The sequence below is a fragment of the Numenius arquata genome, chromosome 2, assembly GCF_964106895.1.
Source record: "Numenius arquata chromosome 2, bNumArq3.hap1.1, whole genome shotgun sequence".
In the NCBI taxonomy this organism is placed as follows: Eukaryota; Metazoa; Chordata; class Aves; order Charadriiformes; family Scolopacidae; genus Numenius; species Numenius arquata.
The window spans coordinates 131,969,466-132,036,830 of NC_133577.1; the positions used below are offsets into that span (position 1 = coordinate 131,969,466).

The window sequence follows — 67,365 nt, forward strand, 5'->3', positions numbered from 1 at the left end:
CGGGAAGGAACGGTTACAGCGGGATGGAGAGCACCCTCAGCGAGTGTGCGGGTGACCCCAAGCTGAGCGGCGGGGTGACACGCCAGGGGGGATGGGATGGCATCCAGAGGGACAGGCTGGAGAAGGGGGTCCCTGTGACCCTCACGGGGTTCAACAAGGCCAAGGGCAGGGTCCTGCCCCTGGGTGGGGGCAGCCCCCGGTCCCAGCCCAGGCTGGGGATGGAGGGATGGGGAGCAGCCCTGCCCAGAAGGGCTTGGGGGGGCTGGGGAGGGGGGGAAAAACTGGCCATGGGCCGGCAACGTGCGCTGGCAGCCCAGAAAGCCCCCCACATCCTGGGCTGCATCCCCAGCAGCGTGGCCAGCAGGGAGAGGGGGGGGATTCTGCCCCTCTGCTCCACTCTGGGGAGACCCCCCCCAGTGCTGCCTCCAGCTCTGGGGCCACCAACAGCAGAAGGACATGGAGCTGTTGGAGCGGGGCCAGAGGAGGCCAAGCAGATGCTGGGAGGGCTGGAGCCCCTCTGCTGTGGGGACAGGCTGAGAGAGTTGGGGGGGTTCAGCCTGGAGAAGAGAAGGCTCCGGGGAGACCTTGGAGCCCCTTCCAGTCCCTAAAGGGGGGGGCTCCAGGAAAGCTGGGGAGGGACTCTGGATGAGGGAGGGGAGCCCTAGGAGGAGGGGGAAGGGTTTGACACTGAAAGAGGGGAGATGGAGCTGAGATGTGGGGAAGAACTTCTTTGGTGTGAGGGTGGTGAGAGCCTGGCCCAGGTTGCCCAGAGAAGCTGTGGCTGCCCCATCCCTGGAGGGGTTCAAGGCCAGGTTGGAGGGGGCTTGGAGCAACCTGCTCTGGTGGGAGGTGTCCCTGCCCAGGGCAGGGGGTGGCACTGGGGGGGCTTTAAGGTCCTTTCAACCCAAACCATTCTGTGATTCTATGAATATCCTCATCAACGACATGGAGAGTGGGGCTGAGGGAAAGGGAAGGCAGAACAGTCAGTGAGTCTGCAGATGACACCAGGTTGAGTGGTGGGGTGACGCCCCGGAGGGACAAGATGCCCTCCAGGATGCACAAGGGATAAGGATGTGAATTCAAGAGGGAACTCGCTGCGAAGAGGAGCGCTGAGCGTGCCGGCTGGGTCTCACCTTGATGCCCGAGAGCATGACGGTGACCAGGTAGTAATCGGGGAGGAGGAGGGCTCTCACCACGCTGCCGTCCCGGACGTGCTCTATGATGGCTGCGGAGCAGAAGCACAGAGGTTGGTCCTGCTGTGGGGAACAGCACCCCAGCAGCGTGGCCATCCCCCGAGGCCACAGGGCAGGTGACAGAGGACGGGGTGACCCCAGGACCAGAGATGGAACCAGCTTACCGTTGACGGGCTTCTGGTGCATGGAGTCCACGAAGTGGCGGGGGTTCTCGATGGTGTACTTGAGGTCCCGGATGGTGTGGGAGCCCGTCCCCTCGCTCCACATCCCCTTCTTGGCGCTCTTGGCTTGTTCCTCCAGCTCGGCCAGCCTGCTCTGCTCGGGGCTGCAAGGACAGGAGGGGACGTGGTGAGGCCAGGCCCCGGGGCAGGCAGGGTGCCGCCGCTCCCTGCAATGTTTTATTACCGGGAACATCCATCTTCCGGGCACTTTTCTGGATGCTTTAACGATTTGAGCGCTCCTGTCTAGAAAAGGCAGAGCCTGGGTGAGCCGGTGAGCGATGCTTCGTGCCGCCGAGGGCAGCGCACCATAAATCACACTGAGTTTCTCCAGCACAAAGGCAGCACCATCAATGTCTGGATACACCCGCCTAAAATTGAGGAGGATAACCCATTTCCTCCAATTGAGGAGAAGAGAAGGCTCCAGGGAAACCTTAGAGCCCCTTCCAGTCCCTAAAGGGGCTCCAGGAAAGCTGGGGAGGGACTCTGGATGAGGGAGGGGAGCCATAGGAGGAGGGGGAAGGGTTTGACACTGAAAGAGGGAAGATTGAGCTGAGATGTGGGGAAGAACTTCTTTGCTGTGAGGGTGGTGAGAGCCTGGCCCAGGTTGGCCAGAGAAGCTGTGGCTGCCCCATCCCTGGAGGGGTTCAAGGCCAGGTTGGAGGGAGCTTGGAGCAACCTGCTCTGGTGGGAGGTGTCCCTGCCCAGGGCAGGGGGTGGCACTGGGGGGGCTTTAAAAGACCCTTCCAACCCAAACCCTTCTGTGATTCCATGATTCTGTGATTCCATGATTCTTCAGGTCAGGGAAAAGCTGTGACCCGATGAATCCTGAATTTACGCAGAAGCACCCAGCTCAAGCAGCTGACAAGTGAGTGGCTGAGAGTTGCCTCACACACCCGTTAATTAAGGCACCCTTTGAATTAAGAGAGCAACCGCGGACCAGCGTGGCGCTCCCGGTGATATTTAATTGCAGGAAGCTCAGTCCTGTGCTCACCACGCTGCTCCAGCCCCGTCACAACGGTGATGGAGCTCGTGGCAGCGGCATCGCCCAGCCCTGGGGGCTGCATCCTACACCGTCATCCCGGGGGGATCGGGGTGACAGGCTCCACTGGGGATGCGACCTGCTGGGTGCTCTTGCAGAAGGAGGTTGAAGGATTGGAGCTACTAGAAGGTCCCCATGAGGTTGCCCAGGTCCCCCCAGCATGATAATCCCCCCTGGACTGGTCACTGGTGAGGCCCCACCTCGAGGGCTGGGTCCAGTTTTGGGACCCTCACGACAGGAAAGACCTCGAGGGACTGGAGCGTGTCCAGAGAAGGGCAACGGAGCTGGGGAGGGGGCTGGAGACCAAGTCTTGTGAGGAGCGGCTGAGGGAGCTGGGGGTGTTCAGCCTGGAGAAAAGGAGGCTGAGGGGAGACCTTCTCGCTCTCTACAACTCCCTGAAAGGAGGGGGTAGCCGGGGGGGGGGGGGGTCGGTCTCTTCTCCCAAGGAACAGGCCATGGGACAAGAGGAAACGGCCTCAAGTTGCCCCAGGGGAGGTTTAGGATGGAGATTGGGAACAATTTCTTCCTGGAAAGGGTTGTGAAGCCTTGGCAGAGGCTGCCCAGGGCAGTGGTGGAATCGCCATCCCTGGGGGGATTCCAAAGCCGGGCAGACGTGGTGCTGAGGGACATGGGTCAGTGGTGGGTTTGGCAGTGCTGGGTTGATGGTTGCACTCCATGGTCTGAAAGGTCCCTTCCAAGCCAGACAATTCCATGACTCTATGATTCTAGGCAGTGGACCCGGCCCCCCCCATCTCCCTCCCTCCAGCACAACAGGTCAGGCCAGAAGCACCTGAGAAATCCCAGGCAGCAAATGCCCAGGGAGAGACTGTGGTCACCAACTTGGCTGGAGCAAGGGGCTGCTCTGCTCTCCTTACCTACAGTAAGGTCCCCATGGGACCGGTGGCACGGCCACAGCTGGCATGCTCCTGTGTTGGAGCCAGGAGAGGGGACTACAGAGCCAGGGGAGGGGGCTTGTGATGGTGTGCTCCCCCCAGTCTGACCTTTCCCAGTACCCCCAGCTCAAGCCATACCCACCCCTGGCCACCGTGATGGATGTCCTTGGTCAAAGTGGATCGGGGGGAGACAGATAACGACCCAATAGCCAAGGGCTAATTCACGGCCACGTGCCCACCCAACCACAGTGCTGGTCAATGTCCGGCTCAGGCCAAATTAGGAAGGAATTAACACCCGCAGTCGGCATGCAAATATGACTATGAGTCAATCATCTGGATCAATCATCTTGGAACAGGCTGCCCAGAGAAGCTGTGGCTGCCCCATCCCTGGAAGTGTTTAAGGCCAGGCTGGATGGGGCTTGGAGCAACCTGCTCTAGTGGAGGTGTCCCTGCCCAGGGCAGGGGGGTTGGAACTTGATGATCTTTAAGGTCCCTTCCAACTCTAACCATTCTGTGATTCTATCTCACCCCCATAATTAGTGAAGAGCCCGAGAGCCCTTTGAGGTCTCCTGCACAGCCGCAGGCTGCTCGCCAGGATCTCCCCTTGGGCAGGGACATCTCCCAACATCAATGCTCGAGGCTGAGAGAGTCCTGGCCACAACTGATCCTTGGTAAGCCATTAATAGCTTGATGAACTTTGAAATCTCCTATCAAGGATTGATTGCGCGTATAGAATCCTTTAGCCATAAACCACTGACCAAGCCTGGGACCAGGATTGGATCCAGCCGCACTCAGACTCCTAGAGAAATTTCTTCATGGAAAGGGTCGTGAAGCCTTGGCAGAGGCTGCCCAGGGCAGTGGTGGAGTCACCATCCCTGGACGGATTTAAAAGCCGGGCAGATGTGGTGCTGAGGGACATGGGTCAGTGGTAGACTTCATAAAATCAGAAAGGTCTGGGTGGGAAGGGACCTTAAAGCCCCCCCAGTGCCACCCCCTGCCCCGGGCAGGGACACCTCCCACCAGAGCAGGTTGCTCCAAGCCCCCTCCAACCTGGCCTTGAACCCCTCCAGGGATGGGGCAGCCACAGCTTCTCTGGCCAACCTGGGCCAGGTTCTCACCACCTTCAGAGCGAAAAACTTGGCAGTGTCAGATTAACTTGGTTGGACTCAACAATCTTAGAGGTCTCTTCCAACCTAAAGAATTCCACGACTCTGTGATTCTGAAGTTGGTACAAGCACATTCCCAAAGGGCTTGGGGACAGGGACTGTCAGAAGTGTCCCCGGGCAGGTAGCAAGCAGGACCTGCCACTAGAAGTTCCAGCACAGACACGTCTGGGCATAAAATAACCCATCCGCGCCCTTGGCAGTGCCCGCTCTGTTTACTCAACCTACCTGTTTACGGGCTGCACCACCCAAAACACCGGGTGGAAAGCGTCCCAGTGTGCCAGGGACGGTTTTAGGAAGCCACACGGGCGCGTTTCCAGCCCAACAGGCGCTGGGATGGAAATAGCGCCCGACCGGTATTTACAGCCGCGCCACAGAAACCACTCGCAACCCCTGGAAGAGGATTGCTGGGGCCCGGGGCTGTGCCACGGGGATGTGGGCACACCATGGCCGAGGCCAGGCTTCTCCCTCGCTCCAGGATGGGGGAAACGTTCCCAGGATGATTCTAGCATCTGCTCCAACAGCATCGCACCGCCCGGACGAGGGGCAGGAGCGTCACAACGTCACCTCCCTAGCACGAATTAAAGCCCCTCGGCTCCACACCAGGCGTTATTTGCCAGCGACCGAGAGCTTCAGAAGACCTTCTGCTCCGGTCCTTCAGCATCCAAGGCAAGGAGATGCCCGGCTCCCCCTCCCCAGCCCCTGGAGGGGGTCATCGTGCTGGGACACCGACGCCTGTGAAACCCGGGCACCGCAGAGAGCCCCGGAGCAGGGGAAGGTGCCCGGCCAAAGCCCAGGAGCCCAACCTTCTCTGTGCCCGGGTCAACACCCGCAGAGCATCAGCGGGGGCTCAGCGGGGCAGCGCAGGAACGCAGCCGCGTACGTACTTGTTGGCTCGGATCCCTTCCCGGCGGGAGGCCAGCCCTTCGGCCACCAGGGACTCGGCGATGTTCTCACCGCTGGTGTCTGCGGAGAGAGGAGGAGAGGAGTCAGCGAGACGAGCCATTATCACACTTGAACAGCCCAGACGAAAGCTCCCAAGTGCCGGAGCAATCCGGGAGCCAAAGCCTCCCCTCATCAGCCCGGTGTCCCGGCAGCACGTGGCATCCACGGTCCGTCGAGCAGAACAGCCCAGGGCTCTCCCGGGGACACCGTTTCCCCCAGACCAGGGCTAAGGAAGTGGGAAGGTGGCAGGTCGCTCCGATGCACTAGGGGACAGCAAGGCGTGCTGTCACCCAGGACCATCTCCGCGGGAAGGGGACACCCTCAGCGCCCGGGGGAGGCGGGCAAAGCCCTCCCAGCACCAAAGGGAGGGATTTGGGGATTTCCAATGAAGGCTGCGCTGCCAGCACGACCTGCAACGGGCACCGCCGCACAAGGCATTCTTCCTGGGCTGCATCCCCAGCAGCGTGGCCAGCAGGGAGAGGGGGGGATCTGCCCCTCTGCTCTGCTCTGGGGAGACACCCCCCCCAGTGCTGCCTCCAGCTCTGGAGTCCTCAGCACAGGAAGGACATGGAGCTGTTGGAGCGGGGCCAGAGGAGGCCACGGAGATGCTGGGAGGGCTGGAGCCCCTCTGCTGTGGGGACAGGCTGAGAGAGTTGGGGGGTTCAGCCTGGAGAAGAGAAGGCTCCGGGGAGACCTTGGAGCCCCTTCCAGTCCCTAAAGCGGGGGGCTCCAGGAAAGCTGGGGAGGGACTCTTGATGAGGGAGGGGAGCCCTAGGAGGAGGGGGAAGGGTTTGACACTGAAAGAGGGGAGATGGAGCTGAGATGTGGGGAAGAACTTCTTTGCTGTGAGGGTGGTGAGAACCTGGCCCAGGTTGCCCAGAGAAGCTGTGGCTGCCCCATCCCTGGAGGGGTTCAAGGCCAGGTTGGAGGGGGCTTGGAGCAACCTGCTCTGGTGGGAGGTGTCCCTGCCCAGGGCAGGGGGTGGCACTGGGGGGGCTTTAAGCTCCCTTCCCACCCAAACCATTCTATGATTCCTCTGCAGAAACACATGGGGTTCAAGGCTACCGGGAGCCAGAACCCTTGGGGAGGTGGGGGACAAACACCACAGTCTGAGGGGGGGGGTCCTGAGACAGAGACAGTGGATAAACAAGAGGATTCGGGCAGAAACCCCCCACTGGAGGGAAGGCACAGGATTACACGGTCCCAAGCAGCTGGGGAGGGGGTGTAGGGCACTGCCCAGACCCCCACCATTCCCCAGCACCTCCACTCCGGCTCGGCCACCACCAGCGAGTGACAACAAGCCCACAAGCCTCCAGTCCCAAAAAGCCCGGAGCCGCAGACAACCTGCCGCATCCCTGCCAGGGAAGCTGTCGCAGCATTTCCATATTAATAGCATTTAAACCTTGACAAACTTCCCCAGGAAACATTTTAATGCTTCATTTCTCACCTCCGCGGTGTGACGGGCTGGGATTTGTGACAATAAGGACGACACCTATGCGGGAGGCAGGGCATAAGAGCCCTTGCCGTGGCAGAGGACAAGGCTGCAGGTGACCGAAAGGGAGCACCTCGCCGATGGGGGTGTCACCGAACAACAAAACCTCTTTCAAGGTTTATTTGTCGCAGGCTGCGCCCTGGGGACCTGCCACGGCTCCTGCTGAAGGATGAAGGATGGCCCGCGTGGTGGGAATGCCCAGAGCAGCGGTTTTCCAAAACCACGATCCCTGCAGGAGGGGATCCCCGTCCCAAAGGGCTTCCCGGTCCCCCAGCCCACGAGCGAACTGGGAGCTCAGGAACGAGCCTGGAGGTAATGCTGACACCCAGTTATTTGTGGTCTCAGGGGGGAAAGGCTCATCCTGGCAGCTTGTGGGGCTCTGCTCCCCATTCTATGGACCACGGGGGTCTCACGTTCCCACGCTGGATGAGGGCAGGGAAGATGCCGGCTGGAGCGTACTGGGATGCAGTGGCCATGAGAAGCCAGCCCTGGGTCACCCTCGCGGCAGCAACGAGGTGCCAGTGGAAAGGGGGTCCAAGCAGGGCTGTTGCCCACCCTGAGCCACACCGGCCACGTCCAGCAAAGCCCAAAAACCTCCGAGGAGAGAGCTCCAGCCTCCCCGGGGAGCTGCATGGCCACAAATGCCCCTGCTGATGCTCTGCGGTGGGGAACTGGGAGCCAGCAGCAATGCCGGGCTTTGTGGCCGTGCAGCAGAGCTGGTGGCCAGCGATCCCCATCCTGGCCAGCCAGAGGCACCAGCAACTCCTGGGGACGCACAACCAAAACTCAGCAGCCCCTGAGCTCCACTTGGTCCTTCCCTCCTTCCCCCAGCCACAAGGAGTTACCCCCACTCAGCTTCCCACCGGAGAGGGGGCTGCCAGGGAGCTCCGGCCGAGCCTGACCCAGACCCCAGTCGTACCCCAAATACTGCAGGTCTGAGGAGAAAGACCTGGGAGTCCTGGGGGACAACAGGGTGACCAGGGACCAGCAATGTGCCCTGGTGGCCAAGAAGGCCAATGGCATCAAGAAGATGGGGGGGCATCAGGAAGAGCGTGGCCAGCAGGTGGAGGGAGGTCATCCTCCCCCTCTGCTCTGCCCTGCCCTGGGGAGGCCCCAGCTGGAGCACTGGGACCAGTTCTGGGCTCCCCAGTTCCAGAAGGAGAGGGAACTGCTGGAGAGGGCAGAGCAAAGGGCTACCAAGATGCTGAGGGGACTAGAACATCTCTCTGCTGAGGAAAGGCTGAGGGACTTGGGTCTGTTGAGTCTGGAGAAGAGCAGAGTGAGGGGGGATCTGATCAACGCCTACAAATACTTCAAGGGTGGGTGTCAGGAGGATGGGGCCAGTCTTTTTCCAGTGGTGCCCAGGGACAGGACAAGAGGGAACGGGCACAAACTGGGACATGGGAAGTTCCATCTCACCATGAGGAAGACCTTGTTTGCTGTGAGGGTGTCAGAGCCCTGGCAGAGGCTGCCCAGAGAGGTGGTGGAGTCTCCTTCTGTGGAGACATTCCAACCCCCCTGGAGCCGTTCCTGTGGGACGTGCTCTGGGTGACCCTGCTCTGGCAGGGGGTTGGACTGGGTGCTCTCCAGAGGTCCCTGCCAACCCCACAGCATTCCGGGATTCTGTGATCCCAGTGGTGGGGCTGTCCCAGCTCCGCACCGACCCTCCGGTGAGCGCAGAGGAGCACTGTTCGCTCGGTGCATCTCCTGCCCCGTGCCAAGCCGGTGCATCCATATGCCCCAGTGACCCTGCACCAGGCAGCACCCAGGGACAAGCTGGGTCCTGGTGAGTACCCACCTCCCAGGAGCCCACCCACATCCAGCAGATCTTGAAACCCCCAGGAAGTCCAACCAGGAGCTAAACTCAGCCCAGCAGAGCTGTGGCAACGGGATGTGGTCACCTCTAGGCCACTTTCTCTCACCATTACTCTCACCAGACCGGGTGGCTGAGGACAACCACGAGGAGCAAGAGCCCAAAAACCTCCTCCACCCGCCTGGATGGAACCAAAATCAGCCAGGGCTGTTGGTGGGGTGGACGCAGCACCCGGCGTCGTGAGAGGGGACCTAACCAGAGCCAAAGGCCACCCACACCAGCACCGAGAAGGCCACCGTGCCCCAGGCTACTCTAAGCCAGGGACTGCGAGTCCTGCAGGCACCGCACAGCCCTTGGGCTGAGCGGCTTCGCTCCCGGCGCTCCGCTGCATCCTCAGGGAAGCCTTTTGGGTGATCTCCATCAGCCAGAGAGGAGCACAAGTTCGTATCAACAAAAAGGATGGCAAGGGAAAAGCTGTGGGACTTCTCCTAGTGCCATGGCTCGCGTCCACCAGCGGCTGCAGCTCCAGAGAGCGCGGACGGGCTCCGACCGGGAATCGCTCCCCTTCAAAAGCTGGAGCTCCACCAAAAACCAGGCATGCACCCTTCTGCCACCCACCACGTCCCAACCCGACCTATGGGAGAGTAGTTCTGGCTGCGAGCACCTCGCGCTCCCACCACACCACACGCTCCCCACCAGCCCTTCAGGTGCCCGACGGACCCCCCCATCCCCGCACTCACCTTTCCCCAGATACACCATCCCGTACTCCCGGCCCTGCGGGGTCTTGTACTCCACGGTAAAGCAGACCTCCTTCCCGATCAGCTTCTTCCGCAGGAACTCGCGAGCCGGGAAGCCCCAGGGCTGGAGGGAAAGAAGAGCCGATGGGTGACAGGCAGCCGGGGGAGCCCAGAGCCTCCCCATCCCGGGGGAAATGGCGTTCTCCTCCAGATGTGCCGCATTAGCCCAGGACCGTGCCGGAGGCTGTTTGCAGCCCACGGAGCTTGCAGAGGAAGCGACCCTGTTACTCTGCAGGAGGAACACCCCCTTCTCTCCCCCTCCAGCCCCAGGAAAGGGGTCACGGGTGGTTTTCCAGCCAGCATCGTGCTCCCAGAGCACAGACGGACCCGGCCGGCCGAGCCCGGAAAGGCTCCCGGGACAGAGGGAGCAGGGATGGAGCTGCGGCGATGCCAGGGGCTGGACCACCCCCAGCTCCCAGGGATGTAGTGGGGGCTCCTCCGGCTCCCCGTGATGAAGGAACAGAGCGGGACCGGCCACGGTGGCCGTGCCCGGGAGGGAGAAGCGGGTCCTGGCATCCCCTGGCACCTCCTTGCACCGCGGCAGGGAGACACCGGAGCCCCGGCGAGCTCAGCCCCACTCCAGCGCAGCGGGTGGGTGGGGAACGCGGTCCGGAGGAGAGAACATGACGTGCTCACAAACAATTAGCAAACCTGACAGGCGTAATTTTTTTTTTTTTTTTTAAAAAAGAGTGACATTTAAAAGCTGAAGCAGCGTTTAGAAGACAAACTCCCCAGGGAGAGCAATTAGCTGCCAGCGCTCCGCGCCACCCCCGGGGCTGGGAGGATGGGTGGCCGGGGCTGGGCTCCCTCCGACACAAACCCCACCGCTCCCAACCTCTGCCGGCGCAGGCAGCCCTGCCTGCACCCAATCTGCCAAAAAACACCCCCGTTCCTTCCTGTGCCCCCAGCCCCGGGGCAGGCAAAGCCCTGCAAAGGTGCGCTGGCAGCCCAGAAAGCCCCCCACATCCTGGGCTGCATCCCCAGCAGCGTGGCCAGCAGGGAGAGGGGGGGGATTCTGCCCCTCTGCTCCACTCTGGGGAGACACCCCCCAGTGCTGCCTCCAGCTCCGGGGCCACCAACAGCAGAAGGACATGGAGCTGTTGGAGCGGGGCCAGAGGAGGCCACGGAGATGCTGGGAGGGCTGGAGCCCCTCTGCTGGGAGGACAGGCTGAGAGAGTTGGGGGGGTTCAGCCTGGAGAAGAGAAGGCTCCGGGGAGACCTTGGAGCCCCTTCCAGTCCCTAAAGGGGGGGGCTCCAGGAAAGCTGGGGAGGGACTCTGGATGAGGGAGGGGAGCCATAGGAGGAGGGGGAAGGGTTTGACACTGAAAGAGGGAGATTGAGCTGAGATGTGGGGAAGAAGTTCTTTGGTGTGAGGGTGGTGAGAGCCTGGCCCAGGTTGCCCAGAGAAGCTGTGGCTGCCCCATCCCTGGAGGGGTTCAAGGCCAGGTTGGAGGGGGCTTGGAGCAACCTGCTCTGGTGGGAGGTGTCCCTGCCCAGGGCAGGGGGTGGCACTGGGGGGGCTTTAAGCCCCTTCCCACTCAAACTATTCTATGATAAGCCTGGAGGCACCACCAGCTTCCCCTGGTCCTGCAGACCTTGCCCAGCCAGGTCCTCACTAGCAGACGATGCCTGCCCCGTCCCAGCCACGTGTGTGACCACAGCGGGGTGACCACAGCAGGAGAATTCCACCCCAAAATCCACACTGGAGGGATGGAGCAGGGAAAGGATCTCTTAAAGGATGACCGAAGGAACTGTTTCATCCTGTGTCCTTCAGCCACGGCACCCCACGTGTCCCCGAGCCGGGCGGCGGGTAGCACTGGCCAGGAGGGAGCTGCCTGTGCCCCACGGGATGGCAGGGGAACGGATGACACCTCTTGCAATGGCTGAGCAGTGGGGCTGGAGGTGGGGAGGTGGGGGGAGCAGCCTGGGGACCCACCCTGGGGGCACCCACCTCATCCGGGGTGTCCTTGGCGTCCGGCTGGCCGGCGGCGGCGCGGCGGGCGAGGTTGCCGGCGCGGATGTTGCTGAGGTTGATCTGGCGTTCGGGGGGCGGCCCCCCTCGGGGCTGTCCTCGGACGATGATGGCACAGCCCGACAGCACCTGCGGGGGAGGCAGAGGGGTTACAGGGGGTCCCCCCCGCAACCCCAGCAGAGGGGAGCAGCCGGGAGGGCGGGGAGGAAGAGGTGACGGAGCTGAGCTCACGTGCAGGTGATGCCGCACGGACAGACAAGACTTCCAGGGATGGATCCTGCATGGATCCGGGCACGGGAAACTCAGCACCACAGGATGTAATTTCTCGTGGCAGAATCAGGAGTTGCCCCAGCTTTCCTGCCCGGAGCTGCAGGAGTGCCCCCAGCCAGGAGCACGGCTACGCTGGGCACCCCCATCCCATCCCATCCCATCCCATCCCATCCCATCCCATCCCATCCCATCCCATCCCATCCCAGGGCTCCAGCAGGTTCCCGGTGCCGCAGATGGATCCCTGTGTTCGGGAGGGCACCGTGCCCACCGGCACGGCACGGGAGGACGCAGGCAGGGAAAAACTGGCACCGGCGCTGCCCCGGAGCATCCTCCCAGGACAGGGGACACCGGGGGGGGACCGTGCCCACAGCCCAGAGGGACACTGCTCTTGGCACGAGGGATTTTATCCCCCGGGCTGCTCGGCACGGCCTCGGCGAGGCTTGCAAGAGCTGAGCAAGGACCACGCTGTGATCACCAACCGTGATGCCGAGACCTTTCCCGGGGGATCCGACCCGCTGGCAGCGCAGGGCCCGCAGGCACCGGTGACGGGCTGGCCCTACCCTGCGCCCGTGGCCGGTAACTTCAGCCAAGCGACTGCGTCGAGGGCAGACAAACAAACCCACGTGGGGAAAACTGCTGGGAGAAGCCCCCAAAAACCGCAGAGTCCCATCCTGCACCTCTCCTCCTCGCGCCCGACGCCATCACAGTCGCCGGCATCATCCCACCCTCCAAAAACCATGGGATTTCTCTACGGCTCCGTCCCCTCCCCGCCCCATAGGAGACCCCCGAGCCACCCACGGGGCTACCCCCGGCGTGGGCAGGGCCAGCTCCAGCCGCCGAGCCGGGCTGGGGGCCAGGCAGAGCCAGCGTGCCGGGGATCGCCCTCTCCTCCCGACCGAAGCGGCGCTGGGCTCCCTCCGCACACGGGATCGATGCTGCCGGCTTGGATTTCAGCACGTGCCCTGGCTTCCTTCCCCCCCCACACCCCGAAATCCCCACAGAGGCTCAGGGCGCATCCCGAAGCCAGAGGGACTCCCACCCTGGCACAGGAGCCAGCCCGGCCCGGCGCCGGTGCCAGGGCCACCGGCTCGCACCGAAAGGAGCCCCAAGGGTCTGGTGGCCCCAGGGCATCGCGCCCGCTGCTCCCATCGCCTCCTGTACGGAGCTACTGGGAATCCAGCTTCAAAATTAAGCCTGAGCCGTGCACGGAGCCATCCCCCGGCAAGGGCTCAGCGCTCGATACTTAAGGACTTAGAGGTTTCATCGCTGTAATTAACCTTAATCTTTAATTTATAGGGCAAGTCAGATGCTGTAACTGTTTTATCCAATTACCAGTACAAACCCTGGATCCCGGGAAGGGGGATGCGTTCGTTAGGGGAGCCGCTCTGCGGGTGGGCACACAGCCAGCACCACCCCCCCCCCCGCCTGGTGGCCCTCGTCCCTGCCCGTGGAGTGGCCGCGCCGCTTGCCCACCGCTCCCCAGCCAAGGAGCCACACGGACCTTCACGGGCAGCAGCTTCTGGCCAGGCTCGGGCAGCGACGGGACGGGGAGATGGTCCCTGCAGCCGGGCTTCACCCTCCCCAAAGCAGCCCCAGCTCCTGCCCTGCTAGCCCTTGCTGGCAAACATTAGCCCAGGTGCTCTGATAGCCCTGCCCCTGAGCTCTGGCCAGGGGAAGCCGGGCTTAAACCGGGCTGGAAAAGTGATATTTAAGTGCAGGCTGAGCCAAGAGCACGATGGAGGTGCCAAGGCCAGGACATGGCACAGGGACACGGGGCGGATAGACCCGGCTCCTACGGCAGAGGTGTCCCCTGAGCACGGGAGGGGACGGCACCAGGGTCCCGCAGGCACAGCCAGTGTCCAGGGGGGACACTGCGGGGCACGAAGGTTTAAAAACCGCCGCTGGAATGGGACCCTGCACCGGAGACTCAGCCAGGGCCGTGCCACGCTGTGCAGCCACACACACCCCAGAGCAGACCCGCACCCCGACATGCCCGGCTGCCCCGTGCCCAGCCATCCCTCTCCGGGGCGAGATCCCCCGGCTGCCCCCCCCCCAAAAGGAAGGAGCCCGTTGCCACCCCATCCCACCCCCCACGGGGTCCCGGGTGCCTCTTCCAGCTGGGGGGCAGCCAACGGTTCCACGGCCCCGACCCGCATCGCCTCCGGGCTCCCGCTCTTCATCCCCGTCCTGCTCCGCTGCACCGGGACGAGCACACACACCCACCCCCCCTGCGATTCCAGGGGAAATTGTGCAAAAAAAGGCGCAAAAAAAAAAATTCCCCAAAACCTTCCAGTTTGAAAAGCTGTGCTGGGAACGGCAGCGGAGCACGTGGCTGGCACCACTCGGGCTGGCCCCGGTAGCCACTGGCTCCGTGGCATCACCACGAAGCAGAGCAGGGACCCCGGAGAGCCAGGGGATCCCCCCCCACATTTCTCTGGGGTGCCCCCCCCAGGCAGGGATTTGGGACAGCAGCTGGTGTCCCCAGGTATGGGGCAGCGTGGGGTCCCCAGGATCTCAGGCACGGCCACCCCCTCAGCCACCCACCATCCTGCCCAAAAATCACGCTGGGGGGGGGAGGGGGGGGAGGGACACACATCCCCTCGGACGGAATTTCTCCTGAGCGTCCCAAAATCCAATTGTTGGGCACGAGGCGGCGGGAAGGGGGTCCCCAAACCTCCAGTGTCCCCAGCCCTGTCCCCACCGGGGTGACGTGACGCCCCCAGGGAATGTCTTATCCCGAAGGCAGGGGGGGGGCAGCTGTAACCTCGAGAAAAAACACCTGTATTTGGGCACAAGAAAAAAAACCTCGTGTTTGGGGAAGGGGGTGACAACACGGCACCTTTAGTGGCCGACGGGCTGGAAGAGGGGCGCTGGGCCACGTGGGGAGCGGGGTGCCACCGTGGGGGGGGACACGGCCGGTAACGGGGAGGGACAGCCAAGGCACCGGGGTGGGGGGGAAGGCAGGGACCAGGACACGGTGCCAGGCGCCGACCCCAGCGGCGGCTGCCGGCCCCCCGACCTTCGCTCTCCCGGTCCCCGGCACCGGCAGAGGCGGGGACACCGGAGGGAGGGGTTGGGGGACCCCATCCCACGGGGACACCGCTGGGACGGGAGGAAGAGGAGGGAGAGGAGCGGCATCCCGAGGGATGTCCCGTCCCAAGGTGTCCCCCGCGGGATGCCCCTGGCTCACGGGGAATCCTGAGCTCCCCTCGGGGGCTGCGGGGCCGGCAGCAGAGCGGGACCACCAGCCCCCCCGGGGACACCCCGCCACTCGGGGGGGGGACATGGGGGACCCCCAAAGCTCTTCCTGCCCCTTCCCAGCAGCCGGGGTGCTGGGGCCGGGCCGGCTGGGTCCCCACCCCCAGGACGGGGTGGGGGGGCTCGGGGTGCAGCCCCCTCCAGCACACCCTTCCTGGGGGTGGGGTGGGATTCCCGGGGTGCAGGGAGGGGAGAACGGCACCGGGGGTGCGGGGTCCGGGAGCACCGGGAGGCAGAGTGTGAGGGTCCGGGAGGGGAGGGGGGCACTGGGGAGGGCTACATTGAGGGCGGGGGGAAGTCCCGGTTACCGGGACGGGAGGAATAGGCGGGGGTCCCGGACACCGGGACGGGAGACAGAGCAAAGAGGGGCTCCGGGTACCGGCGGAGGCTGCGGGATGTGGGGGGATCCCGGTTACCGGGACGGGAGACGGGGAGGGGAGTCCCGGACGGGTCTATGGGAAGTGGGGGTCCCGGTTACCGGGATAGGAGGTGGATACCGGCGGAGACTGTAGGAGCTGAGGGTCCCGGTTACCGGGACGGGAGGGGGGTACCGGAAGGGGGTGGCGGAAGGCAGGGGTCCCGGTTGCCGGGACGGGAGGCGGGTACCGGAAGGGGGTCCCGGGTACCTCTACCGGCTGCGGAAGGTAGGGGCCCTGGGAACGGGGGGAGCGGTGCTGCGGCCCGGGGCAGGGCCGGCGGGCGCACGAGGCGGCGGTCGGGGCGGAGCGGAGGGAGGCCCCGCGGGGAGCCCTTACCATCTTGACGATGCCGCGCTGGACGGCGAGGGGCTGCGCGGAGCCGCCCTGCCCGGGGGCGGCCGCGGAGGCCATGGCGGGGCGGGGGCGACGGACGGGGCGAGCGCGGACGGAGCGGACGGGGCCCGGCGGGAGCGCGGAAGGGAGCCTCGGGGCGGGGCGAGGGGGCGGGGCGAAAGGGAGGCCCCGCCCCGCCGCCCGGCCAACGGCCAACGGGAGGCCGGCCCCGCCGCCGGCTCCGCCCCGTCCCCGCCGCGCCTCGGCCAATGGAGACGCGCGGCGCCGCCGCTCCGGCCGGAGAGGCCGCCGGCCGCCGTGACGTCACGGTCGGGCCCCGCCCCGCGGGGAGAGGGGGGCGGGACTTCCGGGGCACGCGGCGCCAGGGACACGTCGGCAAAGGGCCGCCCGGGCTTCCCACGTGGCCTCCCGCCGCGCCGGGGGCGGAGCCTCACGGGGACACGCCCCTTTCTTTACGTCACCACCCACCCCCCCGCGGGCGGGCAGCGCCCAGCAGCGGCGGCAGCGCGGGGGGGCGGGGGAGCGAACCCGGGGGGGGTCAGGGGTCCCCCCGCATAGCCCGACGGGGGGGTCAGGAGAGGGGGCTCCCCCCGCGCAGCCCCACGGGGGGGTCAGGGGTCCCCCAGCACGGCCCCACGGGGGGGTCAAGGGAAGGGGACTTCCCAGCACAGTCCCACGGGGGGGGTTCAGGGGTCCCCCAGCACAGTCCCACGGGGGGATCAGGGGTCCTCCAGCATGGCCCCACACAGGGGGGGTCAGGGGAAGGGGATCCCCCAGCACAGCCTCACGGGGGGGTCAGGGGACCCCCAGCATGGCCCCACGGGGGGGGGGTCAGGGGAAGGGGATCCCCCAGCACAGCCTCACGGGGGGGTCAGGGGACCCCCAGCACAGCCCCATGGTGGGGTTCAGGGGAGAGGATCCACCAGCACACGGTGGGTTGTGGTGGGGTGTACCCCCAGGGCACAGTTTTGGGATAAAAAGGGAGGAGATTGGGGTACCCCCCCGCGCCCCTGCTCAGCTGCTGCTGCAGGGGAGCTTTTGGCCTGTTTTGGGGGGGCGGTGGCACGGTGGGACCCTGCTGGCCCATGGGCCGGCTGTGAGCACGGGCCACCCAGCAGCACCCATCCTGTGCCCCCTCCCCAAGGCCACCCTCTCCCCAAGGCCACCCCCTGCCCAAGGCGACCCCCCATGGTCACCATGCCCCGTCATGAGGCTGCAGTGCCTGGGGCATCCATGTCTTGCAAAGGGACCAGGGACATCGGCACCACAAGGTGAGGTCCATCATCCCCGTGGCCTCCACCCACCGAGGTCACCCATGGTCATCGCGTCCTGGCAGTGGTGTCATGCCCAGAGTCAGGAGAGGGATCCGGGATGTCCCCCCCCCTGGGGACACGAGCACCGCCAGGTGAGGTCCATCATCCCCATGTCCTCCACCACCTGAGGTCACCCATGGCATCGCATCCTGGCCAGCGGTGACATGTCCAGAGCTGATATGTCCTCCCCCTGGGGACACCGGCACTGCAAGGTGAGGTCCATCATCCCCGTGTCCTCCACCACCTGAGGTCACCCATGGCATCACATCCCGGCAGCGGTGACATGCCCAGAGTCAGGAGAGGGATCTGGAATGTCCTCCCCATGGGGACACCAGCACGGCATGGCCACCCTTCTCACTGTGGGTACAGACCCCCCCATCCTCGGGTGACCCCAAAACCCCCCCATCCGAGCACAGGGCTGGGATCTGGGGTGGCCCCCGCTCTGCCCCGGCGTGCCACGCTGCTGCGGGCACGGCACCCAAGCCGGTGACCGTCCTGCCGCTGATCCATGCGGGGACAATCGCTCTGCCCCATTTGGGACGCGGTTCGGAGACGCCCCCGGTGCTCACCCGGCCGGTGCCGCCCTCCGCGGCCGTTCCCCAGCTCTCCGGTGACAGCGTCAGGGGGCAGCACTGCAGCGTGCCCCTCACCGTGGTGCCAGGGCACGGTGCCGCAGCCGCCGCTCGGTGCTGAGCTCGCCTCTGCCGGCTCGGGGGCTGCCAGCCTGGCACTGAGTCGTGTCGTTGGTGCGTGGGAGAAAACGATTCTCCTCCAAAACGGTTCTCCTCCAAAACTATTCTCCTCTGCCCGGGGAGGAATTCTTCCTCACCTGGGGAGGAACAGCCCCCCCCACCAGGACAGGTTGGGGATGACCTGCTGGAGAGCAGCTCTGGGGAAAAAGACCTGGGAGTCCTGGGGGACAACAGGGTGCCCAGGAGCCAGCAATGTGCCCTGGTGGCCAAGAAGGCCAATGGCATCAAGAAGATGGAGGAGCATCAAGAAGAGCGTGGCCAGCAGGTGGAGGGAGGTCATCCTCCCCCTCTGCTCTGCCCTGCCCTGGGGAGGCCCCAGCTGGAGCACTGGGACCAGTTCTGGGCTCCCCAGTTCCAGAAGGAGAGGGAACTGCTGGAGAGGGCACAGCAAAGGGCTACCAAGATGCTGAGGGGACTAGAACATCTCTCTGCTGAGGAAAGGCTGAGGGACTTGGGTCTGTTGAGTCTGGAGAAGAGCAGAGTGAGGGGGGATCTGATCAACGCCTCTAAATACTTCAAGGGTGGGTGTCAGGAGGATGGGGCCAGTCTTTTTCCAGTGGTGCCCAGTGACAGGACAAGAGGGAACGGGCACAAACTGGAAGAGGGGAAGCTCCATCTGACCATGAGGAGGACCTTGTTTGCTGTGAGGGTGTCAGAGCCCTGGCAGAGGCTGCCCAGAGAGGTGGTGGAGTCTCCTTCTCTGGAGACATTCCAACCCCCCTGGAGCCGTTCCTGTGGGACGTGCTCTGGGTGACCCTTCTCTGGCAGGGGGTTGGACTGGGTGCTCTCCAGAGGTCCCTGCCAACCCCACAGCATTCTGGGGTTCCGGAGTGGTCACGTAGGGAATCCAGGCGATTGCAGCTCTCTGCATTCCCTGCTCTGGGAAACAGGCTAGTGGCTGCCATGACGGTGGCCCCGTGGCCCACGGGGCAGCTGGACCCCATTGTGCCAGGTGCCAAAGCCCCCCCGAGCGTGGGAGGGAGCCCACCCAGAGGGAGCCCACCCATACTCCCCGGCCACTGCTCCCTTGGGAGCAGGGATGCACCGGCACACGATGCCGGATGGCAGGGACACCGCTGCCGGGGTCCCCCATCCAGGCACAGCCACCTGTGGGGCTGGCAGGGGGACAGGCAGCAGGGTCTGCCGGTCCCGCTGTCCCTCCCCCCCGTGCAGCCTGCTCACCCTGGGAAGCGGGTGCGCCGAATGCATCGGGGCTCTGCGGGGGATGCTGGCTGCTGCCTGCCTGTCGGGGATCGGGGCTGTGCCCCCCTCCCGGTGTCTTCTACCCACCCAGGGCACCTTTTGTGACCCTAATGATGTCCCTTTAACACCGGGTTTGGTCCCTACACACGAACCCGGTGGCCGTGCAGTCTTCGGACCCTCTGCCGTGGCACCCCCCGGGGTTTCGTCCCGACACCGCATTGTCCTTCCGAAATCACCCACCCCGGCTCGGGCTGGACCAGGAGGGTCTTCCTCCCGGCTCGCTCCCCACCCTCCGCCCCTTCTCATTATCTTCCTCCAGGTTGTTTTACGATTATTTATTTATTTATTTGTTTTCTCCCCCATTTCGATGTTTTGCACCACGGTTCACAAGCACCAGGGCAAGAGCTCGTGGGCCAAGGGCAGGAAATCCCTTCCTCTGCCCAAAATCTGGCAAAACTGCTGCATTTCCCTCATTTTTGGTGTTTCTGGTCCCGCTCCTCAGCCGTGCCACTGTCCCGGCTTGTGGCTGTGTCCCACCGGGCTCTGCCCCGGGAAGCCAAGGAAGGGGCACGGCGTGTGCTCCCCCTCCGGAGAGAGCATCTTCGAGCCCCGAGATCGCCTCTTTTAGCCAGAATATTTTCATAATCATCCTTTTAATCGAAAAGAAAGTTAAACCGTAGGTGGAAACGCTTAGAATAAGTGGGTTTTCTTGGTTGGCTGACTCATCTGGGCTTTTAACTTCCATGTGTGCTCTCTGGAGGAGAAAAGAAAGGGCTTTTTTTTTTTTTTTCCATCTATCCCCAGCGCTCGGTGGGGAACAGGGTCACCTGCTGCGGAGAGAGAGCCCAGAAAGACGTGGAACAGCCTCGGAAAGGAGCTATGGAGAGGAGGGGAAAGCTCCTCTCCGTGCCGGGGGGGATTGCTATGGGGTAACCGAACCGACCCCCAGCCTGCGGCAGCGCCCAGCTTCGGTGCCACGGGTCATACTGGGTCTCCCATTATCACCCGAACTCAGCCTGGGTGCAAACTGGGGTCCCCCAGGGAGGGACCTGCCCTTGTCACTCCCGCTCGGCCACCCGTGAGACCCCCCGCACCGCACCGATGCCCGGCCACGGTGCTGTCACCGTGTCCCTCCCGTGGCGGGGGGAGCGCCCGGGGCTGCGTTTCAGCGCAGAGCCCATAAATACCCCGTGTCGAGCGCTGACGCTTTGATACAACACGGAATGATGCGTTTGGCAGGTAATTGGGGTGGAGGCGGCGGGAGGCACCGAGCCCCCGGGGTGGTGATGCCGGCCGGTGCCGGGGCACGATGCTGCGGGAAGGGGCCGGTCGCTGCCCCCCAGCTCCTCCGTGTGAAGCCCGGCTGAGCCTCCCGGGACCCCCAGGGTGGGATCATCGCTGCCACACCGAGTGCCAGAAGGGACCTGGCTGGGGACCGTGTGGCCACACAGGGGTGGGCACCCTAAGGAGCCCCAGGGGTTGCCAGCCGGAGGGCAAGCACCTTGGTGGGCTGAAATGCATCCCCTGAGATGCAGGGTGAGGCTTGTGGGCACGTCCCTGGCTCCTGGAGGAGCCGTGCAGGCAAAGGCTGCTCTGCTGCTGGTTAAAGGGGGTCTCTCCCTGCCCCCAGCAGCGCCAGGGACCCCCGGGACAACCCTGGGGTGCACCAATTCCCTGGCCAACCCCTCCGTGCAGCTAGCCATCGGCAGGGCTGGATGTGAGGCTTGTCCTCTGCTCCCTCCTCTCCCAGGACCACTTCTCCCATTAGAGCTTTCCAGTGTGTTGTGTCCCCCCCCCCATCTCCTCCTGGAAATGCCCAGTGGTTTGAGGTCCCCCCCGGTTCGTTCCCGTTTCCTTCCCACCAGCCCAGGGACCTGAAGCCAGAATGGACCTCCCAGTGCGGGGGGCCCAAGGGCCACTGCTCCCCAGTCTGGCTCGTTAGCGCTGATGAGCATCACTGTGCTCCCAGGCAGGGAAGCTGCTCATCACCCCCTCCCCGGACCAAGGCTGCCTCCAGCTGCCAAAGGAGGAAAAAGCTTCTGGACCTCTCCAGTGGGATCAAGGGTGGGACTCTGGGAGGGGAACTGGTCCCTGAGCCTCTGTTCAGCCCCCAGACCCAGTGACAGGGGCTCAGACCCCTGAGCAGAGCTCCTCTGCCCCGAGCCGCAGCCGTGCTGGGCAGGGATGTCTGTCCCCATTCCTCCTACCAGCACAGCACGGGAGACAGTGGGGACCCCAAAAGCATGTCCTCGAGGTCCCACTGTCACCCGCTTTGCTCTCGGGCTGCATCTCCCCAGGGACCCCCCCAAGCCCTAGGCAGGTCCCAGGACAGGGCAGGACCCAAGCCCCAGGCTCCAGCGCATCCTCCAGTTAAAGCCCCCAAATCCTGCTGGCAGGGGCACAGAGGGACCCCTTTCCCTGGGGAGGGAGAGCTCAGCAGCACCCAGCCACCTGCAATTATGCTTGATTGCAATTACGGGTTAATGAAGGCTTGTCAGAGCTCACATCTGCCCAGAGAGCTCAGGGTTTGGGGTGACCCTCAGGGGCTCTGCTTTCCCGGCCATCCCCTAGCCCACGGTGGTCACCGACAGCCCCGGTCTCAGGTGCACCCCTACGTCCTCCTCCTCCTCCTCCTCCTTTGCTGCACGGGCCACCGGTGTCACCGGGAAATGCCACCACTCAGAAAATACAATAGCAGTGGCTGCAGCTGGTCCCTGCTCTGCCACTCGGCTGCAGGCTGGCTCCCCACCAACAGCCTCTCCCGTTAGTCAGGAGCCAGCTTCTCATCTGCGCTCGCTTAATTTCACGTAACGAGAGGCTTTAATCAAACCATCGTGCCATACCAAGTCAAATGTCTTGCAGAAATCCAATTACCCCATATCACCGGGTGTCTTTATCAGCCAGACCTGAAATCTACTTTAGAAAGGAGATGGAGATAGAGACGATGAAGAAGATGATGATGGATTCAGTTGGCTAGACCTCCATCCCAGTAACGTGCGCTGGCAGCCCAGAAAGCCCCCCACATCCTGGGCTGCATCCCCAGCAGCGTGGCCAGCAGGGAGAGGGGGGGGATTCTGCCCCTCTGCTCCGCTCTGGGGAGACACCCCCCAGTGCTGCCTCCAGCTCTGGGGCCACCAACAGCAGAAGGACATGGAGCTGTTGGAGCGGGGCCAGAGGAGGCCACGGAGATGCTGGGAGGGCTGGAGCCCCTCTGCTGTGAGGACAGGCTGAGAGAGTTGGAGGGGTTCAGCCTGGAGAAGAGAAGGCTCCGGGGAGACCTTGGAGCCCCTTCCAGTCCCTCAAGGGAGGGGCTCCAGGAAAGCTGGGGAGGGACTCTGGATGAGGGAGGGGAGCCCTAGGAGGAGGGGGAAGGGTTTGACCCTGAAAGAGGGGAGATGGAGCTGAGATGTGGGGAAGAAGTTCTTTGGTGTGAGGGTGGTGAGAGCCTGGCCCAGGTTGCCCAGAGAAGCTGTGGCTGCCCCATCCCTGGAGGGGTTCAAGGCCAGGTTGGAGGGGGCTTGGAGCAACCTGGTGTGGTGGGAGGTGTCCCTGCCCAGGGCAGGGGGTGGCACTGGGGGGGCTTTAAGGTCCTTTCAACCCAAACCACTCCGTGATTCTATGTTCCCTTGGGACATGACAGCCCCAAGGCTCTGACAGAGTGGAAAATTGTCCATTATTAGGGAGGTGGGGAAAAATCTATCCCTGGCAAAGGAATGCCTTTCCTGGGGCCAGGAGCTTAATTTTCTAATTTTTCAGACATTTTGATTTATTCCTCCACTGCAGAGCAGGGACCATCCTCATCCCTCGGCTGCCCTACCACGTGGCAGGAGGGTGGGGAGGGCATCCCCAGGGCCCGCTGCAGGGAAGGACAGAAGTTCCAGGGGCTCCACGGGGGATTTTGGAGACCTGAGCGGCTGCTGCTCTTCCAGACGCCCTTACCCAGGTGTCTGAGCCCGGACTGAGACAGAGCCTGCAGCAGAGAAAAGCCCAGAAGAATATTGTGCCACTGGTTATACAGGGTGAAAGTACCCAACAGTGTCCTCTCTCCCAGGTTTCCTACATCTGCCAGCCTTCCTGCCTTCCCGCCTTCTCACCTTATGCCTTGCCTTGCCTTCCCTTCCCTGGCAAGCACAGCATCCCCATCCTGCCCCTGGGATGCTCAGCATCCTTGTTCTTCCCCTGGGAAGCTCAGCATCCCCATCCTGTCCCGGGAAGCACAGCATCCCCATCCTGTCCCAGGAAGCACAGCATCCCCATCCTGCCCCTGGGATGCTCAGCATCCCCATCCTGCCCCTGGGAAGCACAGCATCCCCATCCTTCCCCTGGGATGCTCAGCATCTCCATCCTGCCCCTGGGAAGCACAGCATCTCCATCCTACCCCTGGAAAGCACAGCATCCCCATCCTGCCCCTGGGATGCTCAGCATCCTTGTTCTTCCCCTGGGAAGCTCAGCATCCCCATCCTGTCCCGGGAAGCACAGCATCTCCATCCTGCCCCTGGGATGCTCAGCATCCTTGTTCTTCCCCTGGGATGCTCAGCATCCCCATCCTACCCCTGGGAAGCACAGCATCCCCATCCTGCCCCTGGGATGCTCAGCATCTCCATCCTGCCCCTGGGAAGCACAGCATCCCCATCCTGTCCCGGGAAGCACAGCATCCCCATCTCCACCTCTCCCTGGGATGCTCAGCATCTCCATCTTTCCCCTGGGATGCTCAGCATCTCCATCCTGCCCCTGGGAAGCACAGCATCCCCATCCTGTCCCGGGAAGCACAGCATCCCCATCTCCACCTCTCCCTGGGATGCTCAGCATCTCCATCTTTCCCCTGGGATGCTCAGCATCCCCATCCTGTCCCGGGAAGCACAGCATCCCCATCTCCACCTCTCCCTGGGATGCTCAGCATCCCTCTCCTGTCCCCAGCACTGAATCTCTCTCCCACCTGAGGGCAGCACAACATCCCGCCCCTTCCCCAGGACACCCCAGCATCCCCCCCATTCCCCAGGGAGCACTCCCTCCCCTCCCCATGCTCCCCGTGGGGTGAAGGTGCTGCCCAAAGGCTGCTGGCACTGACTGCAGGGAGGGCACTGGCCAAGTCCCGGCTGGCAGCAGCAGAGCCCCGGCTGGAGGCACGATCACTCCCTGGGCAAGCAGGAGCCTGGCCCAGTGGCCACAGCACCTGCCACCGGTGTGGCTACCAGGGCATCTTCCACTTGCTCTTCACCAGGGAGGCGTCGCCTGGTCCTGTGGGCAGGAGAGGGTGGGCAGGGAGGGAGCTGCCCTCCGTGCTGCCATAGCTCCCTCACCCACGCCAGCAGAGCAGCCACCGGCAGCACCCCTAAACCCACTCCCTCCCCAGGTGCCCCCTGCCCATCACCAAGGGGCAAATCCATGAAGTTGGATCCAAACCAAAGCCGAGGTCCTGGGATCAGCGTTGGGGTCCCGGAGCAGGGGATGTGGAGAACCTGACCCAGGGCCCCTGAGCAGCGGCAGGTCCCAGCACAGGAGGTGCCTGCCCAGGCCCAGGGGGAGGCGGGAGAAGGGGGTTGGCAACCCCCCCAGCTCCTGCCTGGTCCCCTCCCACCGCACCCATCCCTGTCCCCAGACTGCCCCGTTGCGCTGCACACCAGCACCGGCTGCACTTCCCACCGCAAAAGAAATGACTGCAAAAGGCTCTTCCCTGAGGTGTGGAGAAGCTGGATGGGAGGAGACGTGCAAGCAAGCACGAAACGCAGATGGCACAGCGGGACCTGGAGCATTTCTCCACCTCTCCATGTCTCCATGCCTCCATCTCTCCGTCTCTCCATGTCTCCATCTCTTTGTCTTTCCACCTCTCCATGTCTCCATCTTCCCACTTCTCCACCTTCTTATCTCCCCACCTCTCCATTTCTCTGTCCACCTCTCCATCTTCCCATCTCTCCATCTCCCCACCTTCCCATCTCTCCATCCCTCCACCTCTCCATCTCCCCACCTCTCCATCTCTCCATCTCCCCACCTCTCCGTCTCCCCACATCTCCACCTCTCCTTCTCCCCATCTCTCCACCTCTCCTTCTCCCCATCTCTCCACCTCTCCTTCTCCCCATCTCTCCACATCCCCGTCTCTCATCCCCCACATCTCCACCTCTCCATCTCCCCACATCTCCACCTTCCCATCTCTCCATCCCTCCACCTCTCCATCTCCCCACCTCTCCATCTCCCCAACTCTTCACCTCTCCATCTCTCCATCTTTCAACCTCTCCACCTCTCCACGTCTCCACCTCTCCATCTCCCCACCTCTCCAATTCCCCATCTCTCCATCTCTCCATCTCCCCACATCTCCACCTCTCCATCTCCCCACATCTCCACCTCTCCATCTCTCCACCTCTCCACCTTCCCATCTCTCCATCCCTCCACCTCTCCATCTCCCCAACTCTTCGCCTCTCCATCTCTCCATCTTTCAACCTCTCCACCTCTCCACGTCTCCACATCTCCACCTCTCCATCTCCCCACCTCTCCAATTCCCCATCTCTCCACCTCTCCATCCCCCCATCTCTCCATCTCCCCACCTCTTCTCCCCTCACCTCTCTTCCCCCCCCCCGGCTTTCCCTCCCCCGTTCCCGCCCCTCCCGTTTCCCACCGCCGCTCCGCCCGCTGCGCCCCGGCCGCGCCGAGGACGCACCACCCGCTCCCCGCCGCCCCCGCTTTCCCCGGGCTCCCCGGGCTCCGCCGCCCGCCCCCGGGCTCCGATGGGCTCCGCGGGCCGGTCCCGCCGCCGGGGCACGGCCGGTGCCCGCTCCCCCGCGCCGTACCGGCCCCTGCGCCCCGCCGCCCCCCGCCCGCCCGCCCGCCGCCGGCGCGCCCGGTCCCGGTGCGCAAAGCCCCGGAGGGGCCGCGCTCGCCGCTCCCGGCCCCGCTCCGCCCGCCCCCCGCTCCCCACGCCGCTCGGCCCGGTCCGGGGGGTGGAACGAGGGGGTCCTCCCGCCGCCGCCGCCGCCCCCCCGCCCGCCCCGGGGCTGAGCCCCGCTCCCCGCTCCCCGGCGCCGCGTTACGCACGGGGCTGGCCCGGCCCGGGGGCTCCGTCGGCGCTCCCCGGCGGCCCGGGGGGGAGCGGGGGGTCCCGGCCCTAGTTGCCAGCTCTCCCCGTCCCGCCGGCAGCCCGACCCCGGCTCCCACGGCCGGGCAGAGGGGGGGCCGGCCGGGGCGCCCCGGGGGTGGCGGGGGGGGGGGCGGCGCGGCGGCTCCCCCGGGGGCCGGGGCCGGTGCCGGTCCCCGCAGGGCCGTGGTTAATGTGTAATTCGGAGCATATGGTATTTTGCAGAGCGGGCGGTGGGGCGCGGAGCGCGGGGGCCGGGAGCGGGGTGCTAATAAGGCTCAATTACTGGCGGGGCCGGGCGCGGAGGGCCGCGGTGCAGGGCTCCCCGCTGGCTAATATTTGCTCTTCAAATATTTTACTTGAAAGGTTTTACAACGTGGGGGTTGAGGGGGGGGGTGGGGTGGGGGTGGGTTTTGTTGGTTTTTTGTTGGTTGGTTGTTTTTTTTTTTTTTTTTTTTTTGTTTATCTCCCAAGATGGGGGGCCATCTGTGCCGGGCCCTCGGGTCACACCGCCCCCCGGGTGGTGGTGCTGGTGGTGTGTGGGAGGGGGTGTTAGTCCCCCACCGTGCCCATCCATCCACCCATCCATCCGTCCACCCACCCACCGGGGCCGCCTTCTATTTATTCAACATCACCCCCCCCACCCCCCCCCCCCCCCAAAAAAAAAAAAAAAATTAAAAAGAGAACATTAAATCAATGTCATAAAACCCAAGCTGGATTTATGGTTGAATATCCCAGATGGCAGCCCGCGCCTCTCCCTGTTTGTTTTTGAGGGAGACGCGGGAGCGAAGCCCCCCCCCCCCAACCAAAGAGAGGCTCCGGTGGGGGTTACCGGGGATGCTCGGGATGGGGGGGGTGCTGTCCACCGGGCGCTAGTGCTGAAATACCGGGGCTAACACCGGTACCGAGTCACTGCCCGGCCCGGGGGGGGCTCCGCCGGGGCTCGGGGCCGGCTCGGGGCCACCGGCCCCGAGCCGGCCCCGAGCCCCGGCGGAGCCCCCCCCGGGCCGGGAGTGTGGAGGGCGCGGCCGCTCATTCCCCATCGGGCCGCCCCTTCCTCTCCATCCTCCTCTTCCTCCTGCCCCGTGACATCACGGGCCCCGCTCCCTCATCAGCTCCCCCCCCCTCATCCCCCCCCCCCCCCCCCCGGCACGACACCGGCAGGGCATCAGCCGGGACGATCCCGTTCGGCTCCTTCGAGGCTCCGCAGGTACCCCCTTACACAACCCCCCCCCCCCCCCATCACCACCACCAGCTCCCCCGCGTTCCCGTGCGCGCGCACACGCGTGCAAGTGCACAAACACACGCGCAGGTGTGCGGGTGGGAGGGTGGAACGGGCACACCTGAGCGGGTGCGTGCACGTGGGTGCGTGCACGCGTGGGATCCATAGGTACAGGCGGCCTCTCGCGTGCGTGCACGCGTGGGTGCCCGTGTGCACAGACGTGCACTCACACGGGTCGTGGTGCGGGGCGCGGGAGGGATGCCGTGGGGCAAGGTTGGGGGGGGGGAAAGGGGGGGTCGGGTTGTGATTACTTGCCCTGTGCACCCACGGGAGGCAATTCCCGGGAAAAACTTGGAGAGGGGGGTGAAGGTGCCTTAACGCTGGGAAGGTTTGGGGCTTCCTCCAGGAATGAGCTGCTCTGGTCCAGCCTGGCCAGGTCCCTTCTCATTCTCTCCTCGCCTCCACGTGCTGCACAAAGACCCCCCCGCCGAGACCCCCCTCAGCACCCCCCGAGAGGGGCCGAGGGTTCCCGTCTCGCTTGGCTCTCCCAGTTGCACCCATTTCTCCACGGGGAAAGAAATCCCCGTGTCGCTTCCCAAGCCCTTGGCTGCGGCAACACCGGGGAACGCCGGCAGCGGTTGTGCTGGCCCCCCCCCAGGGGACACGGCATCCTGCCGCCGCCGGTTGTTCCCTCGGTGCCGCTCGTTCCCTCCCTCCCGGAGCTGCCTGGCGTGCTTTGCTCCGGGGGCGATCCCTCCGTTTCCGAAGGGGGGGCAGATCGGGGGCACCCCCGCGCTCGCTTTTCACCTGCGGGAGATCCGCCGAGTCCTTCCCGCTGCTGGAGGGATGGATTTCCCTTTGATTTGATGATATTTTTCACCGTCAGGGTGGGTGTCTCCAAACACCCCCCCCACACACACACACCCCCCCCCGAGCCGTGCAGGGCAGCAGTGCCCAGGCTGCAGCGGGATTCGGGGATGGCAGCGGGGAGAACCCCGCGCTGGGGGTGTCCAGGAGGGTTTTTTTGGGGTGTTTTAGGTTAAATCCCAGGTTGACCAGGTGTGCCGGGGTTTGGGGTGGCAGCTCTGGCGCACACCGTGCCGCTCATTAATTACCTGAGCAGACAGCGAGGCCAGCGGGGTTTTCCTGGAAAGAAGATTTCCACCAGCGTTCCTTGTGGAAATGTCCCCTCTCCCCCCGCTCCGTGGGGCAGGGTCCCCCCCCCAGCACCCCTTGCCGATGCCGGGCACTCGGAGATGCTCTGCCTTTCCTCCCACTGAAACCTGGGATGAGCTGGTGGTCACCGGCCCCTCCCGCCCTGGTCCCCACCGTGGCCACCTCCGCCGGGAGGAAGGGCTGCTCTGCCCCCATCGTGGTCCCAGGTGGTCTCAGAGGGACCACCGGCGCTTGGCGAGGTGTCTCTCTGCAGGGCTCCTGCAGGACCTGCTGCCGTGGCGTCCCTGGCTGCCCGGTCAGTCCCCAGGGTGGCAGGAGGCGACATTCACCCTGCGGGACCCAGGGGGGCAGCGGGAGAGGTGTAGGGCAGGGTGGGCAGGGCAGCAGGGATGCGGGGCACCGCTTGCTCCAGGGGTGTTGGGTGCAACGATGGTGTCCCACAGCCGGGACATCGGTGTCTAAACCCATGGGGCTGCCTTGGGCCAGGATGTGGAGCGAGGGAAGGGGGGGGGGGGGGGGCAGGCAGAAGTGCTGGAGACAGGGAAAAATCACAGGGGCTCCGGGAATAGTGTGTACGCACGTGGGGGAACCCAGCCTTCATCTTCAGAGATGGCAGAGGAGGAGGAGGAGCAGAGGACCGAAGGAGGAGAGGTTACCCCGGCTGCCTCGGGCCGGTGGCTCCTCGGCTGGGTCTGGCTCTCGGTGCCGCCAACCCACCCCCACGCGATGACCCCAGCAACGGGACCACGGAATAAATCCCTCCCAAATAAATCAAGATACACCGAGAGGCAGCACCGCTGCTGGCGTAGGACACGGGGGGGGGGGGGGGGGGGTGTGCCCCGCACAGGCGTCGTGCCTGGGAGCCGCCGGAGAGGCAGCAGGGAAGGGTTAAAGTGGGTGACAAACGGCTCAGGAGCCGGCACCCCAGTTCAGAGGTCCCCATCCCGTCCCCTGCCACCTCCTGCCCGCCACGTCCCCGCGACAGGACCCTGGCGCTCAGCCGCGGCGGGGTGGGCTCGGGGGAAACCCTCCGTCCCCGGGGGGCGCCGGGACACGGCTCGGCCCCGCCGGCTCCGTTGCGTTCCGGTGGCTGCCGGTCACGGGGCAGAATTCCCGGCGTCTTCCCGGCCGCTTTCAGAGCCCGAGCGGCTCCTCGGGAGCGCTTGGAAGCCCAGGTCCCGTTCATCCGCTGTGCCCGGAGCGCGGCGGTGTCCCCGGCAGCCAGACGCCCCTCCAGCGTTTCCATCCTCTGCCCTCGCCCCCCCACCCGCCCCCCCCCTTTCTTGGGGCAGGAGGGTGGGCAGGGGACGCGCTGTCACTGCTTTATCCGGCCTCAGGACCGCAGCCGCCTCCCCTCGGCAACTCCCGGGCACCGAAAGCCCCCCCCCGCCGCGAAGCCTCGCCATGCAACACCGAGGTGAGCCGTGCTGCTGCACCGGGGGGGCTCAGGGAGCGTGGTCCCGGCACCCACGGTCCGGGGGGGGGGCGGGGGAGCGGGCATGGGGGGGGGGGGGGGGTGTCAGCCCCTGCACAAATGAGGCTGCTTTTCCCCCCACAGATCCCACAGTGGGTGCTGGTGGCTCCACAAGGTCCTCCTGCCCCCCTGATGGTGTCCAGCGCTTCCCTGCCTCCCCCCCCCCAGCCGGTCACCCCCCTTTGGAGCTGCCTCCCCCTGCTGCCCCTGCCTGGAGGAACCTCCTCGTGCTCCCCCAGGGAGTATTTTTTTCTGCCAGCATCACCCGGGCTGGTGTCCCCCCCCCCGTTCCCTGCCTGCTCCTGCCGCACGCTGCCTGCACCCACACCCCGGCACACCAGCCCCACATCGCCCCAAGCCCCCTGCCCGGCCCCCTCCAAACCCCCACCCAGTGCACGGGGGTCCCCAACGCCACCGCTCCTTCACCCCGCGAAGGCTCAGGCGCCGGCGCTCTCCCGGGGAGGGAAGGGCAGGCAGCGTCCCCCCCCTGTCCCCCGTCACCCCCTGCTTGGCCTCCCCCCCCAGGTCCCAGCGGCGTGAACCAGCTGGGGGGTCTCTTCGTCAACGGCCGCCCCCTCCCCGCCTGCAAGAGGAAGAGGATCATCGAGCTGGCGGCGTGCGGCGTCCGCACCTCCGACATCTCCCGCACCCTCAAGGTGCAGCTGGGTCGGGGGGCGGGAGGATATTTGGGGGGGGTGTGGAGGGGTGTCTCCTTCTCCCCCAAACCCTTTTCCCGCTGAGCCCCCCCCCCCGCAGGTGTCCAACGGCTGCGTCAGCAAGATCCTGGGCCACTACTACCGGACGGGGGCCGTGGAGCCCAAGGCCATGGGGGGCAGCAAGCCCCGCATGGCCACCCCCGAGGTGGTGGCCAGGATCGCCCAGCTGAAGCTGGAGCAACCCTCCCTCTTCGCCTGGGAGATCCGCCGGCAGCTGCACGCCGAGGGCACCTGCGCCAGCAACGGGACCCTCAGCGTGAGTCCCTGCTTGGGCGGGGGGGGCTGCGGGGACGCCAGGGAGGGGCGCTGCGCGGTGGTGGGGCCACCCCATGGCTGGGGTGGGGGGCAACGGGAAGGATGCGCAGGGTGCTGGGGAGAAGCAGACAGGGAGGGGAAGGCAAATTGCCCCCTCCCGGGTAAAGCAGAGCCCCCCCAGCAAGCCTGGCATCGTCTCGGGCACCGGGACGCCGTGGTGGGTCTGTTACCGGTGGGCAGAAACAATAACACGCAATCTTCAGCCTCAGCGCGGGAAGCCGGGCTTCCTAATGCCAAGAGGCACCCCTATAAACCCCCCGGGCTCCAGCCCCCCGGGGCAGGTCGCCCCCCCACCACCACCCCACCCCAATTTTGCCCCTCCGCCCAAATTAAAAGGGTGCCTGGATCAACAAAGAGCCCAGCAGATGGGCACGGCTGCGGGAGAGCACCCGGAGATGAGCTTTGGGGTGTCAGCTTCCATCCCTCCCCGCTTTGCCCCCCCACCCCCGGCTCCCACCCCTGCACCCCCGGCCCGCGGCGCAGCCCCCAGCCCCGTCTCCCCCTGCCCAGGTCTCCTCCATCAACCGGGTGCTGAGGAACCTGCCCAGCGACCTGCGCCTGGTGGCCCACGGGGGCTTCGCCGGGGACCCGCCGCCACCGGGTGAGCTTTGCCGGGGGTGACAGCGCGGGGGGGGGGGCACCCCATGGGAGAGACCTGCTGCCGGCGGGCAGAGAGCTCCTGCCGCCACCGGCATCTGGCTACACACGTGTCCACGGGTGCACACGCACACAGGCATGCACATACGATACCATATGATATAGGGAAGAACTTTGTAGTGAAGGGTTGATGGTTGGATTCGGTGATCCCAAGGGTCTCTTCCAACCTGGATGATTCTATGATTCTATACACACGTGTGCACGCAAACATGCACACAAATACACACGCACGCACGCAAACACACACACGTGCATGCAAACACGCACGCATCACACACACGTGCAAACATGCACACACACATGCAAGCACACATACATGCAAACACGCACACACACTCAAATGCACACACATGCATGCAAACATGCACACATGCAAACACATGCGCACAAATACAGACACACATGCATGCACACACGCATGCACACACACATGCATGCAAACATACACACATGCATGAAAACACACCCCACGCATGCAAACATGCACACATGCGCATGAATACACACACAGGCATGCAAACTCCCACACATGCACATACACACATGTACATGCAAACACACACAGGCATGAAAGCACACACATGTGCATGCAAACACACACCTGTATGCAAACACACATGTGCATGCAAACACACACACACATACACAAACATGCATACATGCACACAAATACACATACAAACATGCACACACACATGTGCATGCACACACGCACACACGCGCACGTCCACGCACATGGCTCCTCCACACACCCCTGCGCTGGCCCTGTGCCCCCCAAGCAAAGGGGCTCATGGACCCTCCCTGACCCTTCCCAACCCCTCCCAGGGAGCCCCCAGGGCTGGGGCCCCCCCGCCCCAAAACCTTCTCCCTTCCTGTCCCCACAGTGTCCCCCCCCGCCGCCCCCTCCACCCCGCGTCCCCCGGGCTGCCCCTCGCCCGCTGAAGCCGGTGCCGCCGTCTCCCCGGGGACCCTGCACCCCCCGCAGGGGTCAGCGTCCGGCCGGCGCCCCCCCCCCAGCAGCCAGCACAGGAACAGGACCGTCTTCTCCAGCCAGCAGTCGGAGGCCCTGGAGAAAGGTAGCGGCTCCCGGGGGACACGGGGACATTCGGGGTGCCCGCCCCGAGCTGCCGCGGGGGTGTCGGGATGGAGCAGGGCCGTTCCCGGGGGGGTGGGGTGAATTGCTGCTTTCTGGGGGGGCTCCCACCCCTTTGGACGGCATGGCCACGGCTGCGCCACCCCAAACCCTTCTGAATTGTGGGCACCGGGGCTTGGCGATGGACCGGCTGCAGCCCCTCACCCTGGCATCGCCCGCCAAGGGGGGGGGGGGGGGGAGGGTGCGCCAGACGGGCTGGTCTCACCCCCCCATTCCCCCTTGCAGAGTTCCAGAGGGGACAGTACCCGGACACTGTCACCCGGGAGAGACTGGCCGCGGCCACCCGGTTGCCCGACGCGACCATCAGGGTAAGAGGAGCCCCCCAAGGTTGCTGCCCCCCCCTTCCCCCCCGTTGGGAACACGCCTGGCCTCGGGGGTGCTGGGCTCAGGGGTGCCCATCCTGCCAGTGTGGGGGGGGACACAGGGGGGTCTCCAAGCCATGACACCTCTGCGGGCGGTGGGAACGGGCTCAGGCAGGCAGCATGACCCCCCCCCGAGAGCAGGTTTTGTCCCCAGCTCGGGGGTCTCTGCCCGCGGGTGGCTGGGCACGGGCAGGAGCGGGGCGGGGGTGGCTCTGCCAGGACGTGCCAGTTTCTCGTGCCGGTGCCAGAGCCACTGTGTGACACAGAGCACAGCCACTGTGTCCCCATCCCGGTGCAGCCACCACTCCGGCCCCTGCCCACCCCAGCTCTGCCCCGACGGGGGGGGCAGCACAGGGCCCGGCAGGTCATGGGGACACTGTGGGAGCCCAGGGTGGTGCCATGGGGCAGGGGGGCAGGTCGTGGGGACACTGCTGGTGCCCAGGGTGGTGCCACGGGGCAGGGGGGCAGGTCGTGGGGACACTGCTGGTGCCCAGGGTGGTGCCATGGGGCAGGGGGGCAGGTCGTGGGGACAGTGTTGGCGCCCAGGGTGGTGCCATGGGGCAGGGCGGGCAGGTCGTGGGGACACTGCTGGTGCCCAGGGTGGTGCCACAGGGCAGGGGGGCAGGGGAGGACTGCTGAGCTGTGGCACGCTCTGTGGCACACACCATGGCATGCTGTATGGCACACTGCGTGGCACGCTCCATGCCATCCACCATGGCAGACTCCATGGCACACTCTGTGGCACACTCTGTGGCACGCTTCATGGCACACTCTCGGGCACACTCCCTGACACACTCCATGGCACACACCATGCCACATTCTGTGGCAGATTTTATGGCATCCTTCGTGGCACACTCTATAACACGCTCCTTAGCACGCTCCATGGCACACTCCATGGCAGATTCCATGGCACACACCGTGGCACACTCCATGGCACACTCTATTGGCAGTTTCCGTAGCAGATTTCATGGCACTGCCCGTGGCACACTCCATGGCACACTTCCTGGCACACTCCCTGGCACACTCCATGGCACACACTGTGGCACATTCCCTGGCACACTCCATGGCACACTCCCTGGCACACTCCGTGGCACACTCCCTGGCACACTCCATGGTACACTCCATGGTACACTCCATGGCACACACCGTGGCACACTCCCTGGCACACTCCATGGCACATTCCCTGGCACACACTGTGGCACATTCCCTGGCACACTCCCTGGCACACTCCCTGGCACACACCGTGGCACACTCCCTGGCACGCTCCCCTCGCACACACATCCAGGGCACACTCAGTACCTCCCGGCAGACCCCCCCCCCCCCCCCCCGTGCTGTGGGCAAACCTTCACAGGTTCATGGCAGCCCCTTCCCCTCCCAGCCCCTCACTGGCCACCTCAGTGCCACAGGCAGGGATGGCAGTGAGTCGTCCCCCCCCGCCACATCACCCCACGCCGTGGCAATGCACACCCACGTGCCCCCACGTGTCACCCGTGCCCTGTGCCGCAGCAGCTCCCCGGAGCCTGGCATGGGCTTGCAGAACGATGAGATGGAGAAGACGTGGGATGAAACCCCTTCCTCTGCCCGTGCCCGTGGCTGGGGACACGTGGAGACGCCGTGTCCCGGGGCAAAGCGTTGTGCCAAGGAGCCGGGGGTGTTGTGCCACGGGGTGGGGGCAGACAGCCTCAGCCTCCTCCCTCCCCCCCCAGGTCTGGTTCTCCAACCGAAGGGCGAAGTGGCGGCGGGAGGCCAAGCAGAAGCTGGAGGCTGGTGGTGCAGGTGACAGCCCGGGGCTTGGAGGGGACAGGACGGGGTCCAGGGGCCACCCGGGGAGGGAGGGCGGCTGAAATCTGGCACTCGGCACTGGGACACCTAGGTTCGGTTCCCCCAAAATCAGGGCTGGGGACCAGCGTGGCCCCAGAGCCCCACTTCTCCCCACACAGGCTCCTGGTGCGACTGGATGCTGCCCCACGGGGTGGCCGTGGCTGCTTTCCTCCCCCCGGCTACGACAGCCGCCGGCTCCGCACAGGTAGGAGATGGCCAGGGACGATGGGGGGGCCTCGCCAGCACCCCAACGGGCTCCGGGCACCCTCTGGAGCCCACGCTCCCATTGCCCGGCTGCTCTGAGCCCTCCAGGCAGGTCTGGTCCCAAAGCATCCCCATGGATGCCCTGTGACATCCCACACTCTGGTGTGTTCCCCCCCCCAGCTCCTCCCAGCCGCCCCCACTGGCTCACCGCAGCCCCTCCATGGTCACGGTCACGGTCACAGCCAGGGTCTCACCGGCCCCCCAGCCCCGCTGCACCTCTGCACCTCCGGCCCCTGCGCCTGGGACGACGCCTGCTGTGGTAAAAGGACCGGGAGGGGGGGCTGGGACCCCGGGGGGGCTGGGACCCCCGGGCACGGCCGGGATGGGAGCCAGCGGCAAGGTGTGGGACCCCACGGGGTGCTGGAGGTTGCGAGGAGCCGTCCCTCCTGGCCCCACAGCGATGGAGGGTGGCTGCTGTGGGGTGGGTGTCCCCTGCCCCACAGCAGAGCGGGGATGGGGGTGATGCTCCCCAGCCCCCTGCACTGCCTGAACCCCGTTTCCATCCCGCAGGCCTGACCCCCGGCGGCAGCCCCCCTCCGGCTCCCTGGCAGCCCCCCTTCACCCTGCTGCCCCCCCAGGCTCACCTGCACCCCACTGCCAGCCTGCTGCCCGGACCCCTGCTGAGCCCCCCAGCGCTCCATGCCAGCTCCCCGGAGCCCCTCGCCCACCTCCACGCACCGGGGTGTCCCTGGCTCTGAGGGTCCCCGGCGAGGCGGGGGGCTCCGGTGCAGTGAGTCGAGGATGTCTGTGCACGGATGCACAACGGTGACACTTGGGCCACCATCAGCTCGCTGTCTGGACCCCCCCCCCATCACCCTCCCAGGAGCTCCCAGGACCCTCCCAGGTCCATGGGGCAGAGGGGGTGGGTGCTCGGGGGTAACACCTCCCTTTCCTCCCCTCCCCGCTGCCCCCCCCCCGAGACCTCCTCTAATCCCATCCATCATTTTTAGCCTGGCTCCGACCGGGACACAGCATGGCAGGGGCAGCCCCCAGCAGCTCCCCAACCCCCCCCCCCCCCCCCGCAGTGGGGTGATGCCCCCCTGCATCCATCCCAGCGGGAGTTTTGCCACCCCCAAGGCAGGAAAGCTCCATGCTGGGCTTTGCCCGGCCACCGGCCTCTTCCTCCGCTGCCTCGGGTGGCTTGTGGGGACCAGGGCCACCACCACGTCCCTGGGGCTGTGGCTGGGGACGGGCAGTGGGAGCTGAGCACCTTGGGGACCCTCTCATCACTCTGGAGCACTTGTCACCATCCCCAGTGCCACGTCCCCTGTCCCACACTGCAGACGGGTGGGCAGTGTCCCTGCCCCGCTTCCCTGCTGCATCCCCCGGCCAGCATCCCTCCACCCCGTTCAAGCTTCCCACCCACCCCCCCCGCCTTCTATTTATAATACCATTAAATTACCCTGGGAATAGTTAATTAACCGCTGGGGGGGGGAGGAATAGTCAATGCCCACGCTCCCACCCACCCAATCCTGCGGGTGCCGGGGTGCTGCTGGGCGGGAGGTGCATGGGGGGATGTGGGACAGTGGGGGGGACCCCCGGCCGGGCAACCCTTCTCCTGCCCGCCGGGCTCCCGGGAGCATCCCTGCCGTGGCACCGGGAAGCAGCGGGGGAGACCCCGCTGGCAAATGGGGGCTTTTCCTGGTGCCTCCAGAGAAACCTGTAGCCCAGAGGGGGCTCCGCTAGCCGGGATGTCAGGGAGTCTCCAAAGCCAGGGGACCAGGGGCTGTGCAGGATGGGCAAGCAGGAAAAATACTCACCGTGGCTATTGTGCCCCCCCCGCCCCGGCCATTGCCCGTAGCTGTGGGCGAGCCCCCCAGTGCCAATGGCTTCAGCACAGCCCGGTAGGGAGCCGGGTGGCCAGCGGGCAGGACCGTGTGGCACAGCCAGGACCAGCTCCAGCCATCCCGCATCCCACGCCGGCCCCTCCACCGTCACCTCGCAGAGCCCGCAGCCCCCACCCCGGGGCAGAATCTTGCTCTAAATAAAAAGTTTTGGGGTTTTCTTTTGTTTGTTTAGAAATGGAACGTAACGGCGGAGGCAGGGGAAAGGCGCCGGCACCAAGCTGAAAAAATGGTTTTAGTGGAAGGAAAATGGTTGTTTCCTTCAGCCAAAGGAAACCAAAGGGGGGGGGGGGTGTCAGCCCAAGGTGAGGGCTTTCCCCTTTTGAGGGGCCTGGGCAGGGACACTGCCCGGTGGTCACCGGTCACCGTCCCCCCGTGCCCACAGCCCCTGGCCAGGAGCCCAGCTGCTCTGAGGGGAGCCCATGGAGCCCCTCTCTCCCCCAGAACATCGGGCTCCAGCTTAGTTTCTGTCTTTTTAGAATCATAGAATCACAGAATGGTTAGAGTTGGAAGGGACCTTAAAGATCATCGAGTTCCAACCCCCCTGCCATGGGCAGGGACACCTCCCACCAGACCAGGTGGCTCAAAGCCCCATCCAGCCTGGCCTTGAACCCCTCCAGGGATGGGGCAGCCACAGCTTCCCTGGGCAACCTGTTCCAGTGCCTCACCACCCTCACAGGAAAGAATTTCCTCCTAATATCTCATCTAAATCTCCCCTCTTCCAATTTAAAACCATTACCCCTTGTCCTGTCACTACAGCTCCTGACAAAGAGTCCCTCTCCGGCTCTCCTGGAGGCTCCCTTCAGATATTGGAAGGCTGCTATGAGGTCTCCCCGGAGCCTTCTCTTCTCCAGGCTGAACAACCCCAGCTCTCTCAGCCTGTCTTCACAGGGGAGGTGCTCCGTCCCTCTGATCATCTCCGTGGCCCTCCGCTGGACCCGTTCCAACAGGTCCATGTCCTTCCTGTGTTGAGGACTCCAAAGCTGGACACTGTGCTCCAGGTGGGGTCTCACGAGCGCAGAGTAGAGGGGTAGAGTCACCTCCCGTGACCTGCTGGACACACTTCTCTTGATGCAGCCCAGGATGGGGTTGGCTTTCTGGGCTGCCAGCGCATGTCACTGGCTCATGTTGAGCTTCTCACCCACCAACACCCCCAAGTCCTTCTCCTCAGGGCTGCTCTCCAGCCATTCTCCGCCCAACCTGTGTTTGTTGATTGCCACATCCCAGGTGCCGGACCCTGCACTTGGCCTGGTTGATCTTCATGAGATTTGCACGAGCCCATCTCTCAAGCCTGTCCAGGTCCCTCTGGATGGCATCCCTTCTCTCCAGCGTGTCGACCGCGCCACCGAGCTTGGTGTTGTTTAAGCAAGAAAAAAATAATTTCTATAAGAGAAAAATGTTCTACGGACTTCTACAAGTGAGAAACCATCCCAGGAGTATGTGGTCCCGATCCTTCAGTCTTGGGGGACACTGACGGTGTCTCTGGAGTCACCACTGGAGGTTCTTGCTCGCCTGCACCCACCAGGCAGCGGCTGCACCAGCCCCGGTCCCATCTTGGCCGTCCGTCTGTCCTGGCCACCATCTGAGCTGTGGGAGCATCCCAGGACCAGGGATGAGACCTGGCAAACTCACGGCATGTACTACTGACCATCTCATGGGAATGGGGACATCTCTGGTGTCGGAGCAGACTCATAAGACGGAACTGAGCGAGGATGCCCTGGGCCACCCCGAGCCCCCCCCCTGGGATGCAGCTCCGGTGAGCGGCTCCCTCTGCCCGTGCGATGCCATGGGCCACCGGGCACCCGGCACAGACGGGGCTGCAAACAGCCAGCACGGTCCCCAGGCAGCTCCACGACACACACGGAGCCCACGGCAGCGGGATTTCAGCCGTGCTCGGCCCTGGGGACAGGGATGGGGACAGGACGGTGGCAGGAGCCTTTTCCTTCCAGAAGCGTGGAGCGACTCGGGCGGGTTCGGGTGTATTTTTGGGGGGCTGCAGGAGGCCGGGTGCCACGGTCATCGGTACCCGGACCCTGCGACACCGCATGGCAGCAGAGCCACGGCTCACTCCCAGCCCTTAAAAACATTAAAAACTGAAATTGCTGGAATCACTGGAAGAGACCTCAGCAGGGACCAGTGGCCGGTGTGGGACGCTGCCACCGGTGTGGTGCTGTTTGGGGGGGCACCACCCTGGGGCACCCGAAATGCTGCGGGGCACCGGGACCCTGCGGGAGCCAGCCCTTGGGGCGCCTGGCCACGGGGAGGGGGTGCAGGGCAGGACCCCCCCAGGCTTTGGCAGCAAAGAGAGACCTCACCGGTCACTGCGGCGTGGTGGGGGGCTCCTTCCCTGGCTCGGGGGGCAGCCGGGGTGTTCACCCCCCCTTTGCCGTGGCGGGGCAATGCCCAGGGCACAGGCAGGTTTTGCAAACCCTTCCTGGAGAAGCAAGCGGGCAGCGAGCTCTCCTGCCTGCTCCTGCCTGCTCTCCTGCCTGCTTCCCTGCCTGTTCCCCTGCCTGCTCCTGCCTGCTCTCCTGCCTGCTTCTGCCTGCTCCTGCCTGCTCCTGCCTGCTCTCCTGCCTGCTTCTGCCTGCTCCCCCGCCTGCTCCCCTGCCTGTTCCCCTGCCTGCTTCTGCCTGTTCCCCTGCCTGCTTCTGCCTGCTCCCCTGCCTGCTCCCCCACCTGTTCCCCTGCCTGTTCCCCTGCCTGCTTCTGCCTGCTCCCCCGCCTGCTCCCCTGCCTGTTCCCCTGCCTGTTCCCCTGCCTGCTTCTGCCTGCTCCCCTGCCTGCTCCCCCACCTGTTCCCCTGCCTGTTCCCCTGCCTGCTTCTGCCTGTTCCCCTGCCTGCTCCCCTGCCTGTTCCCCTGCCTGCTTCTGCCTGCTCCCCTGCCTGTTCCCCTGCCTGCTCCCCTGCCTGCTCCCCTGCCTGTTCCCCTGCCTGCTCCCCTGCCTGCTTCTGCCTGCTTCTGCCTGTTCCCCTGCCTGCTCCTGCCTGTTCCCCTGCCTGTTCCCCTGCCTGCTCCCCTGCCTGTTCCCCTGCCTGCTTCTGCCTGCTCCCCCGCCTGCTCCCCTGCCTGCTCCCCTGCCTGCTTCTGCCTGCTTCTGCCTGTTCCCCTGCCTGCTTCTGCCTGTTCCCCTGCCTGCTCCCCTGCCTGTTCCCCTGCCTGCTTCTGCCTGCTCCCCCGCCTGCTCCCCTGCCTGCTCCCCTGCCTGTTCCCCTGCCTGCTCCCCTGCCTGCTCCCCTGCCTGTTCCCCTGCCTGCTCTTGCCTGCTCTCCTGCCTCCAGGATCCCATAGCACTGACAGCGGGGACATCAGCATGGCCAAGGGGACATGTCCTGGCCACACCGCTGGAGGAGAGGGGACTCAGGCACAGCCGGGCACCCACTGGTGGCCACGGCCGTGGGGAGCCATCAGGGCAGAGCGGGGCTGCAAAGGGCACAATGACACCTGGACCCTTGGGCTGTTGGCTCGGAGCGGGCAGTGGCCGGTGCCAAAGGGACGCCCCGCGGCCTTACAGCTGGCATTTCCAGGGCACGGCTCGTCTCAGCCCTGAGGGTGATGTCCAGGCCAGGCTGGAGGAACTGGTGCTAAATGGGGCATTAAATGATCTGCAGCGAGTGGCTGTCCTTTTGTCCCCTGGCTCGCTGAGAGCGGGGCTCCAGCCCTGCAGCGCCCATGTTGGACATTGAGCAGAAGCCCCCACCCCACGCTGTCCCCAGGGGGCTGGGGGGGGACAGTTGTCCCCAGTGCTGGAAGGACCATGCACAACCCAGCAGAGGGAGTCTGGCTTGTATCAGGACCAGTGTGGCCAGCAGGACTGCGGCAGTGACCGTCCCCCTGGACTGGTCACTGGTGAGGCCCCACCTCGAGGGCTGGGTCCAGTTTTGGGACCCTCACGACAGGAAAGACCTCGAGGGGCTGGAGCGTGTCCAGAGAAGGGCAACGGAGCTGGTGAGGGGTCTGGAGACCAAGGAGAAGGGTCTGGAGAACTTCTGAGGGAGCTGGGGGTGTTCAGCCTGGAGAAAAGGAGGCTGAGGGGAGACCTTCTCACTCTCTCCAACTCCCTGAAAGGAGGGGGTACCCAGGGGGGGTCGGTCTCTTCTCCCGAGGAACAAGTGATGGGACAAGAGGAAACGGCCTCAAGTTGCCCCAGGGGAGGTTTAGGATGGAGATTGGGAACAATTTCTTCATGGAAAGGGTTGTGAAGCCTTGGCAGAGGCTGCCCAGGGCAGGGGTTGAGGCACCATCCCTGGGGGGATTTCAAAGCCGGGCAGACGTGGGTCAGTGGTGGGTTTGGCAGTGTTGGGTTGATGGTTGGACTCCATGGTCTGAAAGGTCCCTTCCAACCTGGACAATGCTATGATTCTATGGGATATGGCTTTTCCCCGCCCTTTCTCAGTCCCCGAGGATTCTCTGCCTATGTGGTAAATCAAGCCGGGTGGGATGGATCTGTGCTACAACGGCCGTGTCTTAACCCCCAACTTGCACCACGGGGCCACCTCGGGTGCATCTGCCTCTTCTCCAGCCTGGGCTTCGCATGCTCTGCCCGTGGTGGCCCCGCTCTCAGGGTCTTGGCACCATGAGCAATCCCAGCTCCAAGCCAGCACCAGTCTGGGTAGTGGTGCTGTGCCCTAGAGCCAAGTGCTCCGGGGAAACCTTGCACCAAAGCACCCGGGAACCCCCCATCCCATCCTGTCCCCCCACTTTCCACCATCAAAGGCAACAACCCGCATCAGCTCTGGTGGCAGAGTCGGGGCTCTGGGACCTTGCGAGCTCTGCCCTCAGGCTCCAGCAGCCCCCCAGAGGGAAGGGGCAATCAGAGGGCCAGACCCAACTCTGCCACCAGAGCGGGGTGGGTCCCCATCCAGCATCCCCAGCAGGATGGGTGCTGGTGCACTGAGCACCCACCTCAGGCATTAGAGGGGGACAGCCAGGGCATCCCCACAGGGACAGAGCTGGGGGAACAGCCAGGGTATCCCCACAGGGACAGAGCTGGGGGACAGCCAGGGTATCCCCACAGGGACAGAGCTGGGGGGACAGCCAGGGTATCCCCACAGGGACAGAGCTGGGGGACAGCCAGAGCATCCTCACAGGGACAGAGCCGGGGAACAGCCAGGGTATCCCACAGGGACAGAGCTGGGGGAACAGCCAGGGTATCCCCACAGGGACAGAGCTGGGGGGACAGCCAGCACATCTCTGCAAGGACAGCCTTGGGGACAATCCGTGCAACCCTGCAGGAAGAGCCTGGGGGGACAGCCAGTGTAACCCTGCAGGGAAAACCTTGGGGACAGCCATCCCCACAGGGACAGCCTGGGAGGGGACAGCCCTTGTAACCCCACAGGGACAGCCTGGGGAGAGTCAGAGCATCCCCAGCAGGGACAGCTTGGGGAGACAGCCAGGGTACCCCCATAGGGACAGACTGGGGGGACAGCCAGCACATCTTTGCAAGGACAGCCTTGGGGACAGCCAGTGTAACCCTGCAGGAAGAGCCTGGGGGGACAGCCAGCGCATCCCTGCAAGGACAGCCTTGGGGACAGCCAGTGTAACCCTGCAGGGAAAGCCTTGGGGACAGCCAGGGCATCCCCGCAGGGACAGCCTGGGGGGGGACAGCCATGGCATCCCCCCCAGCCAGGGCCAGTCTGCTCCCCCTTCTCCCAGTGCCCGCCACTCGGCCCCTCGCTGCCAAGCATGGCCGCCCTCGGGTTGGGCTTTGCCCAGTCCCACTAATTACAACCCAATTAGCACTCCTGCAGCACGTGGCCTGAGCCGACCCCGCAGGGCTTTTTCCCACGGTGTGGCCCCAGCCCGGGCACCCCGGGGTGGCTATAAAACAGGCCAGCCCCTCTCCTGGCACCAGGGGACATCAGCTCGCAAACGCATCTCGGAGCCTCTGCCCACCTCCTCTGCCCGCCCCCCCCGCACAGCGCCCGCGGCGTTTTATTCCGACCCGGATCCCTGAGCCCAGAGACGCGGGTGGAAGATGCTCGTCGGGGAGCGGGGCTCCACGGTGGCCCCCGCAGCCAGCCAGAAACACGCCGGGCACAGGGTACAAAGTGGTGGAGTTTTAATTACTCGATGTACAACAGCACGTCACGCAGCCATACGCGCCCCCCCCCAGCCCCCCTCCCCCCCCCCCCCCCCCCCTTCCCCGAGAGAGAAAGAGAACTATAAAGTTTATCGAAGGATAAAAAGGGGGATCCTTCCTGTCCCGCAGCCCAGGGCTGCTTTCCCAGCCCCGCTCAGCCCCCACCGCCGGCTCCGGGGCGAGGAACGGGGACATTTGGGGACATGCCACCCCGGCAGGTCCGGGCAAGCTCTGGCAGAGAGCACATGCAGGTGGGGAGGGCGGCCGGCAACACGGGCAAAGGCAGGACACCGCCGAGGGGAGCTCTGCCCGAAGAGTCCTTGAGGTTCAAGTCCTACCAGATAAACACACAGAGACGAGGCCGCTCTGGGGAGAAAGGACAAAAGCAACCACCACCACCACCCCCGCCACCCCCCCCCCAGCTCCCTCCTCCCCGAATAAAACAAAAGGAAAACCAAACAAAAACAGCGGAGAAGAGAGGTCCTCCCGGCTCATCCGGTCCCCGCGCCGCCGGCCCGGCTAGCGCTTGGAGAGCTCGTGCGATAGCCAGTCCAGCCCGTCGTAGAGCCCCGTGCCCTGGGTCGCGCACGTCGCCTGCACGTACCACTGCAAAACAGCGGGAGAGGGGGGAAAGGGCTTTGGGTGCCGCCCCGGGCTGAGAGACGCAGGACAGACTTCTAACGCTGGGGAAAATTGCACTTTTAGAAGACTCCAGTGTCTGAATTTGTGAAAATATTTACTTTATAGCCAGCCAGGCTCTGTGGGATTCAAGGTTTTAGTGTTTTCGAGCCTTGCCAGGTGCAGGGACGAGGAGGAGCGAGGCCTGGGCGTTTGACCCGGGCTGGCCAACAGGAGTATTTCATACCATGAACGTCACATCCAATATAAATTAGAAAAGCCTGCTGCATAGCGGGCTCTCTCCCTGATGGCGGCGGGTCCAGAGAACTCCTCGCGCCGGTGCCGGAGCCCTGAGCCCTTCCCTTCCTCCTGAAGCCATTGCGCTCCCAGTGTCCCACATTTGCTGTCCCTGCTGGGAGCGCACGGCTTCCTCCCGACAGAATGGGCTGAGTATCATTCCTGTATATCTTATATCAGTATCGGCATTAATACTGGTTCTTTAGTATTGCTGTCAATTATTTAGTCTTAGTCTATTAAATCTCTTTATATTTCAACCCTTGTGTTTCTTTGTGTTCCCCGATTCCCCTTTCCGGGCGGGGAGGGGTCATCGGGTGACAGGATAATTGTCTAACGGCAATAGGTTGTTACGGGTTCTCTCAAACCGTAACAGGCGCCCGCCCCGGTGCGCCCCGGGTCCCTCCCGCGGGGATGGCACCCCCCAACCCCGGGTGACTCACGGTCCTGCTGCGCAGCGTCTGCAGCCCCAGCTTGTCGGTCAGCTCGCTCACCGCCATGGCGTTGGGCATGTCCTGCTTGTTGGCAAACACCAGCAAGACGGCGTCCCGCAGCTCGTCCTCCTGCAGCTGGGGAGGGAGAGGAGGGGACGGCTGAGCCGGGGGGGGAGGGCGGCTCTCGGTGAGCCATCGGTGACCCCCTCCCCCCCCCCCCCCCTGCTGCTTGGACAGACCCAAAGAGCCGGAGCGGGCTCTCCAGCTCCTCCTCCAGCATCTTGGCTGCCCTCCTGTCCCCATCGTTGCCCAGAAGTCTCAGTGGCACCGGGATGCTCTTCCAGGAGAAGCCGTGCCCTTCACTTGGGGGACCCCCACGTTGGAGCGAGGGGCTCCAGGGATGGGGGGGAGCACAGAGACCACCGTGGGGACAGTGGAAGAGAGCAGGCACGACGCTCCCCAAACAGCAGCAAGCGGGCAGTGGCCATCTCGTCCCTTCTCCCCGCTCTCGGGCTGTGACACACTCTGCTCTGCCTCCCCAGGGATGCTCTGGTCCCCCTGGGGCAGCCACACGGAGGAATAAACCACCCACACCTCACAGGCTGGCTCTCAGACGTCATTTCGGGATGCTGCCCCCCCTGCCCGTGTGCCCTGCGTGCTTGGCTCGCAAAGCCCTGACTATGTAAAACCCAAAACCGCGTTTTCTCGGCCATTTTTCCCCCTTGCAATTGCTCCCGATCCCTGGGGGTCCAGCCCCTGCCTGGCAGAGGAGTCGCTGTGGGGTCCCCAAGCCCGTCTGCAGACACCACATCGTGGGCAGAGCAGATCCAGGTCTCACCTCGCACCCACCCAGGGGCTGCTGTGGGGCCGGGAGAGCGGGAGGAGGGGGCTGGGGGACCCGGGGGACCCCCCACCTCCCTGCCACACCGAATATCCCTCCCCCCATCACTCACCATCTTCTGCAGTTCCTCGGCGGATTCCTGCACCCGCTCTCGGTCATTGCTGTCCACCACGAAGATGAGACCCTGCGGAGGAAGCCAGGCTGGAGCCGAGGGGGACATCCCAGGTGGACCCCCGGTACCCCCAACCAAGGCGGAGAGCAGCCCCACTGCCCACCTGGACCCCCCGCATAGAGCCAGAGCACCCTGGGGACAGAGCTGCCCCCTCGCCTGCTCCTCTGGACCCCTCTGCCTCGCTCCCCTCCAAGTGGGTGATGGGGCAAACACCCACATGTCCTCCCAGTGCTCCCAGTACCACCTCTCTGGGGACTGGGACGTGCTCTCTGCCACCACTCGCACACCCGGTTATGAGGCCACAAGCCCCGGGGAAGCCCGGGCCAGCCCCACCGTGGCTGGTGGAGCCTATCCCCGCCCTGACGCCACGTACCTGCGTGTTTTGGAAGTAGTGCCTCCAGAGGGGTCGGATTTTGTCCTGGCCGCCCACGTCCCAGACGGTGAAGCAGATGTTCTTGTACTCCACCGTCTCCACGTTGAACCCTGTTGGGGAGCGAGGGGGCAGGAGGGGCATGGGGAGAGGGTGACACTGCCGAGGAGAGCCCGGCTCCATCTCCATCCCACGAGGGATTTACACACGTGCATGAGATCCCCCTGTGCCCTCTCTTCTCCAGCCTGTCCTCCTACGAGAGGTGCTCCAGTCCCTACGGCATCGCCGTGGACTCACTCCAGTACATCCCCGTCCCTCCTGCACCGGGGAGCCCAGCACCAGCCCCAGCATCCCCAGGGGTCCCAGCAGGGCTGAGCAGAGGGGCAGGACCTCCTCTCCCCACCCGCTCTCAGTGCTCTGCCCAGCACAGCCCAAGGTCTGGTGGCCCCAAGCCACAAGGGCACGTGCCCGGTGCTTGCTCAGGTTCTTCCCCACCAGGACCTCCAGGACCTTCTCCCCAGAGCTGCTCTCCAGCAGGCACACCAGGGCCTGGGGCTGTTCCTCTCCAAGGGCAGGGCTTGGCACTCCCCTGGTTGAACTCCATGAGGTTCCTCTGCCCATTTCTCCAGCCTGCCCAGATCCCCCGGGATGGCAGCATGACCCTTGGCTGTACAACCACTCCTCCTAGCTCGGGGCCACCCACAAGCTTGCCGAGGGTGCTCTCCCCCCATCACCTCGGTCGCTAATGAAGATGTTCATCAGTGCTGGCCAGCGGGTGACCATGGGCAGCCAGCCTCCCTGACCCATTCCCAATCCACCTCCACCAGCCTGTGGGAGGTGGTGCTGAGCCCCCCGCTGAATGCTCCGCAGCGGGATCTGGCAGGACAGCAGAACACTCCGGGGCAGGCGCAGGTTGGGGCAGGTGGTGGGTGCCCATGCCGGTGGTGGGGAACCACCAGGGGTATTTTGGGGTGCAAGTCAGGCTCCCCACTGGGCTGAGCCCGGTACCCAGACAGGCACGGGATAACGGGAGGGTAACGGCTGGGTGGATGGGGCACCGGGGTGTCATGGGGCACATCTCACCCCAGGCAGCCCCCAGCTGATCGGGGTACCCAGGAGTGACCCGTGGGAGAGCGGTACCCGGGTGGGCAGCACGGCCTGCGGGATCGGGCTGGGGGGGGGCTGCCCGGTGCCGGCTGTCACAGGGAGGGTGGGGGGCTCTGTCTGGTAGCCGGCGTTCCATGGGAGCCCTGCCCGGTACCGGGTGCTTGGTGGGGACCCTGATGCTGTCAGGGTGATGCTGGGGTGAAGATGCTGTCAGAGGCAGGGTGGGCGTCCCTGCCCGGTACCCAGTGCTCGATGAGGGCCCTGCCCAGTATCCGGTGTTCAATGGGGACCCTGCCCGGTACCCGGTGCTCGATGAGTGCCCTGCCTGGTGCCAGCTGTCAGAGGGAGGATGGCACAGCCCTGCCCGGTACCCGGTGCTCGATGGGGGCCCTGCCTGGTACCCAGTGCTGGCTATCAGAGGCAGGGTGGGGGGCTCTGCCCGGTACCCGGTGCTCGATGGGGGCCCTGCGCGGTACCCGGTGCCGGCTACCAGAGGCAGGGTGGGGGGCTCTGCCCGGTGCCCGATGGGGGCCCTGCCTGGTGCCGGGGCGCTCACCGATGGTGGGGATGGTGGTGACGATCTCACCCAGCTTCAGCTTGTAGAGGATGGTGGTCTTGCCGGCGGCGTCGAGCCCCACTGCAACGAGGAGGCGGTGTCACCGGCGCCGGTTACCGGTACGTGCCCCGGCCCGTCCCCATCCCCCGCCCGGCCCTGCTCCGCCGCCCCCGCGCTCACCCATCAGGATCCGCATCTGCTTCTTGCCGAAGATGCGGGAGAAGATGGCGGAGACCGTGAGGCCCATGGCGGCGGCGGGAGGGACGGGAGGGGACGGGACGGGACGGGACGGCCGCGCTGCCACCCCGCTGCCTCCGCGCTCCGCCGTGCCGCAGGCCCCGCCCCCCGCGCACCGGGCCACGCCCCCCCGCGCACCGGGCCACGCCCCCTCCCCGCCCCCGCGGCTGCCGCCCCCGCTGCCCGCACCGCCAGGCCACGCCCCTCGCAGATAAGCCACGCCCCCGGCCCATTGTACCGCCCCCCCCGGGGCGCCGCACCTCACCGCATTGCCCCGCCCTCCCGGGAAGCCCCTCCCCCTCCAACGTACTCGCTCAGTGTTGACCCCGCCCTCATGCCGTATAGCCCCGCCCTCTTCATGTATAGCCACGCCCCTTGGCCACACCCCTACCGACGAGCCTGCGGCCCCGCCCGTGCCCGGCGGAAGCGCATGCGCAGTGCGCGTCGGCGTCAGGGGAGGGGGAGGCGTCCGACGGAAGTGGCGCGCGGCGCTCTGCGCGTGCGCAGCCGGTGCCGGCCCGGAGGTAAGGCCTGCGGCGGGGGGGAGGGCTGCCTTGGAGACCCCCGCGGCCCCCTGTGAGCCCCCGGTCCCCCCGCCACGGCTCCACGGCCACCCGTGACACCCCCCCCCCCCCCCAGCCGTGACCCCCCCCCAGCCCCCCTCCGCCGCCCCCCCTGCCCCACAAGCTCCCCCTCGCCCCACAGGCCCCTCCTGCCCCATAGGCCCCTCCACCACGGCTTCCCTTCGCCCCACGGCCCCCCCTGCCCCTTCACCGCGGTACCATGCCCCCCCCCTCCTGTCCCCTGCCCCCCGTGCCCCTCCACCAAAGCCCCACGGCTCCCTCCCTGCCCCACGGCCCCCCCCTGCCCCTCCACCACGGCCCTTCCCCGCTCTCTGGGCCCCACGGCCCCCCTGTCCCACCGATCTCCACGCCTCTGCCCAAAAGCCTCTTCTGTCCCATCCCGCACCCCAGGGGCCAGCCCCCTGCCCCGCGGACCCCCTTTGTCCCATGGCCTGTCAGCCCTGCCTGCTGCCCATGCACCCCCACCCTGCCCCATGCCCCTCTCTGCCCTATGTGTTCCCCCCGCCCCACAGCCCATCAGCCCTGCCTTCTCTCCATGCACCCCCACCCTGGCCCACAGCCCATCGGCCCCGCCTGCCCCCCCGTGTCCCTCCACCGCAGCCCCAAGATCTCTCCTGCTTTCCACAGACCTTCTGCTCCAGCCCTGTGGCCCCTCTCCCACTGCACTGCAGCCCCCCTGCCTCAGCGGCTGCCCCCACACCCTCTCCAGCAGCTTTCCCCCCCTCCGAACCCCACCATGTTCCTGTCCCACCCACACTCACTTCCTTCCCATGAATTCTCCGGCCCCGGGTGCTGACACCTCTCCCCTCTGTGGCAGGTCCTCTGCAGCGGACATCCCCCCATGACCTACCATGGGGACCCCTAAGACCTGGGCTCCCCCCACCTAGAGCTGGCAGCAGTTGGATTACCTTCGCAGCAGGCAGTGGTGTTGCCAAGAGACAGACCAAGGGTGGTGGTTTTTCCTTGAGAAGTAAAAATCGAGCTGTTTATAGATATAAATCCCCCTGTCTGACCTGAGGGGGGCGGCTGCAGTGGCAGATATCGCTGTATGAGGCCTTAAAGCATTTTATGGTTTTCTCCTTTCAGCTTGCATGAATCATGGAGAAGTTTGGCATGAACTTTGGAGGTGGCCCGAGCAAAAAAGATCTTCTGGAGACTATTGAATCACAGAAGAAGCAGCTCCTTCAGTACCAGGTTCGGCTGAAGGATGTCGTCAGAGCCTACAAGAGCCTCCTCAAAGAGAAGGAAGCCTTGGAAGCCAGCTTGAAAGTGTTGTCCGTGTCTCACGAGGCAGATCTTGGCTTGAGCGGGGCTCAGCCTGTGCCTGTGCCGAACTCCAGCCCTTCCTTTGCCGATTCTGCTGATGACAGGAGCTCGGTTCACAGCGAAGATAGCGTGGGGACGGCTACCAGCGCGGACACTGCTGCCAGTCTGGCCAGTACCAAGGGTGAGCCAGGGCCTGAGGACGACAAGCCCGCGGCCACCGCTTCCTCTCTTAAATCAGAAGAGACGAGCGGTTCGGAGAGCGGCATCAGCACGAGCAGCGGGGATGTGTCATCCGCTGCCGGTGAGGCTGATAAAAGAGTCCTCCAGCTGAAGACCCAGCTGGCCACTTTGACCAGTGCTCTGTCAACAGTCACGCAGGAGAAGTCCCGCATGGAAGCCTCCTACCAAGCAGACAAGAAGAAGATGAAGCAGGACCTGGATGACGCCATTAAAAAAGCCGAGGATGAGAGCGAGAAGCTGGAGACGGAGCTGAAGTCTGTGCAGGACCAACTAGCCGAGACCAAAGCCCGTCTGATCACGCAGCAGCACGATCGAGCCCAGGAGCAGAGCGACCACGCTGTCATGCTGCGGGAGCTGCAGAAGCTGCTGCAGAACGAGAGGACTTTGCGCCAGGACGCGGAGCTGAAGCTGGAGGAGACCAGGGAGGCGTTGGCCGGTAGGGTGTGCATGGCCGACCGCGCCGAGGGCTACGAGCTGCAGATCAAGCAGCTGAGCCAGGAGGTGGAAGACCTGAAGAGAGAGCTGCAGGCTGTCCAGGAGGAGAGCAACAAGCCAGACCCCCGGATACAGGATCTGCAGGAAGAGATGGCCAGCCTGAAGAAACACTTCCATGTGCAGCTCTTGCAAGAGATGAAGAAGGTAATTCCTTGTCTGGGCCCTGGAGCGGCTCAGTGGGGTGTATCGGCAGCAATCGGGGCAGGGCTTGAGGCTGGAGGAGCACACACTCCCCAGTCCCCCAGAGTCCAAGAGGTTTGAAATAAATGAGAGCATCGTGGCTTTGATGGGATGATAGTCCCTGAGGAAAACAATAGCTGTTTGGGATGCAGCTTGTAAGTCATGAGTCGGGGGGCGGTGGCCAGTGGACTTGGGAGCAACCTTTGAGGTGATCACACGGTGACTGTCCTCCACGGTGTCATTTGGCTCCGAACATGTTACTGTCAGGTGGGAAAGTGGCCGGGCTTGGGAGGAGAGACCCTTCCTCTGCCCTGCTGTGGTAATGAGCGTGGTCTTGTCTCCGAGAAGTGTATAAGTGCAATACAAGGCACATTACAGGAGTTTATAAAAACTAACCCTCTTCAGTGAAGCTCGGAGCACTCTGTGGAAGGAGAAGAGCTCTAGTCTGTGTGGGTGCAGGGGGAGAGCCAAGAGCTGGAAAGAGGGATGTGGTGGAAAAGAGGAACCCGTGTAACTCTGTGGGTTGTGGGGCAACGTGCTCAGGGGTTGGCATCGGGGGGGATGTTGGCACCAGTAACCGAATTTCCATCTGGAAACACTCCAGAATAGGATCTGCCTCATGTCCTTGCAGCCTGGAAAAAGTTTTCGTCTTTCTAATCTGAAGCCTCAGGCTGCTCCAGTGTAATTCGCCCCTGTTTTTAGAGGTGGCCTCCAACAGCTTCTCTCTGGCAAAGGTGAAGGTGACCTGACTCTGGCTGTGTTTTGGTTCACGGCGGTGATTGTTGATTGTTGCCATTGTCCAGAGTCAGTCGGATTTCAATAGCTGTAAAAACTGGCAACACCAGCTGTTTGCTGTAGCTACTCAGAAACCACCGAATTATATCAATATCAGTGCACCAAAGCACAGGATTTCAGTAAGTTGCCGTTACATGTGTGAAACCTTTAGAGCGTACATGCATTTAAAAAATAGCAGATTGTAGCAGATTGTGATGTGAGTGATATGGGGTTGGCAGGGACCTCTGGAGAGCACCCAGTCCAACCCCCTGCCAGAGCAGGGTCACCCAGAGCACGTCCCACAGGAACGGCTCCAGGGGGGTTGGAATGTCTCCACAGAAGGAGACTCCACCACCTCTCTGGGCAGCCTCTGCCAGGGCTCTGACACCCTCACAGCAAACAAGGTCCTCCTCATGGTCAGATGGAACTTCTTACGTTCCAGTTTGTGCCCGTTCCCTCTTGTCCTGTCCCTGGGCACCACTGGAAAAAGACTGGCCCCATCCTCCTGACACCCACCCTTGAAGTATTTGTAGGCGTTGATCAGATCCCCCCTCACTCTGCTCTTCTCCAGACTCAACAGACCCAAGTCCCTCAGCCTTTCCCCATCAGAGAGATGTTCTAGTCCCCTCAGCATCTTGGTAGCCCTTCGCTGTCCCCTCTCCAGCAGTTCCCTGTCCTTCTGGAACTGGGGAGCCCAGAACTGGTCCCAGTGCTCCAGCTGGGGCCTCCCCAGGGCAGGGCAGAGCAGAGGGGGAGGATGACCTCCCTCCACCTGCTGGCCACGCTCTTCTTGATGCCCCCCAGGATGCCATTGGCCTTCTTGGCCACCAGGGCACATTGCTGGCTCCTGGTCACCCTGGTGTCCCCCAGGACTCCCAGGTCTTTTTCCTCAGAGCTGCTCTCCAGCAGGTCACCCCCAACGTGTACTGGTCCCCCCCCCGCACACCTCCAGCAATGTGGATAGCGCTGGTAACAGGAACTCTGCAGAGCAGGGAACAAAAGCAGGAACACTTTGAGTTTGTTCTATCCCCAAATAAACAAACACCCACCCAAAGAGGCGAGCCAGCGTGGTGACTTGTGCGGGATTCTAGGGGAAAGGCGGGCCATGCACTTGTTTGGGGTTCAGCGGGGCAGAATGAAGCCCCCCCCCGGGTGTTGAGCTAATCTGTCCCCCCCCTCCATGTCTCTCTGCCCTCAGACGGCACAGGCGGAGGAGCAGCTCCGCCAGCAGGCCCAGATGGAGGAGCGGCGCGTGGCCGACCTGGAGGGCCGAGTCTCCGAAGTGTCCGAACTACTTGGCACGTACGAAAAAGCCAAGCAGAAAGACCAAGCCATCATTCAGAAGCTAAAGGACCGCATCGTACAGTTGGACCTGGAGAACAAAACCCTGGCCATCGCTGCCTCCAGCCGATCCCCTCTTGATATCCACCTAGAAGAATCCAATCTGGACGTTAACGTTCTAAAGGATAAAATGGAGAAGCTGAAGAAGCTCTTGCAGGCAGCGGCGAAGAAGAGCCAGCCCGCTCTGGACATCGAGAAGCTGTGTGAGCTGGAGCTGCCAAAGGGCACTGAGACTGGGGACGGCGAGAAAGCCACCGCTTTGTACTATCAGCAGGAGCTGAAGCAGCTGAAGGAAGAGTTTGAGAGGTACAAGATGAGGGCGCAAGTGGTTCTCAAGAACAAGTCGGCCAAAGATGGCAATCTGGCTAAAGAACTGGAGGAAGCTCAAGAGCAGCTGGCTGACCTGAAGGAGAAATACATTGTGCTTCAGCTGTCCTCTGACGAGATGGAGAAGCAGCACCAGCGAGACATGGAAGCCAAGAAGCAAGAACTGTCCCAGCTCCAGCAAATCCATCGGCAGGAACTAGAGCGGTGCCAGCTGGACTACAGGGAGCGGGCGCTGAAGCTGGAGGAGGAGATGCACAAACAGCGGGACCGAGCGCTGGCGGTGCTGGCAGAGAAGGACCAGGAGCTGGAGCAGCTGAGATCTGTCACGTTGCCTTACGGGCTGCAAGGATCCAAAAATTACCTCGCCTCGGGCGCTGACGTTACTAGCAGTGACTCACCGGGCCCCGACGCCTCAGAGATGCTCCCCCAGGCTCTTCATCTCTCCGCCACCAGTGAGCCCACCTTCTTCTTGTACGCGGAGCAGCTGGCTCGCAAAGAAGTGGAGATTGTGGCCCTGAGGAAGCAGAAGCACAAGCTGGAAATGCAAGTTCACCAGCTGCAGGAGAAGATCTTGGTGGAGGAGGAGAAGCACCGGGAAGAGGTGGCCGCGCTTCAAAGCGAAATCGAGAAGAACTTCAGAGACAAGAGCAGGGAGGGAGCCAACCTGGAGTACCTCAAGAACATCGTCTATAGGTTTTTGACGCTGCCGGATTCGCTGGGTCGCCAGCAGACCCTCACTGCCATATTGACTATTCTGCACTTCAGCCCAGAAGAAAAGCAAACGATCGCAAAACAGTCGGCTCACGGCAGCTGGTGGCTCTCCGGGAAGAGATGAGGTGGTGGCTTTTATCCCTGACCGCTTTCGCACAGTAACGGGTTGCTGGTTATTAACTGGTACCACTTCACTTAGTGGGGGAGGGTAACCTCTTTCCAGCCGTGCAGTGGAGCAGGGAGCAAGGAACTGGGCTTAAACCAGTGCTCTTAGCACTCATTTAAAGTAGAATTGTGCCAACTTTTCCGCTAGGATCGCAGTGCTTTCCAGCTCTCTGGGGTGAGAATTTGCTCTGAGTCGGAACTTGATTTAAAAAAAAAAAAAAAAGCTAAGGTACTGATGCTTTTTTAAACACAATTTACAAAAAAAAAAAATCCCTACCTGTCAGGCGATGAGTGGAACTCGCTTTATCTTCAAACACCAGACAGACTCGTGACTCAAAAGATTTAAAGGAAGGGGAGCGAAAGCACTTAATACGGTGCTAAAATAGCATAAGACAAAAGAGCTGAAAGCCCGCAAGAGTGATGAGTCTTAACCACCAGCATCATCCAAAAGCAGAAAACCTCGAGCCATTTCTCAAAAGTCTTTTTTACCCAGGGCCAAATTTATCCCGGTGGATGCAGCAGCTCCTGGCAGCACTGGGGACCGCCGGGTGGCACAGCACGGGTGTCATTACTGATTAGGAATGCTCTCTGCACTTCTCGGTGTTTCCCAGGAAGGAGGAAAGGTATCTCAGGTATTTAACAGTTTGAAGCCCTGTAAGGGCAGCGGTGCCGCAGGGATTCCCAACCGGTGTCACACCAGGTCTCGGAGCAGGGACTTGAGGTTCCTTGCCCTCTCTGAGAGGGGAGCCAGGCTGTCGCAGAAAGCAAAGCGAAGGAAGGCTGAAAATAGGCACATTGAGCCTTGGAGCAGTGGTTTTCTGAGCCATTTGGGAGTTCTGGTGAAGTTTTGGATGTTCTGCAGTGGTGTTTTTGGAAGCAAGGCGTTGCTCCTGCTGGGACAGAAGCAGCAGCGAGGGGCGGAAGGTGACAGCTCTGGGGTCGGTGCCTGCCCTGGGCTGGCGGTAAGCTCTGTGTGAGGATGAAGGCCTGGCCGGCTGCTGCCTAGACCTTGAAATTCTCACTTAACTTCCTTGCAAGTGGTTAAGCACGGCAGGAAGGAAACCAAAACGTTTTGAAACACCTCTGGCTCCCCGCTGGCGTTCCTGCCTTCTGCAGTGGTGCTGAGGATCCGCCGGCTCCTGACCACTTAGAGCCAGGGCGAGGGAGCTGAACGCCCCGGCTCGCTGGGAACACGGCTCAAACAGGCGTTGGGTGAACGGCTGCGAGACTGAAACCACGACAGCGTGTGTTTTGGGTATTTGGGGGGGGGGGTGAGAAGGGTCGGGGCTGCCGGGAGCTGCCTGCTCCCGTCCTGGGCTTGCAGCGAGACCAGCGCTGGCATGAGCCATCTCCTCTCCCCTCTGCCGTGGCAGGAACCTGATTTTTGTGTTTTTCACTCGGGTGCGTTGAGAGGCAGCCGCCTGGAGAAGGGGAACGCGCTGCTTCACCATCAAAGCCCAGTTTTCACCGCTCGAGGGCTGGCTTTACCCTGCTGCCTTCCCTTCACCTTCCTTCCCCCCCCAGCCAGGCCGGTGGTTGAGACAAGGGAAGCGGCCGCCCATCTGGAGGGACAGACTGGGTCCCTGGGGATCTCCCCAGCCGAGCCCCTGGGTGCTGAGGCCACTAGAGGGCACCCACTGGTTGCCCAGTCCTTGGGCACAGGGTCCCAGGGGTGCAGCATCCATCCTGCTGCAGCCCCCCCGGCCGTGGGATGGGACCTGGCTCTGAAAAGTGACACGTGAGCAGAGCAGCAAAGTGGCATGAGAGGGCTCAGTGGCCATGGCTGGGTCCTGGGTGGCCAGCGTGGCCAGGGGGGCAATGCTGTGTCTCAGGGCAGCTCGCACGGGGGCTTCAGGCAATTCTGTGGGGTCAGCGGGGTGGGTTTCTCTATCCAAAGACGTGTCTGGAAGTGCCAACGCTTCCATAAGGAAGGGTACGCAAGGTCAGGAGAGAAATCCCGGAGCATGCCAACCATTGTGTGCCCGGGGCCGCCTGGTGGCATTGAGTTATCCGCCATGGGAAGAAGGAGCATCCCGGCGAGGCCGGTGGAGCTGTGCTGGCTGGATCTCCTGGAACAGGGCCCACCAGGAAGTGTTTGTGCCGGTATTTAAATGGTCACCGCTCTCCTGAAGCCAGGGAGGGAGGTTTGGCTTCCAGAGATGTTGGGCGGTTGCCTGCAGCCCCGGGAACCGGCTGCTCCCAGCCCTGCTTTTACCGCAGCTTCTCGAGCTTTCTCATCTGCGTAGGCAAAAAATCTCGCTCCAGTTTTGTTTTTCAGGCACCTGCTTTGTTTTTAATTAAAAGCTTGGCTACTAAAGCCCAACTTCCCGGTCCCAGCAGACGGGGGAGGCGTTTGTAAACACGGGCATTAACTCTTGTTTTAACAATCTCCGGGCTTCTCCTGAGTCCTGGGGCCGAGTTAACAGGTTGATTTAGCAGCTCTCGGTGCCGGGGAGGCCTTGGCAGCTCTTGGGGGTGGGATGATGCTCCTCTGGGCAGCTCTTGGGGGCGGGATGATGCTCCTCTGGGCAGCTCTTGGGGCGGGATGATGCTCCTCTGGGCAGCTCTTGGGGGTGGGATGATGTTCCTCTGGGCAGCTCTTGGGGCGGGATGATGCTCCTCTGGGCAGCTCTTGGGGCGGGATGATGCTCCTCTGGGCAGCTCTTGGGGCGGGATGATGCTCCTCTGGGCAGCTCTTGGGGCGGGATGATGCTCCTCTGGGCAGCTCACAGCATTTTGGCCAGGTCGATGAGCTGTTGTTCCAGCCGGACAAGCCCCACTGCTCAGCACCGTCTCTGGTGCTGGCTCTTGCAGGGCTGGAACTTTGCTGGGTTTCTCCCAGAGGTTCCTCACGCTGGTTTTCTGGCTCTGGGAGGCCGCAGGAGCTGAGCAGGGCTCCCTGACCTCTGCCATTCAATACCCAGCACACATTGAGAGCTTCAGCTCCTGAGCAGGATGGAGTCCTTTCCCCTCTCATGCCGTGCCGGCCATCCTTGTCCTTCCCAGTTCCCTGGAGCGTGCTCCACAAACCCCACCTTGCTGAAGGCAAGGGCAGTTCTCCAGCTAATGCAACCCTCGGTGCCAACTTCTCCTCAAAAAACCAATATCCTCAGGGAAAACATGCCCCAGGCAGAGCCTGTGCCTGCTGGAGGTCTCGGGAAGGGATGACAAGCTGAGCAGGTGACAGTTCCCCGTGCTGGCGTGGACATTGCTCCCAGTCTGGTCCCTGCACGGAGGCATCGGCAGGATCCACATGCTGCTCTGATGGAGGCAATTAGATGGAAATTGGGGAGTTTATTCCAGGGAATGCTTGGGTCTTGGGCTCCTCGGCTTTGAAACGCTTCTCAATGACACGAGTGTTGGCTCAGCCAAGGGATCTGCCGAGGAGAGCCCGGTCTCTGGTCCCGGTTTGGAAAGGTTGAATCCAGTGGTGCCTCTGAAACCACAGGGATTGCTCAAAATCTTACCCTGCAGCAGCAGGAGCCATTCCCACAGCGCCAGAGGGTGAGGATGGTTCCTCCTGCTCCAGCTTCGCTGCCCAGGCTGCCAGGGGATCCCTGTCCTGCCTTTGCCTCCTGCTCTCCTGGAAGAGCCTCTGCTGGAGAACGAAGCAGCCTGGGAGAGCTCCCAAGCGGTGGCAGGTTTTGTGATGGTTGTCCCATGCAGCAGGTGGACTCGGCTGTCCCAGGAGCACTGTGAGGTGGCTCTTCCCCACCCCGCAGGTCTGGGTTCCTCCTGGGGCAGGAAAAATTGCCAGCCAAGCTGGAGAGATCCTGGCTGGTGGGGAGTATGCAGAGCGATGGTGATGGTGAGAGGGACCAAAACGGGGTCCAACTGGGACCACGGGGAGCTGCTGCCCAGTGATGGGCAGGGTTTAAGGAGCATTTCCTCACCTGATGAAGGCGAAAAAGGAGCAGCTACAAAGGAGGTGGCTGTGGGGGAACATCTCCAGGAGCTGCCGAAGCTCAGTCCCCTGCGCTGCTGTCACCTTCTGCCATTCCTTTCTCCGATCCCCTCCAGCCCCTTCTCCCTCCTCCTCCTTCCCTCAGACCTTCCTCCACATCCCTCCCTCTTTCCTCGGTCAGCCAATACCTCTGAAATAAAAGTAAAAAAAAAACCTTTTTTAAGGCATAACTCTGCTGGCTGTTGGGTGAGCTGTGGTTTGAGACCTCAGCCCCGCGGGGGCCGGGGGCTAGTGGGGCTCGCTGCTGCCACACGTCACCGGCCAGCCGAGCCCCTCGCCCGCGGTGCCGGGGTCTGGCAGAGCCACCGTCCCTGGCTGCCCGCTGGGGTGTTCTCCTCTGGTCTTGTAAAAACTCAGCTTGAACAGATGGGGAAAAAACTATTATTTTTTTTGGCTTGTGACTCATGCAGAAGCATGAGCCTCTCTGGAGGTGCCTTTGGGCCACCACGGGGGGGGGGACAAAACACCCCCCTCTGCCTTAGGGACAGCAGTAGGTGACAGTCCGTGGTGGCCAGAGGTGCTGTGTTCAAGCACCAGGAAAACGTAGACAGAAGGTTGGGTTTTCTGGGTTTTGGTGATTCTCGTCCACACACTTGAATGAAAATCATTTTAGAGCAGGGTGGTTGCTGCTGGGAGCTGGGGGGCAGCGCTGGGCCCGGGGAGGTGTTTGCTGGCTTAGCAGAACTCCTTGATTTCAAAATTATCAAAAAATTATCAAAGATTGTAGAATCATGGAGTTGTCCAGGTTGGAAGGGACCTTTCAGATCATGGAGTCCAACCATCAACCCAACACTGACAAACCCACCACTGACCCATGTCCCTCAGCACCACGTCTGCCCGGCTTTGAAATACCAAAAAACTGATTTCCTGAGGTGCCTGTGGGGACAGGAATGAAGCATTTGTGTTCCTCCCTGCACCCTCGGCCCCGTTTCTGTGGATGTGGATGCAGCGGGCACCGGGAGCTGCCCCACTCTTTCCCGTGCCTCAGTTTCCCTTTTTCACAAGAATCACAGAATCATGGAATGGTTTGGGTTGGAAGGGAGCTTAAAGCCCCCCCCGTGCCACCCCCTGCCCTGGGCAGGGACACCTCCCACCAGAGCAGGTTGCTCCAAGCCCCCTCCAACCTGGCCTTGAACCCCTCCAGGGATGGGGCAGCCACAGCTTCTCTGGGCAACCTGGGCCAGGCTCTCACCACCCTCACACCAAAGAACTTCTTCCCCACATCTCAGCTCCATCTCCCCTCTTTCAGTGTCAAACCCTTCCCCCTCCTCCTAGGGCTCCCCTCCCTCATCCAGAGTCCCTCCCCAGCTTTCCTGGAGCCCCCCCCCTTTAGGGACTGGAAGGGGCTCCAAGGTCTCCCCGGAGCCTTCTCTTCTCCAGGCTGAACCCCCCCAACTCTCTCAGCCCCCCCTCCCAGCAGAGGGGCTCCAGCCCTCCCAGCATCTCCATGGCCTCCTCTGGCCCCGCTCCGACAGCTCCATGCCCAAGAAGTCCACCTGCGCCCGTAGCGGCCTGGTTTGCAGGGGGGAGCCGAGCAGCCGGAGGTGCAGGGGATGGAGAAGGACCACGCTCACACCCGCGTCCCCGGGGAGCTGCATCTCTCGCTGCGGTCCCGCAGCCCGGCCGGCCAGAGGGAGGTGTGAAGGATGTGTCCGCGCATCCGCCTGGTCTCCGGGAGGCCGAGGAGGCCGATCCCTTCCCCGCTGGCAGGGCTGGCACGTAGCAGCCTGCGTGGCCGCGGGGAAGCCGGGCAGGTTCCTCCAGCTGCGCCGTGTCCTCATCCCCGCAGACGGGGTGTGGAGCCAGCCCAGCCGGAGCGGCCGTGGGAGCTGCGCCGGGGCCGGCCGGACCCCGAGCTGAGAGGAGACGGGAGGGCTCTGGGGTCATGGCGAGCGAAGAGGAACGGCCATCGGCTCTCTCGGATAAGCAGGTAAAGGCGTGTGCCTGCGGGAAACCCTCTGCAGAGACCTGGGAAAGCCGCTGCAGACCCTTGCTCGGGCCTCCCGTGTGTGTCCCAGCGGAGGGGGCTTCCCTTATGCCGGAGATGGGGGGCAACACCATGGGGGTGCTGCAGAAGACAGCCACGGCTGCCGGCAGAGGGGTCCCAGCTGCCCGGCCGGGGCTTTGCTCACCCAAACGGTGCTTCCCAGGGCGGCTGCTCCCGCTCCGCCGTCTCTGTGTGACTCACCGGCCCCGGGACCGGCCGGCTTCGGCGGTCGCTCCGGTTCCTCCGTGGCAGCCCCACGCCGTGCTCTCTGCCAGCCCTTCTCAGCCCGGAGCGAGACGCGGCTTCTCGGCGCTCCCCAGCCCCGGGGGAGGGAAACCAGGGTCCTGTGGCCGGGCAAGCTCAGGGGGATGCTGCCGGGAAACCCCCTCCTGCAGCCACCACCGAGGGGCTCGTCCCATGCAGCAGCACCCTGGGGCTGGCAAGGAACTGGCCACTGGCCCCTCTGCTTTGGGGAGGGCTCCCGGGCACAGCCTCTCGGGGAAGACACGTTTTTTCCCTCGGATTTGCCCGCTCCACGGTGGCACACGGGCACCGGCCACCGGCCACTGCTTCGGCCGGGGATGCCCGAAGCTCTGCGTCCTCCCGCACCGTGGGGCAACCGAGGGTCCCGCTGTGGCTCCTCTCGATCTCTCTCCCCCAGGTCTTCCTGCTGACGTGCATCTACCTGCCGGCCTCGCTGCTGAGGTGGGTTCTGCCCCCTGGTCCTCCTGCCGGGGCTGGGCCCTGCTGACCCCCACCCAGCCCACACCCCCGCCAGCCCCTGCCTGTCTCGGGGGAGGCTGAGCGCAGGGTCCCCCCCAGGATGGGCTCAGCAGGAAGCCCCCGTGCCGGGGCACCCCCATCTCTGCTCCGCCGGGACGTTAACCCCCCAGCCTCGTCCGTCTCTTCCAGCCTCCTGGGCAGTGGGTCCGTCCTCGCCGTCACCTCCCGGCGGAGGCGATGCTGCCACATCCAGGTGAGTGCCACTGGCTCCCAGGGACACCGGGACAGGTTTTTTGGGCCCCAGTTAAGCCCCAGGCAGCACCGGCTGCTGCACAGGGGGGCTGGAGGGGAGGGGAGGTGGGGGGGTGGGAGATGCAGGATGCTCACACCAGCCTCCCCGGGAAGCAGCCTGCCCCCGCTCCGCTCCCGGGGAGGGATGTGGCGGTGGCAGCTCTGTGGAGCCGGGGAGAGGCTGCTGCCGTGGGGGGTGACGCTGCCAGCCAGCCCTAACGCTGTGTGCCATCCCCCAGCTTCGTCCCCTTTTCCTCCTCGCCCTGGCGGATTTCCTGGCCGCCGCCGCGCTGCTGGGCACAGCCACCATCCAGCTGCTGCCAGCCCGGCTCTTCATCCCGGCGTACGCTGCCTGCCCCTACGGACGGATGCTGGCCACGGTAAGGGGGGGTCAGATCGCCCCATGGGGTTGGGGACCCTCTCCGGTACCGCCGGGAACAGCTGAGACCCAGCCGCGGGCCGGAGTGTCCCCGGGGAACTGCCGGGGTGGGGAACTGCTTCTCCTACCGAGAAATGGCTCCTCTTCCTCTTGTCACTGTCCCGAGCCACCGAGGCTGGTTCCTTGGGGAAAGGAGCCCACTGTTTCTGCCCAGCCCCAGTGAGGAGAGCACCGTGTGTCCCCCCCCACGGCGTCCCCCTCGCCCCCGCCAGGCCCTGCCACCGGCTCTGGGGTGGCAAACCCAAGTGGAGCCTCCCACGTGTGCCAGAGCAAAGCAGAGCCCGGTGCCTGTGGCTCCACCGGCTCCTCTCTGCCCTGCCTGGCCCACGGACCCGTGGTGGGCACTGCCACCAGGCTTGTCCCGCTGGCGATGGGGCCTTTGCCTCAGCCACGCAGGGGGACGGGGACCAGGAGGGGCTCGGCACCGCCGTGCCAGCTCTGCTCCGCTTTGCACATACCAGCCTGCCTGGCTGCGTAGGGCACGGGACGACCATCACCGTGGTCACAGGCCTGCTGGCAGGACACAGGGGCAGAGCCCTCTTTGTGCAACCCAGCACCCAGCACGGAGTCGGGCGGTCAGTGCTGGTGCCACCCGGTCCCCCTCCCCGGGGTGGGCGCAGGGGCAGCAGGAGGCCGTTTGATTTTGATGCCACATCTCAGAGAGCTGCTCCTTTGCTGCGCGGCTGCTCCTGGCACAGCTCTGCTGGGGGGACAGCGGGGACGTCGGGGTGCAGAGCCCCAGGAGGGACGGGGGAAGGTGCCTTTGGGGCACGGGGCGCAGCAGGAGCCCCCCTCTCCCTCTCCTCTCCCAGACCTTCTACGCCGTCTCGTTCCTGATGGTCGTGGTCTACGCGTACGAAGCCTATCGCACCGTCCGGGGCTGGAGAGCCTGGCACGTCGCAGCGCTGCAGGTCGGTGGCCACCAGCCGTGGTGCAGCCCAGTGTCACCCTCCCCACACCCAGGGAGCAGTGGGGGGGGGTTCCGAGGGCAATCCCTATCCCCGGGCATTGGTGGGTTCCCTGGTGGAGCTGGGCTGGACCCTGGAGCTGCTGCGGGACCCGCAGCCACCGGTGGTTTCCTCCCTGCAGGAGAGGAGCAGGTGCCTGGAGAGCCTGTGGCAGGGGCTGCCCTACATCCTGGCCTGGTAGGTGACCACTGCCGGCCCCTCACCCCTCACTGCCCCTCACCCCTCGCTGCCCCTCGTGCCCCCCGGGATGGCCCTGCTCACCTCCACCTCCCCCCCCCAAGGCTGGTGCCGGCGCTTACCCTCCTGGGACAGCTGATCGCCCGTGGCACCTCCACCACCACCGACGTCGCCCCAAAACCCATCGAGCCCACCCTGCCGTGGAGGGGAAACCGCTCCCATGAGAGCTACAGCCTCTACTGCTCCAGGTACCCCGCTGTCCTGCCACCCCGACCCCCAGGGGGTAGCCGGGGGTGGGCATCCCCCTCCCTTCCCAGCAGGCTTGGGCACACCTCCGAGTGGTGAGGGCTTTTGGGGTGGGAGAAGGAGTCAAAAACTGCCCCAGGGAGGGTGCTGTGGCATTAGGGGACCACCACCGGCATCCTCTGTCCTTGCAGCTGCCTGCTCCTCATCCACCGTGCCCAGGATATCTGCTTCCAGGTGAGCACTGCCAGGTGCCCATCCCTCCCCCCGTCCATAGAATCATAGAATCATGGAATGGTTTGGGTTGGAAGGGAGCTTAAAGCCCCCCCAGTGCCACCCCCTGCCCTGGGCAGGGACACCTCCCACCAGACCAGGTTGCTCCAAGCCCCCTCCAACCTGGCCTTGAACCCCTCCAGGGATGGGGCAGCCACAGCTTCTCTGGGCAACCTGGGCCAGGCTCTCACCACCCTCACACCAAAGAACTTCTTCCCCACATCTCAGCTCCATCTCCCCTCTTTCAGTGTCAAACCCTTCCCCCTCCTCCTAGGGCTCCCCTCCCTCATCCAGAGTCCCTCCCCAGCTTTCCCGGAGCCCCCTTTAGTGATAGGGGGGCTCAGAAGGACCCTGGGAAGGCGGGGGGTGGGTGGGCAGATGCTGCCGGAGGGATGGGACAGGGGTGTCCCCACTCGAGGGGAGGCAGGGGGGCAGCTCCCAGCCCCATCGCTGGTTCCTGCGGTGCCGTGGGGCTCGTGGCACGGCTCAGCCCGGCCCCTGTGGAAGGAGCCGCTCGGGGCCACGGCCCCACTGATTCCCCATTGCCTCTCAGTACGTGGGTAGGAAGGACGTGGGCCTGGAGAGCAAAATCATCTTCTTCTTGTACCTGCTGCTGGTGCTGAGCTGCTGCACGGTAAGCCATGGGGCTAGCGGGGGCCCGGGGGCAGTAGCCAGCGCTCCCCGGGCTGACGCCGCTCCCATCGCCCAGCTCCTCTACCGCAGGGTGAAGCTCTGGTGCCGGAGGAACGCGGCGGAGCCCTTGCTGACCCTGGAGAAGGATGGCTTTGCAGGCAGGAGCATCCGCAGCGTCAGCAGGGTCTCTCACTACTTCCAGCTGGTTTTCCTGCTCTGCTGGGCTCCAGGCAAGTCGGGCTGGGGATGGCATCCGGCCCCTGCAGCCCCCCAGCCCCTTTGTTCCCGGGCTGAGACAGCTCCCAGGCCCGAGTCCAGTTCTGGGCTCCCCAGTTCCAGAAGGAGAGGGAACTGCTGGAGAGGGCACAGCAAAGGGCTACCAAGATGCTGAGGGGACTAGAACATCTCTCTGCTGAGGAAAGGCTGAGGGACTTGGGTCTGTTGAGTCTGGAGAAGAGCAGAGTGAGGGGGGATCTGATCAACGCCTCTAAATACTTCAAGGGTGGGTGTCAGGAGGATGGGGCCAGTCTTTTTCCAGTGGTGCCCAGGGACAGGACAAGGGCAACAGGCACAAACTGGAACATGGGAGGTTCCATCTGACCATGAGGAGGACCTTGTTTGCTGTGAGGGTGTCAGAGCCCTGGCAGAGGCTGCCCAGAGAGGTGGTGGAGTCTCCTTCTCTGGAGACATTCCAACCCCCCTGGAGCCGTTCCTGTGGGACCTGCTCTGGGTGACCCTGCTCTGGCAGGGGGTTGGACTGGGTGCTCTCCAGAGGTCCCTGCCAACCCCACAGCATTCCGGGATTCTGTGAGAGAAGAGGCTGAGATTGAATAATTGCAAAGGCTCCGGGTTTCTGTAGGACCTGGGGCTGGGCAGAAGGAGAGGGCAGCCAGCCCTGATCACCACCGGAGTCCCACTGGCGCCTGGTTTAACCCCCCCTGCCTCTTACAATGACAGGTTTTTCCAGAAGGATTGCCTGAGCCAGAGGGTGGAGCGTGTTTGATGGACCTGCTTTTAATCAATCTCCATCCCTGTGGGAGCCCATTTGTGCTTTCAGCCACCCAGAAACCTGTGGGGATGAGTTCCCCGAGGTCCTCGGGCAGGGTGATGGGAAGGACCTCGTACATAATAAGTGTTTGTCCTGCATAGAGCCTTGTGCCAGGGGAAACAAATCGTGATGGGGGAGAACATTTGCCGCTTGGAGAGGGAAAACTCCCCATGAAGCATTGTCAGAGAGAGGGAGACCAAGAGATGTCCTTCTTTTGCCTTCCATCCGCAGCCTTCCTCCTCACCCTCCTCTCCTTCACCAGCATCAAACCTGCCTCGGTCTTTGTCCTCTACATTGCTACGGTGAGTAAAAAACCTGGTTTCCTGGGCTCCGGAGCTGGGACATTTATCTCCATCAAATGTGTGAGAGGTGATGGGGTTGGGGGGACACTGGTGGGATGGGAAGGCTGTGAGGGAGGAGCTCTTCCCTTGTTTGGGTTAACCATACCAAGAGGAAGGCCACCTTGTGCCCAAGAAGGCCAATGGCATCCTGTGGGGCATCAAGAAGAGCGTGGCCAGCAGGTGGAGGGAGGTCATCCTCCCCCTCTGCTCTGCCCTGGGGAGGCCACAGCTGGAGCACTGGGACCAGTTCTGGGCTCCCCATTTCCAGAAGGAGAGGGAACTGCTGGAGAGGGCAGAGCAAAGGGCTACCAAGATGCTGAGGGGACTAGAACATCTCTCTGCTGAGGAAAGGCTGAGGGACTTGGGTCTGTTGAGTCTGGAGAAGAGCAGAGTGAGGGGGGATCTGCTCAACGCCTCTAAATACTTCAAGGGTGGGTGTCAGGAGGATGGGGCCAGTCTTTTTCCAGTGGTGCCCAGGGACAGGACAAGAGGGAACGGGCACAAACTGGAAGAGGGGAAGCTCCATCTCACCATGAGGAGGACCTTGTTTGCTGTGAGGGTGTCAGAGCCCTGGCAGAGGCTGCCCAGAGAGGTGGTGGAGTCTCCTTCTGTGGAGACATTCCAACCCCCCTGGAGCCGTTCCTGTGGGACGTGCTCTGGGTGAGCCTGCTCTGGCAGGGGGTTGGACTGGGTGCTCTCCAGAGGTCCCCGCCAACCCCACAGCATTCTGGGATTCCCGTGTCCCCATGTCCCCCTGCCTGTGCACCGACAGGGGCTGACCCCCAGCGTGTGGAGGGCGGTGGGGTTTGCAGCCCAGGGGCAGGTAAAGGCAGCGGTGGCTGCTCCCTCTCTCTCTCTCCCAGGCCCTGACCATCTCCCTCCAGGGCTTCCTCCACAGCTTGGTCTACGGCTGGATGAGGAGAAACTTCCGTCAGGAGGCGGTGGGTGAGAGACCCTCCCCGCAGCACCCCCGGGGCCTCCAGGCTTTCTATGACGAGTCCCTGGGGGCCGGTCCCTAGGCTGCCCCCCCTGGCCCGGGCTGCCCCGAAGCCTGGGTGGGATTTGCAACGCCCACAGAAGCTCCACGCAGCCCATCCGTGGCCGGGCAGGATCTCCCTGGACTTGTCCCTTCGTGCCTGGAAAGGCTGGAGCAAGGGCAGGTTTCCCACCACTCTGGGTGCTGTGGTGGCTCTGTCCCCATGAGAATCCCACCTGCAGACCCTTGGCTTCCCACCCCGCTGCACCACAGAGACACCAAGACCAGGAGAGATCCATCGGGAGGTGGGACAGACTGGAAGAAGGATGTCCCTGTTCTGTACCACCTCTCAGCCGTCGGCAGCAGGAGGGCTCCGCAGGCCCAGGGGCACTCAGGCGCCGAGGGAGGAGGCTGGTGGCACACAAATTTGGCAACCCCCAGACCTTCCGGCGACTGAGCACCGACTGCAGCTGCCCCCGGGGAGGTGGTGGCTCCTTCTGGTTTGTTGGGGCTTGTTTGGGTTCCGCTTTCTGCCAAAGCGACCCCAGTTCCTCCGCAGGGCTCGGGAGAAGGTGCTTAAATAAAGGTGTGATGGTCGAGGTGCTCCTGGGCTTCGCTGCTGTTGGATAAATAGCAAACAGAGGGCTCCTGCCTCTGTCCTGCCTCGGGGGGAGGTTCCTGGCCAAGGCCACGGCCACAGAGATGACGGAACCATGGATGGGGGTGGTTCTGCCCCCACAGCCTCCTGCTGGACCCCAGCTTCTCCACCATCAAATTAAAGTCAGCCTGAATACTTGCTCAAACCACCTCGACTGCTGGGGCCGGGAGCGCTCGAGCGCCATCAACCTGCATGAAGACAAACCCTTTGGGGTGTTGGTGGGGCCACAGTCACCCCCATCGTGTGCAAATGTCACCAAAGAGCACTTTTGGAGACCTCTGGCCCAGGGAAAACAGCTCAGGGCAAGAGCTGAGGTGCCATCGGAAGCTGCTGAGGCTGGGGATGGAGACGGTGCCAAGGGGCTCAGGAGCAGGGGTGTGAGAGCCCACCAGGGCTGCAGTGGGTGACAGGGGACCATGGGAAGAGACTTCTAAAATCATAGAATCATTGAATGGTTTGGGTTGGAAGGGACCTTAAAGCCCCCCCAGTGCCACCCCCTGCCCTGGGCAGGGACACCTCCCACCACACCAGGTTGCTCCAAGCCCCCTCCAACCTGGCCTTGAACCCCTCCAGGGATGGGGCAGCCACAGCTTCTCTGGGCAACCTGGGCCAGGCTCTCACCACCCTCACACCAAAGAACTTCTTCCCCACATCTCAGCTCCATCTCCCCTCTTTCGGTGT

General features: G+C 63.9%; 4 protein-coding genes across 4 annotated transcripts in view; 2 read left to right on the plus strand and 2 right to left on the minus strand.

The window, feature by feature from the left end:
* The window catches only part of SND1 (staphylococcal nuclease and tudor domain containing 1), a 121,786-nt gene extending 105,900 nt beyond the window's left edge, over positions 1–15,886 (minus strand). Inside the window, exons 1-6 of the mRNA XM_074167786.1 lie at positions 15,812–15,886; positions 11,508–11,657; positions 9,500–9,620; positions 5,397–5,475; positions 1,358–1,518; positions 1,134–1,225 (exon numbers count right to left, since the gene is read on the minus strand). Of these exons, the coding sequence (XP_074023887.1) occupies positions 1,134–1,225; positions 1,358–1,518; positions 5,397–5,475; positions 9,500–9,620; positions 11,508–11,657; positions 15,812–15,886 (678 nt within the window). The remainder of the gene's footprint in view (positions 1–1,133; positions 1,226–1,357; positions 1,519–5,396; positions 5,476–9,499; positions 9,621–11,507; positions 11,658–15,811) is intronic.
* A 14,079-nt stretch (positions 15,887–29,965) lies between these two features.
* Positions 29,966–36,021, plus strand: PAX4 (paired box 4). Its single transcript, XM_074167787.1, has 9 exons — positions 29,966–29,978; positions 30,561–30,691; positions 30,792–31,007; positions 31,577–31,627; positions 32,031–32,049; positions 32,668–32,799; positions 33,102–33,184; positions 34,945–35,014; positions 35,834–36,021. Exons 1-9 carry the CDS (start codon positions 29,966–29,968, stop codon positions 36,019–36,021), a joined length of 903 nt encoding a protein of 300 aa, XP_074023888.1.
* Positions 36,022–43,770: 7,749 nt separating this feature from the next.
* On the minus strand, positions 43,771–47,890 carry ARF5 (ARF GTPase 5). The gene is made up of 6 exons (XM_074166359.1): positions 47,824–47,890; positions 47,644–47,724; positions 45,984–46,093; positions 45,551–45,622; positions 44,607–44,732; positions 43,771–43,857 (listed from the first exon to the last, which is right to left on the minus strand). Exons 1-6 carry the CDS (start codon positions 47,888–47,890, stop codon positions 43,771–43,773), a joined length of 543 nt encoding a protein of 180 aa, XP_074022460.1.
* A 1,660-nt stretch (positions 47,891–49,550) lies between these two features.
* On the plus strand, positions 49,551–54,221 carry GCC1 (GRIP and coiled-coil domain containing 1). The gene is made up of 2 exons (XM_074168557.1): positions 49,551–50,609; positions 52,618–54,221. The coding sequence occupies exons 1-2, from the start codon at positions 49,563–49,565 to the stop codon at positions 53,920–53,922; spliced, it is 2,352 nt and encodes a 783-aa protein (XP_074024658.1). The 5' UTR covers positions 49,551–49,562; the 3' UTR covers positions 53,923–54,221.
* The last annotated feature ends 13,144 nt before the right edge of the window (positions 54,222–67,365 follow it).

Excerpts from the sequence above, each read along its gene's own strand:
- GCC1 (XM_074168557.1), top strand. The coding sequence starts at position 49,563 with ATGGAGAAGTTTGGCATGAACTTTGGAGGTGGCCCGAGCAAAAAAGAT. Across the intron at positions 50,610-52,617 it reads TCTTGCAAGAGATGAAGAAG|ACGGCACAGGCGGAGGAGCA; the intron begins GTAATTCCTTGT and ends CTCTGCCCTCAG.
- PAX4 (XM_074167787.1), top strand. Across the intron at positions 31,008-31,576 it reads CCAGCAACGGGACCCTCAGC|GTCTCCTCCATCAACCGGGT; the intron begins GTGAGTCCCTGC and ends CCCCCTGCCCAG. Across the intron at positions 35,015-35,833 it reads GCTGGAGGCTGGTGGTGCAG|GCCTGACCCCCGGCGGCAGC; the intron begins GTGACAGCCCGG and ends TCCATCCCGCAG.
- ARF5 (XM_074166359.1), bottom strand. The coding sequence starts at position 47,890 with ATGGGCCTCACGGTCTCCGCCATCTTCTCCCGCATCTTCGGCAAGAAG. Across the intron at positions 47,725-47,823 it reads GCAGATGCGGATCCTGATGG|TGGGGCTCGACGCCGCCGGC; the intron begins GTGAGCGCGGGG and ends TCCTCGTTGCAG. Across the intron at positions 44,733-45,550 it reads CCGAGGAACTGCAGAAGATG|CTGCAGGAGGACGAGCTGCG; the intron begins GTGAGTGATGGG and ends CTCCCTCCCCAG.